This window comes from Protobothrops mucrosquamatus, unplaced genomic scaffold, assembly GCF_001527695.2.
Source record: "Protobothrops mucrosquamatus isolate PMUCROS unplaced genomic scaffold, P.Mucros_1.0 scaffold1776, whole genome shotgun sequence".
Lineage (NCBI taxonomy): Eukaryota > Metazoa > Chordata > Lepidosauria > Squamata > Viperidae > Protobothrops > Protobothrops mucrosquamatus.
This window is the reverse complement of record NW_015387914.1, coordinates 99,800-171,325: the sequence shown is the minus strand read 5'-3', so window position 1 is coordinate 171,325 and position 71,526 is coordinate 99,800. Positions and strand designations below refer to the sequence as shown.

The window sequence follows — 71,526 nt, the reverse complement described above, 5'->3', positions numbered from 1 at the left end:
TTGTAGCCCAGAGTTGGCATCTGGCTGGGGAATTCTGGGAGTTGAAGTCCACCCGTCTGAAAAGGTGCCTAAGGTTGAGAGACACTGTGCCTTGACGAACGGTCCTGGGCAATGAAGTCCAAAGATGGGTACGGGAAGAGAAGGGCCCACTTGGGATGAAATGCCTGCCAGATTTACTAAGATAGGGCTCTGAAATGTTTTTGCCGGTTATTTCTCCAAGGATCAATTAGCTTTCTTTCTTTCTTTCTTTCTTTTTTAACTTTATATATTCCCTTCTAGGAATTATTTCACAAAAGCTTTAAGAGGAATGGTATTGCATTAATTTCCTTGCATTGATTTAGCCTGTTAATTGTTTTCAATGGTGCATTAAATTATTATTAACCCTTTGGTCAGTATAGTCCACCCAGCCTCTCCTCTCCTCTCCTCTCCTCTCCTCTCCTCTCCTCTCCTCTCCTCTCCTCTCCTCTCCTTTCCTTTCCTTTCCTTTCCTTTCCTTTCCTTTCTCTTCCCTTCCTTTCCTTTCCTTTCCTTTCTCTTCCCTTCCTTTCCTTTCCTTTCTCTTCCCTTCCCTTTCCTTCCCTTCCTTTCCTTTCTCTTCCCTTCCTTTCCTTTCCTTTCCTTTCCTTTCCTTTCTCTTCCCTTCCTTTCCTTTCCTTTCCTTTCCTTTCCTTTCTCTTCCCTTCCTTTCCTTTCCTTTCTCTTCCCTTCCCTTCCCTTCCCTTCCNTTCCTTTCCTTTCCTTTCCTTTCCTTTCCCTTCCCTTCCCTTCCTTTCCTTTCCTCTTTTCCTTCTTCTTTCCTTCCTTTCCTTTCTTTTCCCTTCCCTTCCTTTCCTTTCCTCTTTTCCTTCTTCTTTCCTTCCTTTCCTTTCTTTTCCCTTCCCTTCCCCTTCCCCTTCCCCTTCCCCTTCCCCTTCTCCTTCCCCTGATAATGATGCTAAGGTAACCTGAAGTAACAAGGTGGAAAGGAGACATTATGAAACTTGGCTTATATTCCATTTGATTCCGTATGCCTGAGTTCATGCAACACATAAACCACGAATTATGGTCAGCAAACCACACGACCAGCTTTGCAGAATACACTGCACAGAAACAAACTAAACACACATTCTGCTTTGTTCTGGTGGCCAGGTCAGTGCATTTTCACATACACCTTGCAATCTTTCTCCTCCTTCCACCTGATTTGGCAGCAAACGGGAGAGGTTTATCCACAGGCAGCTCCGATTCTGAGGCACTTCTCCCTGCCCTGAAGGCCCCTGAAGCTATTGGCTGAATCCCTCCTTTAATAAGGGCTCCACTCACACTTGCCGAATAGCTGTGCCCATGGCCCAAACCCAGCCGTTGTTAACATTCGTGAGAAATTAATTGCATGGTCTTTAAATAGCCTCGGGTCTCACTAGCAAACCGAACATCAAATTCCAAAGCAATTCCAGAGCCGGAGGTCAAAAAAAAAAGCTGAGAAAGTAGTCGGATCAGCTCTTGAACCCGGGAGGGCTTTTAGCTGAAGCATCTGGAAGCATCTGAAAAGGCAGGCAAGGCAAGTTTCAGAGTCACAGTACTGAGGTTAACGAGGAGGCTGGAGAACACAGCCAAAGCGTTGGTTGTCTGGAGAACGGAATAACCGGGTTGGAAGGGACCCTGGAGGTCTTCTAGTCTGACCCCCCTGCTTCAAGCAGGAGACCCTGTACCATTTCAGGCAAATGGCTGCCCAGCCTCTTCTTAAAAACCTCCCAGTGTTGGAGCACCCAAAACTTCTGGAGGCAGGTTGTTCCACTGGTTAATTGTTCTAACTGTCAGGAAGTTTCTCCTTAGTTCTAGGTTGCTTCTCTCCTTGATTAGTTTCCATCCGTTGCTTCTTGGATGGTATAGTATAGTATAGGGGGTACCTTGCTCAATAGTAGTAACTGTGAGAGGGACCTCGGAGTCCTAGTGGACAATCACTTAAGTATGAGCCAGCAGTGTGCTGCAGCTGCCAAAAAGGCACTTTACAATGCCTTAGTAAGGCCACACTTGGAATACTGCATCCAGTTTTGGTCACCACGATGTAAAAAAGATGCTGAGACTCTAGAAAGAGTGCAGAGAAGAGCAACAAAGATGATTAGGGGACTGGAGGCTAAAACATATAAGGAACGGTTGCTGGAATTGGGTCTGTCTAGTTTAACGAAGAGAAGGACGAGGGGGCACATGATAGCAGTCTTCCAATATCTCAGGGGCTGCCCTAAAGAAGAGGGAGTCAAGCTATTCTCCAAAGCACCTGAAGGCAGGACAAGAAGCAACGGATGGAAACTAATCAAAGAGAGAAGCAACCTAGAACTAAGGAGAAACTTCCTGACAGTAAGAACAATTAACCAGTGGAACAACCTGCCTCCAGAAGCGGTGAATGCTCCAACACTGGAAGTTTTTAAGAAGAGGCTGGACAACCATTTGTCTGAAATGGTATAGGGTTTCCTGCCTGAGCAGGGGGTTGGACTAGATGACCTCCAAGGTACCTTCCAGCTCTATTCTGATTAAGGAGAAACTTCCTGACAGTCAGAACAATAAACCAGTGGAACTCTTTGCCTCCAGAAGTTGTGAATGCTCCAACACTGGAAGTTTTAAAGAAGAGACCAGACAACCATTTGTCTGAAATGGTATAGGGTTTCCTGCCTGAGCAGGGGGTTGGACTAGATGACCTCCAAGGCCCCTTCCAACTTTATTATTATTATTATTATTATTATTATTATTATTATTATTATTATTATTATTATTATTATTATTATTGCTGTTGTTGTTGTTGTTGCTGTTGTTGTTGTTGTTGTCCTGCCTTCCAGTGCTTTGGAATGATGATTGTCTAATAGTCTCTTCTTGTGCTAAGGTATTCTGCCTTCCATAACTTCTTGCAAATTAGAAACGGGCTTTATTTTATGAAGGGCCTTCCGTTTCCTCCTATTTGATCAGTTTGCAGTGGGGCACAAACAGGATTGTCCTTCACCGCTTTAGATTCCAGATATCTAGCAAACAAGAACACGCTTCTCCTTCTAAAATATTTATAAGCTGCTAAAGCCGGGAGATATCTGTGTAAACTGTTCTTTCTTGTACGGCCAGCCTGCCAATTGTTTGCGCATCGCAAAGGTTGGGGGGACTCAAATCACTGCAATGCAGAGCCCTTTTGGATTGGAGGGCAAAAAGGAGGCAGGCGAAGAACAATGTGGGATCCTCCAGATGTTGCTGAACCAACCCCCCCCGGGAATGCCAGCTAGCATGGCCCAGAGTGAGACATTGGGGGAACTGTAACTTAGCAACCTCTGCGCAACTGCCAGCCCCCTGTTCCTTCCACATATGTTGATAGATCTCTATAGATACCCTGGGCAATGGTCAGTTAATTCAGAGAGCAATCAGACAGAAAGGGAGGGACGGGGAGGGAGGGAGGGAGGGAGGGAGGAAGGAAGGAAGGAAGGAAGGAAGGAAGGAAGGAAGGAAGGAAGGAAGGAAAAGGGAAGGAGGGAGGTGGAGGGAATTGAGGAAGGAAAGAAGGAAGGAAGGAGGCTGGGCAGCCATTTGTCTGAAATGTTACTATAGGGTCTCCAGCTATTCTCCAAAGCGCCTGAAGGCAGGACAAGAAGCAACAGATGGAAACTAATCAAGGAGAGAAGGAACCTAGAACTAAGGAGAAACTTCCTGACAGTGAGAACAATTAACCAGTGGAACAACCTGCCTCCAGAAGCGGTGAATGCTCCAACACTGGAGGTTTTTAAGAAGAGACTGGACAGCCATTTGTCTGAAATGGTATAGGGTTTCCTGCCTGAGCAGGGAGGAGGTTGGACTAGATGACCTCCAAGGCCCCTTCCAACTTTATTATTATTATTTATTACTGTTTCTCCTAAGTAGCCCACTGCAGGTACATTTTCAGCAGACAACTCACCCCGAGTTTAGCATAAGTAGTACAGAAATTGGTCTTTGGAACATTAACCGTTTTCCCTGGCTAACGTTTGCTAAGTCTAAAATAAAATAAGCCCAGTGTGTCTTTCTTCTTTAGGGTTAATTAGAAAGTTTATCCAGAGCCCATTAAAGTTATTGGAAATGCTATCCAAAACTTTAGAGAGTTAAGCGAACAGCAAAGCCGAGAATATTTAAGCAGAGGGGGGAACAGAACTACGATTACAGCAAATGAGTTCTTAGAGAATATGGGGGTTTTAATTATTATAAATGCTTTCTAAAATGGCAGAGTAACTTTATTAGCCGAGGCCTCGGATAACCTCGTTACCGTAATATTTTCCGTGCCGTCAACAAGAAAGGCAGATTAATTTCTGGCAGAAGTGGCTTGCCGCCGAACTCGCAAGCAAATTTTGGGAGCCAGGCAGCGGAGTGTGAGATTGGGGAGAATAATAAGAGCGCGGTCTCTAAATTCAGAAACGTCGAATAAACACGCCAGCCAAGAATAATTTTAACTCTGGCCGGGACGACGGAAGGAGAAAAATTGGCACCGATAACGCAACTTCTACCTTTTTTTTTTACGCCTCAGAGATGTCAAATTTAGTTTTGAGAACTGCAGCAGACCTGGAGGCATCTGTTATTTTGGGGAAGGGAAAAAAAAAAAGTCACAGTTAGAAATAATCCCCCGGGGGAAAGCTCCTGTAGAAAACCTCCAGAATGCTGCTGGTGGCATTTTATTAAAAAAAAAAAAAAAGGGAGGGGGTGCGCGGAATTAATATGGATGCAAAATGAAATGTAATCTTGGCATCTTGATTGCAAAAGAGGTGTTTTTTTAATCGCTCGCGTGCCAATATGTTTGGAATTGCCAGCGGTCGTGGTTATGCACGTGGTAGTCCTCAGTTTACGATGCACACATGCTCAGAGGAAGAACAGGTGAAATGGAGGGTGCAGAAGGCTCTCCCCTTAGCTTGCAATATTGAAGCTAAGTGGAGAATCTGCTTGCTGTGAAGCCAAAAGAGATGCCAAAGCTGAGCAGATGTCTCCACCTGCGTTTCACCTTCAATTGGGAAAAGCAGGCTCTCTCCCCACTCACTCCCTCTGGCCCTGATGGGTTGGGATTTCATCTCCAAAAGATCTCAAAAGCTGACATGATAATGCAAGCGGCAATGTGCGTGCGCTTAAATATAGTGACGCTCGGTTAGGAACTCTGTTTTCAGAACAAGGCCCGGAGTCTGTGCCATGAATAAATTTGGCTGCAAAAGTTTGGCAGATTCTGAAGAAACAGGCTGTCAGTCATGAACTTTTAATGGATGAGGAGGAGGAGGAGGAGAAGGAGGAAGAGGAGGAGAAGGAGGAGAAGGAGAAGTCCTATGGAGACTGTCTTCTCCTCATTGCTTAGGAGAACAAATGCAGTTCTTCTCTTTTCTTTTGAGTTTGAAAAAGAAAATTTTGACAGTCTCAGCTGTCAAAAACAGCAATTAAAAAAAATGGAAGGAAGCTGTTAGCACACAAGAAGCAGCTGCGGCCTCTTCATTCCAGTTCTGCAGGACCAAGGATCGCCAACATGATCGCCAACATCCGATAACGTATATGGAAGAAGAAGAAGAAGAAGAAGAAGAAGAAGAAGAAGAAGAAGAAGAAGAAGAAGGAGAAGGAGAAGAAGGAGAAGAAGAAGCTTTGAACAAGTCGACCTTTTGTGTTCATGCCTTGAGAATCTATCAAACGTACTCATCACTGCCACCCTGCCGTCCATCTTAACAGAAAAGGAGACATTTTAGAAATAATAGAACAGAGTGGAAGGGACCTTGGAGCTTTTCTAGTCCAATCCTCTGCTCAAGCAGGAGAACCTACACCATCTCAGACAAGTGACTGTCTAGCCTCTTCTTAAAAACCTCCAGTGATGGAGCGCCCACGATTTTTGGAGGCAAGATGTTCCATTGGTTAATTGTCCTCACTGTTAGGAAGCTTCTCCTTAATTCCAGGTTGCTTCTTTCCTTGATTAGTTCAATCAATCAATCAATCAATCAATCAATCAATCAATCAATCAATCAATCAATCAAAATAGAGCTGGAAGGAACCTTGGAGGTCTTCAAATCCAGCCCCCTGCTCAAGCAGGAGAACCTATACCATCTGAGACAGGTGATTGTCCAGTCTCCTCTTAAAAACCTCCAGTGATGGAGCGCCCACGATTTCTGGAGGCAAGCCGTTCCACTGGTTAATTGTCCTCACTATCAGGAAGTTTCTCCTTAATTCCAGGTTGCTTCTCTCTTTGATCAGTTTCCATCCATTGTTTCTTGTCTTTCCCTCTGGTGCTTTGGAGAATAACATGACCCCCTCATCTTTGTGGCAGCCCCTCAAATACTGAGGTTGGTGGAAAGTTGATTATCCTGGTATCATGCGGGATGACTTAAAAACCTCACGAGGTCTGGAATCACATTTTTCAGAATCTTATTGTCATACTTTTTATAAACTTTTGCTGTTTTTTTTTTTTTAAGGAGCAACTTTTCAAAAGTTGCCATTTCAACTGGGGGAAAAAAACAAACCACAAGTTTTGTAAAGAGAGAGAGAGAGAGAGAGACGGAGAGAAAGAGAGAGAAATTGTGTCTCTGGGGACTGTTCTGAAGGAATATTCTGTTTATAATTAATTCAAGATACACGTCTGTCTTCGGGGTTTCTTCAAACCTTCTCCGGTTGTTGTGTCAACAATAATTTATAGGTGAAAAACCCCAAAAGCTCCTTTGCTCAGCGATTCTATTTGTGTGGAATGAAAAAGGTGCTTTTCCAGAGATGTATCTGAAAACTGCCTCCCTGTATCTCTCTAGGGTTTTCTCTGCCATACAGCATACCAAGGACTATGGAGTTATGTCTTGAGTTAAACAGCTCACTGCAATAATAATTTGGGGTCCTTTATACCACTCTTGGATTTAAGGTTTACAAGTGCCTGTGGTTGCAGAGTTAGTGGCTTCCATAGCCAACCTTTTGCAGCCGTAGAAATTTTGCTTGGGAAACTAAGAGATGCAATCACATTGGTTTCCAATTTACATTTCCAGCTTTGAAACACGGGATAGAATTTTGAGTTTGATTTTTGTCAGATTGAAACACGGCGCTGTGGTTCTCCAGGATAATCAAACGCCCAATGCCGTTTGCTGTTGACTGTTTCATTCTTTATGCAATAAAAGAAACATCTTACACGAGTACCTATCCCAGTGGTGGCGAACCTATGGCACGGGTGCCAGAGGGGGCACTCGGAGCCCTCTCTGTGGGCACGCGTGCCGTCGCCCCAGTCCTAGGCCTTCAGCTGGGTTTTATAAAACCTTTTCACTTTAGGCCTCCGCCGCCGTGTGCAAAAACAAAAAAAGGTTCAATCAATGAGTCAATTTCAACTTCTCGCGGGAAAAAAAAGATCTTGCAAAGTTGGAATTGATTAATTGATTGAACTTTTTAGTCCCATCCAGTCTGCCGTTACCACCGCAGCCACGCCCATCCAATGGGCCACACCCACCCAATTGGCCACACCCAGCCAATGGGCCACACCCACCCGGCACCTGACAATGTATAAGTGAGTTTGGGGTTGCAGTTTGGGCACTCGGTCTCTAAAAGGTTTGCCATCACTGACCTATTCCATAACAGAAATATTATTATTATTATTATTATTATTATTATTATTATTATTATTATTATTATTATTATTATTATTATTATTATTATTATTATTATTATTTTAAAAATGGATATGAAAACGACCAATCTATTTGGAATGGGATGTCTGTGTTTTGTCTTGGGACATCTGCATTTTTGGGTTATTGGAAAGCAAACCTCAATTGCAATGAGGAGTGAAAAGATTTTGCATTCCGTGGAACTACTTTATTTTATGAGGGTCTTTCTCCAAGCACATTTTGGGATCTAGATCACAAAAGCGCTGTGGTGAAAATCCTAGCTTTTTTTTTTTTTTTTTTTAACAGAGTACTTATTGAGAACAGCCAATGTTTGCAATCACGTTTAAAAGTCTGCAAGCGGCACAAAAAATTCTTCACTTTCGGAAAAGCTTTAGACGGCAAGGATGGCAGTGATGGAAAATGGTGGTGGCAGATGTAATTAGGTCAGCTGTATTCATCCCTTCAGTTGCTGGGAAAAAAAATATGGAAAGGGGTTTATTTTTAGGAGGAAGGACTCACTTATAGCGAAATTGGATTTTTTTTTCCTAAAGAAAATACTTACTATAGAATAATATTCTAAGACCTTACGGTGATATTCCACAGATAGAAATGTAAAGTGAGTGGTCCATTGCCTTAGTAATGGCGAAGAGAGCATTCTCTTTAGCAACAAGCAGTTATTTAGATAGTTTGGTTGGGAGGAAGAGGATCTAGATCAGGCATCCCCAATGCCTGATCCGTGGACCGGGCTGTGGCCTGCCAGCAACCGGGCCGCACAAACAAGCAAAGCCCCATCTGTGGGATGCAGGCAGCACATAAAACTACGCACCTTCCGGTCCGCGGAAAAACCTCTCTCCATGGAACCGGTCCCTGGTGCCCAAAAGGTTGGGGACCTCTGGTTTAGACGGCTCCACCCTCAAAGTTCTCAGAGTATCTCTTTCATGATGCAAGGAGTTTGCAGAGACATCACCCTGCCAACAAAAGTGTGCATAGTCAAGGCCATGGTTTTCCCAGTTGCAATGTACGGCTGTGAAAGTTGGACCATAAGAAAGGCTGAGCGCCAAAGAATGGAGGCCTTTGAACTATGGTGCTGGAGAAGACTCCTGCGAGTCCCCTGGACTGCAAGGCGATCAAACCGGTCAGTCCTAGAGGAGATCAACCCCGACTGCTCTTTAGAAGGCCAGATCCTGAAGTTGAAACTCAAGTACTTTGGCCACCTAATGAGAAGGAAGGACTCACTGGAGAAGAGCCTCATGCTGGGGAAGATGGAGGACAAGAGAAGAAGAAGGGGATGACAGAGAAGGAGGTAGCTGGATGGAGTCCCTGAAGCAGTAGGCCTGAGCTTAAAGGGACTCCAGAAGATGGTAGAGGACAGGAAGGCCTGGAGGAACGTCGTCCATGGGGTCCAATGGGTCGGACACGACTTTGCAACTAACAACAACAACATGAGCAGAGGTGGGATCAGAAAGCACAGCCTCCCTGTCCAGAGAGAAGAAAGTCCTGCAGGAGTTTTCTCTCCCACCTTTCCCGTGCGGCTGCTTATAAACGTTCTTTGTTTTATTTTAATTTTAGTCGCAGTTTGCTGACTTTTCCCAGGCCGTTACCTTTCCTGCTTGACAAGCAGGCTGTGGTGGGAAACTGACAAGAGGTTGTGGGTGTGAAGCTTGACAGATTTCCCCCTCCCGATTTCCTGGAGGAGCTGGGAAGTTGTGAGAGCTGATAGATAAAACACGGGGTCCCGCTTTTAACAACCTTCAAATGAATGTACGTGTTTTAACGCTTTTGTCTTATTTTTTTGCCCAGATAGCATTTTGTTTCCATGGAAGCAGATCTGGATATTGACAGCTGAAAATACCGTTGGGTTCTAGTAACTCTTTTCTTGGGGAGAGTTTCTTTGGGCCAAGAGCTATTTAGGCCATCTCTCCCTAGTGTTCATATTCAGTTCAATGGGAAATCAAGGGCTGTGTAGGAAATGATCAGGCTGAGCCAAAGGCAGAGTCAAACACATCATTAGTTTGGAATCTCTACTCCCCCATAAGAAACCAGCCCCCCTTGAATTCCATTGACTCTTATCTGGAACTAATTTAATGATGATGATGATGATGATGATGATGATGATGATGATAACAACTTTGGAAGGGATCTTGGAGGTCATCTAGTCCAACTCCCTGCTCAGGCAGGAAACCTTATACGATTTCAGACAAATGGCTGTCCAGTCTCTTCTTAAAAATTTCCAGTGTTGGAGCATTCACAGCTTCTGGAGGCAGGTTGTTCCACCGGTTAATTGTTCTCACTGTCAGGAAATTTCTCCTTAGTTCCAGGTTGCTTCTCTCCTTGGTTAGTTTCCATCCGTTGCTTCTTGTCCTGCCTTCCTGCAACCATTCTTCATATGTTTTAACCTCCAGCTCCCTAAAGTGGAGAACGACATGGATTATCATGCTACAAACATATCTCCATTCTCCTGGAGAAACACTCTTGTTAGATATCCTGGAGATTCATTCAGGGTGGACCTGCATAGGATTGCCCGCCCTCCAAGCATATCAGCAGCCGATGGTGCCATTTTGTGACCATCCTCAATAAGAGGTTGGTAGAAATAATCAGGAAGAATCTACCCTGCATCAAAAGATTTGGATCTGTGTCTTCTTTGCCCATCGTTGGAATTCCAGCTTTCCGTTGTGTGGAAAGTCCCACTTTGCGCCACGTAGAACTTTTCTCTCTCCTTCAGTATTGCTATTGCTTTTACTATTATTACTACTATTGTTATTTAATTAAAAAGACATCATTAAATGTTGGCGGTCTTCCAAACATAGGCGAGGGCTTACTCTGTGGGTCAGTGTGAAGTTTGTTTCTTGAATTTACCAGCAGGAGGAGCTGCCGTATTGAAGAACAGCAGTGGGTGTTGAGTAAATAACTTCCCTTTCTGGACCTTAGATTTTTTGACTTCTCACTCTGTCCCTGCTTTTTGTTCGTTTGTTCTTTAACCCTAGAGTCTCTTGGCTAGGTAAAAGTGCCCTAGTTCATTGTGGCCCCGTCAAAATAGATCTGGGGTTAGCCTAGTCACTACAACGTGACATCTCAGCCCTAGCTTCAACTGTCTAGTCTTGTTCAAGTGCCTCAATATTACCATCTCCTTTCCTTAATGCTTAGTCATATCTTCAGAAGGATCAGATACATTTGGAAAACTGAAAGAAATCTCTCGGTTTAGGAGAGTTTGAATTAGGACTCAGGTCCTTGATTATCTGTTTATCTACTACTCTGTTCTTTCCTGATCTGGCATTGGCTGCTAAAAATGTGTTGTGAACTTTGTTTCCTTCTTTGACTTTGGGTTGTATCTTTTTTTTAAAAAAAATAGTATGTGGGGTCCTTGGTGCTCTCTGCGCTTGTTTTTTTGCAGACATTTCATGACCCAACTAGGTAACATCATCAGTGCTAGAAGGGAGTGGGGTTTGTGCAATGGAAGAGAAGAAGGAGCAGGAGGAGGAGGACTGTGGGGTCCTTGGTGCTCTCTGAGCTTGGCTGTTTTCTTGCAGACATTTCATGACCCAAATAGGTAACATCATCAGTGATAGAAGGGAGTGGGGTTTGCGCAATGATGGAGGAGGAGGAGGAGGAGGAGGAGGAGGAGAAGGAGGAGGACAATGACTGTGGGGTCCTTGGTGCTCTCTGAGCTTGGTTGTTTTCTTGCAGACATTTCATGACCCAAATAGGTAACCTCATCAGTGATAGAAGGGAGTGGGGTTTGCACAATGATGGAGGAGGAGGAGGAGGAGGAGGAGGAGGACAATGATTGTGGGGTCCTTGGTGCTCTCTGAGCTTGGTTGTTTTCTTGCAGACATTTCATGACCCAACTAAATAACATCATCAATGGTCCTTGGTAGGGGCATTGTTTATTGTTTATCTGGGTCTTGATTGCTGATCAGGAGGTGTTGTGGTCTATTAGCTTGCTGATTGTCTCTTTTGAACAGTATGTAGATGTTGTTTATCTGTTTGTGCTTGCTGATGGCTCATTTGTTTTGAGTACCAGCAATGTCAGTGGAACATCAAGGAGCCACCAAAACCATTCCCAACAACACTGGCAGGGCAAGCCACTTGTACATAAACAGAGAGCAAACCCCACTCCCTTCTAGCACTGATGATGTTACCTAGTTGCCTGCACTGCCAGGTGCAAAAAAAAAAAAGGTTCAATCAATCAGTCAATTTCAACTTCTCGCTGGAAAAAAAAGATCTTGCAAAGTTGGAATTGATTGATTGAACTTTTTAGCCCCACCCAGTCTGCCGTTACCACCGCAGCCACACCCACCCAATGGGCCACGGCCACAAAATTGGCCACACCCACAATTGGCCACACCCACACAATGGGCCACGTCCAACCGGCACCAGACGATACACAAATGGGTTTTGGGTTGCAGTTTGGGCACTCGGTCTCTAAAAGGTTCGCCATCGCTGGACTAACTTTACTTAAATACTGTAAACTGAGCTGGAGTTAATTTCCCCCCCCCCCCACATACAATACTGCAATTCAAATACTTGTATGGATAACGGATATTGAAATGAATATACCAATTGGAATCACACACATTGATATTATAGAGTGGTTTTTTTTCCCCTCCCTGGAAAAAAACCTAATAAATAAGCCGAATTTCTCAGGATACTAATGCTGGTGGCTATTGCCTAGTTTCAATTATCATTACACGCAGTTCATTATTCTGCTCCTGGTTCTTCAACTGTGAATTGTGAAGATCCCGCAAAGCCATTATAAAAAAAATAATAATAACTATCTCAGAGTTTGCAATTCTGTTGGCTGTCAATCTGTTTTAAATTAAGGAGCAGCTGGTAGGCTGTTCTGCTTCTGGATTATCATGAGAATCCCAGAACATTGTTTATCGATGAATATGGTTTATGAGCACGGCTTCAAAAAAACAACAACAACAACAAAAAGAGAAGTCTTGCTTTGGTAACATTTGTGTTCCATGCTCCATCAGAAGCAGGACTAGTCTCCTGAGCTAAATGTACCAGCTGCTTTGCAGTAATCCAACACACAAACATGTTGGAGTAGTTTGCCTCCTGGAGTTGTGGGTGCTCCATCGTGGGAGGTTTTCAAAAATAGACTGAACAACCATTTGACTAGGATGATTTAAGGTCTCCTCTCTTGAGTAGGAGGTTGGAGTAGAAGACCTCCGAGGACCTTTCCAGCCTTAATAATAACAATAAAGTTGGAAAGGATCTTGGAGGTCATCTAGTCCAACTCCCTGCTCAGGCAGGAAACCCTATACCATTTCGGACAAATGGCTGTCCAGTCTCTTCTTGAAAACTTCCAGTGTTGGAGCATTCACCACTTCTGGAGGCAGGTTGTTCCACTGGTTAATTGTTCTCACTGTCAGGAAGTTTCTCCTTAGTTCTAGGTTGCTTCTCTCCTTGGTTAGTTTCCATCCGTTGCTTCTTGTCCTGCCTTCAGGCGCTTTGGGGAATAGCTTGACTCCCTCTTCTTTGGGGCAGCCCCTGAGAGATTGGAACACTGCTATCATGTCCCCCCTCGTCCTTCTCTTCGTTAAACTAGACATACCCAATTCCATCAACCTTTCCTTCTATGTTTTAGCCTCCAGTCCCCTGATCATCTTTGTTGCTCTTCTCTGTACTCTTGTGATTCTATGATCTATGATGGAAAAAAAGACTGGTTTTATTATTATTATTTTTCCAGGTCCTTTCTTCTCTCGGGGGAGGGGGGGTAGCATGTCAAGACTGAAAATGTGGCAGCTACATGCCTTATTGTGTTCATCTGGTCATTAGAGTAAGGGGGGAGGCTTTGGATGGGTTAGTTAGAGAAACGAAACCTCTCCAGTTCTGCAGATGTTTCTTGAAACATAGATGTATAGAAATTTGTCGAGGACATTCTAACCATGGTGAAGAAGATAGCAGAAGGTTCTCCAAATGAGAAGGTGTTTACATGAATGACGTGGACCTCTGGGAGGCTTGGCTGGGAGTGTCATTGTTTATATGCTTTGGTTAGACATCTTGGGATTTTAGAGTTGGTTTTCCTTCACCAATGCCAGGGGTGGGGAACGTTGGCTCTTTTATGACTTGTGGACTTCAACTCCCAGAATTCTGAATTCAAAATTCTGGGAATTGAAGTCCACAAGTCGCCAAGGTTCCCCACCCCTGGCCTATACCTTGTCATGGAGTCCATTAATCAGTAAGATCCTCAGATATGAAAGATCTTACTGGTTTGGGCTTTATTTGGATACTCAAGCTGGAGGTTGACAGCACCATCCTGGACGTTTGTGCTCATAACTTATCTCTTTCCATTCTTAGGGACTTCCAGCCTGCAGGAGAATCGGCCACCAAAACCAGTTACCGGCGGGCCACCCCCCACTTCCCAAGGCTGTCTCGGAACCACACCAGGGAATCCCGCAATCCGGAACCTCAAAGTGGTGACCTTTGACCTGTGACCCCTGCAAGGACCTGGTCGTGTAGGCAGCCGTTGAGTTTGCCCTGAGGATCCAAGTCTGTGTGAGGCGACGAGAAGCAGCCAACAACGGGATGGAAGCGATCCTCCGAAAAAATACCGCCCTGTTGAAAGGCTCCGTTGCCCACAATTGAACAAGCCACCTTCGGAGTCCCAGTCCTTTCCCAAAACAGGGAGGGCTCTCTTTTGCCCCAGGGCAGTGTTTTCTGCTCTTTAAGTTGTGTGAACTGCAACTCCCAGAATTCCCCAGCCAGCCGTTCCTCGGCTGGGGTACTGGGGTACTCTGGGAGTTGAAGTCCACCCATTTTAAAATTCTCAAGATGGAGAAATACAGCGAGAGAGGGAGGGAGAAAAAAGGAAGGGAGGAAAGAAAGGAAGGAAGGATCGAAGAAAGAAAAAGAAAGAAAGAAAAAGAAAAAAGAGAAGGAAAAAAAAGGAAGGAAAGAAAGAAAGAAAGAAAGAAAGAAAGAAAGAAAGAAAGAAAGAAAGAAAGAAAGAAAGTTTCCATTTTCTTTGATTAATCCCATAAGCACCATAGCTCCTTTTTCATCTGTGAGAGTTTTTATACATCTTACGATGGTGATACACTTTCCTCTGGAACCAGAATTGTTGTCCTCACCTTCCAGATTCCTCAGAATGACGTTTCCCATAACTGCACCTATAGTGAGCATTATCGAGCTATTTATTATAAGCCCTCCTCTCCCCCCCTCCCCACTACCCTTTATTTTTGCTCTCTTTTTTCTCTCCCACGTTGGAGCAGTAAGAAGCAACAGGGGGACGGTTTTCATGTTTCTCTGCCATTCATCCCCGATCTTGTCAGGCCAAAACCACCGATTCATTGATGAATCATCTTTGCTTTGATGTTAAGGCCGTTGTTTGACATTCATCATTCTTTTGTTGAAGTGGAATTATTAACGATGAGCCAGGAGGGGGAGGGCCCCCCCCGGGAAAAAGCTTCCCGAGCAGAAACTTTCCACCTGTTTGCTTGAACTTCTACTATTGATTTTTTGGGGGAGCATGTTAACTAAAAGGCCTCTCTCTCAGCATCAGAATAAGTGGACCGCTTCAGGCCGTTCTTTTCATCCTCTTAAAAAAAAAGAAAGAAAGAAAGAAAGAGAGAGAGAGAGAAAGAAAGAAAGAGAGAGAGAGAAAGAAAGAAAGAAAGAAAGAAAGAAAGAAAGAAAGGAAGGAAGGAAGGAAGGAAGGAAGGAAGGAAGGAAGGAAGGAAGGAAGGAAGGAAGAAAGAAAGAAATGGAAATCAGCTTAGCAAAGACTTCAAAAAGGAAACAACCGGGGCTCGTCCCCATGAACTGAAAGGTTTTCTCGTAAAAATGACTCAAAGGGTCCAAAGAGAAGCGATGGGACAGCTGAAGGGGAAAATGGAGCCCAGTTCACTCAGAACAAACACCCTACGCTTGCCTAGGCTGTCGATCATAACTCAGCTCTTCTTCCTCTCTCAAGACCCTTCTCTCAGCGCTTAGCAAGGATGAAGTCTACCCTTCCTTGAAAGAGCATCCACGTCTCCAAGTCAATATTTAAATAGGGTGCACCTCTATTTTATTCTATAATGGGCTGACCCTCCCCTTGTTGAATAACAAAGCAGTTTCCCAGAAAAGCATCTGCATGCAGATAGGTTTTTTTTTGCACTCTCCCTGTTTCCAAATAACGGACGGATTCACGAACGGTTGAGCAAGCTGGTAGTTAGCTCAAAAGAGCATGGAGTAATCAACTGTTGGGGAGTTAGATCCGTCTGAATGAGCACAAATCAGCGAGACTTAAGTGTGAATGACGACGAGGAACTGGGTGGGATTCCTGTCCAGTGTTGATTGCGCTGGCCTTGTGGATAATCCCCCAAGTTTTGGGGGCAGCCGCATCGCAGCTGAAATTGAGACGAGATGGATTTTACTAGGTGCTCGGCAATGACTCGTTTTGAGCATGGCTGAACAATGAAAATTTTATCTTTGCATTCTTATTCCCCTTCCTGTTTTTTTTCCCAACGGTAAGACCTGCCAGATCTTTTGATCAGAAGTCTCCGCCAAGGACTTTTGTTTCCTCAAATCCTACCTAGATCAAAGGAAGTTGGAGAAAGCCGTCACGGGAGCCAGTCAGAATTTGACTCAGGAACATAGAAGGAGGTTATGTTGAAGGCGCGAGGCTATCAAGAATATCTCTTTTTTTAAAAAGGAAAAGAATAATGTGGCCAATGAGGCATTAGCAGAAATCGCATTAAGAGATGGTATTCTGTTAGGACTTGCATGCCAAGAATGAGGAATGGGGAAAAGCTGCTAAAATGGGTGGGAGAAATCACCTGTTCCCAAGCCATCAAATCTGCATTCTTAGCTCCTTGGAAGTTCCTAGCTTTCCATTTTTTGAAGGCTGGGCGGGCGGGCAAGAGATTGTATGTCTTCTTCTAACCAAGCAGGGCTGTGGACAGGGATCGATACAAAAGAGGAGGGATTTCGTAGCGTGCCTAGAGTGGCTTTGCTGCTTAGCAATAAGTGGCTTTTTCATATAATTCTCACAGGCCAAAGCATGCCATTGTGTTGTGCGAATTCAAGCTTTGGGGCCCGTCCCGTTGATTACAGTTGGACTTAAGCCGTGGAGAGATCAAGCTTCATGAGAATTCAAGGCACATGAGTGCAAATGCAATGTATATTTCATTTCTATGTTCTGGAACACATAACTCTAAACCAGTGTTTCTCAAGTTGAAAAGGTGTGGATTTCCATTCTCAGATTCCCCCCCCCCGCCAGCTAAGTTCACGAGGGAATTCTGGGAACTGAAGTCCACATCTCTTCAGGTTGCTAAAGTTGAGAAAGACTAGAATACTCTAAAATAAGACAGCCATAGCCTGGTTGTCTATCTAATTTTCTTTAATGAGTGGCAAAGAGCTAGGTCAGAGGTAGGCAACCTTGGCTCTTTTATGACTCGTGGACTTCAACTCCCAGAATTCCTGAGCCAGCATGGCTCAGTTTGGAAACCTCTCCCTTTCCCCTCAGCATGGCTGGCTCAGGAATTCTGGGAGTTGAAGTCCACGAGTCATGAGGGGGCCATAGTTCCCCCATACTGGCTCAGGAATTCTGGGAGTTGAAGTCCACGAGTCATAAAAGAGCCCAGGTTGCCTACCCCTGAGCTAGGTAAAAGTGAAAAAAAAAACCACAAAGGAAAAAAAATAGCTTCTTTTGGGGAAGCGAGAAATGAATCTTCTTCTCAACCTCCAAATCGTAGCCAGAATATATATATATCACTTCCTCTTCTTCTAACTAGGTATCTGATGCGCCCTGCATAAGGACTTTCAGCACACTTATTCAACTCAGCTCCTCATTCCTGGGAAACCTTCTAAATTTGTCTCAAGCCACATAATAAAAACCATTGTGCGGGCTTAACAAATCACACCTCATTGGAGAAGATTAGTACTTTCCTAAGCCGCTCCTATTGCACAATGGCAGTCAACGCCCTTGTCTTGCTTTTCAAAAGAGCTTGCGGGTTGTAAAAACACACTGATGGAGTTTAATGTGGCCAGCGGTCAAGAGATAAGACACCCTGGCAGTAAATTTAAAATTTGACTCGCAGAGCAAGCCTGTATGCATAAGAGTTCAGCTTGCGGCCCTGACATGCATACTTCATCTTATAGGAAGAGATGTTTAGTTGTTAGCTGTCAAATGAAATGAATAGGGGGTTTTTAAAAGGCAGTGTTGACTGGACCGCTCACAGCAGCAATAATGAATGAGATCTGGACTGTGCAAACATCTCAGTCAGTAATGAGAAATTACTTGTCGAGTCATATTAATGAGGGCGGAAGCGGTTACCTGCTTGGAGAGATTTCAGGTCTGGAAAAATGGGGTCAGAGCTAGACATAGCGGTGTGAGAATGTGCCTCAGAGGAAGAAAAGATGGGAGTCATCCCACTTCTTGCTTACTCTTTCGCTTGACCTTCCCAAACTGAATGACTTCCGATATAGTAGCCATATAGTAGTCATGGCTGGCTAGGAATTGGAGGTCCCCGTTTCTAGCTTGGTTCCCGATGGAGATGCTAAATTGTCTCTTGTCCTTAAGTGGGAACTCTTCTTCACTTCCATTGCTCAGTTGAGTTTGTTCCTTGGCATCGCTGATGGGAAGAGAACCCTTGTCTCTTGTCCTTAAATGGAAACTCTTCTTCACTTCCGTTGCTTAGTTGAGTTTGTTCCTTGGCATTGCTGATCAGAAGAGAACCCTCTTCCATATTTGAAGCTTACAGAGAACTGAGGCATAATTCTTTTTTTCCCCAAAAAAAGAGATTAATAGAATTAAGAACATCCGTTCCTTGAATTGTCCCAAGGATCAGTGTTGTGAAAGGAGGTAGACCTGTGGTTCTGAACACTTAAAGCGATGCAGTAGAGAACATGGATCTTCTGATGATGTTCTAGATGAGGCGGGCGGTCTCCAAACTTGGCAACTTTTAAGACTTGTGGACTTCAACTGTCAGAAATTCCCCAGGCAGCTGAGGAATTCTAGGAACTGAGATCCACAGGGCCATAGGATCTGAAAGATGAAATGGGATTTATTGTGGCACAGTTGTTCACTCAGCTGGTTTTTGCACCCTCCCTGTTCCTTCTCTCTGTCAGGAATATTGACCGGTCCCAACAGTGGCTTAAAATTGCAATTTTGGCTCTTAACGTTTTTGTGCAGACTGTCTCCAAATTGGTTTCAGTCCTCAGCTGCTTCTGGAGAATGGTGTGCAACGCGTTGCTCCAAGCTTGATGGAGCTCAAGAGCCGATGCTATTTGAACGGCTCTTGCCCTAGCAGGCCAGGAGGGCTCCAGCCTCAAAGGAGAACTCCTCATGAGTAAGCTGGTTTTACTGGTTTCTGGAAGTTTGCCTTGACCCTAGTGATTTAGTTTTGGAAATCTCCACTCTCTTGCTTCTGGGTGGTTTGTGGTTTTCTGCCTCTCGGCAGGGTGTTGAATCTGGATGTCTCCTCCCCCTCCCCTCCTATTCGCTCAGTCTCTGACTGTTTCTGCTAGACCAATAACGTCATCATGGATAACCTGCTGCATGTTAAAACCGATCCATACGTTCAAGTTTTAAAAAATGTATTTGATGTTTTTATACTTCATCCATCCTTACATGGGGAAAGGTTCTGAGAAGTATATTGCTCCATTTCTCTCCTGGGATTCCCTTCTCTTCTTCCTCCCTCCCCTTCCTCATCCCTTCCCTTCCCTTCCTCATCCCTTCCCTTCTTCATCTCTTCTCTTCCTCATCCCTTCCCTTCTTCATCTCTTCTCTTCTCTTCCTTTCCTTTCCCTTCCTCATCCCTTCCTCATTCCTTCCCTTCCTCATTCCTTCTCTTCCTTTCCCTTCCCCTTCCCCTTCCCCATCCCTTTCCTTCGTCATCCCTTCTCTTCCTTTCCCTTCCCTTTCCTTTCCCTTCCTCATCCCTTCCTCATTCCTTCCCTTTCTTATCCCTTCCCTTCCTCATCCCTTCTCTTCTCTTCCTTTCCTTTCCCTTCCTCATTCCTTCCTCATTCCTTCCCTTCCTCATCCCTTCCCTTCTTCATCCTTTCTCTTCCTTCCCCTTCCCCTTCCTCATCCCTTCTCTTCTCTTCCTTCCCCTTTCCCTTCCCCTTCCTCCTCCCTTCCCTTCTTCATCCCTTCTCTTCCTTTCCTTTCCCTTCCCCATCCCTTCCCTTTCTCATTCCTTCTCTTTCTTTCCCTTCTCTTCCCCTTCCCCATCCCTTCCTCATCCCTTCCCTTCTTTATCTCTTCTCTTCCTTTCCTTTCCCTTCCTCATCCTTTCCCTTCCCTAATATTGACTGAATCGTTCTCCATGAAGCTTCAGAAGGAAAAGCCAGCCTTACCTTATTTGCATAAAGTTGCTCTAAAATGGCTTAAGATGGCTCTTAAATCTAATGAAATGATGGAAAATAGAACATTCCTACTTTGCAACTCCTATCCTGTTTTGTAATCTGCCCTATCCTGAAGTAATACTTTTTATACCTGGGACTAGGCGAAGGATGAGAAGTATATTGGTGTTTTTGATCTGTTCAGGTTTGAGCGTAAAGAAAAAAAACGGTATTAATTCTGATATATGTATATAATGTAGCCCAAAACCGCTTCTATTAATATAAGTATTATTTTAACCCAAGATCTGTTACATCATTCTAAACCTTATGTATATATAATTTTCTAAAAAAACAAACAAAAAAACCCCCACTTCCCTTGTATTAATATTTCTTTCGGAAAGAAAAGTGCTGTGTGGCCATTTTGTTATAACCTGGCTAAAAACGCTAGTTTGCTATGGATGAAATAAAGGACATTTTGTATATTTAAAAGCTTTTTATCATATTGCCAGCCTGATTAAGTGTTCTGGATCGTACTGACTTTTAAGAATTTAAAATTTTAGAAGCAAAATTCAGATGCTGGGCAACCAGTTCATATTTATGACGGTTGCGGGTGTCCTGAGGTAATGTAATCACCTTTTGCGATCTTCTGACAAGAAAAGTCAGTTGGGAAGGCAGATTCACTACATTTATTTCCGGGAGGCATGATGAGTATCAAAAATGTCAAGTACCAAACATTTTTTTTTCCTCTTAAGGAATAATGTCGTGAGTCACATGGCAGCCAACACTGACAAGTTCTAGCTTGGGCATTGAGTACTAAACAAAGGATGAGCACGTGGGACGAAGTTTTCACGTCGAAATCAAAGCAGTTGAGTACCGAGGTACCACTGTGTATTGAATGTGAAACGGGCCTCCGGAAGTTGTGGATGCTCCAACCCTGGAGATTTTTTTAAAGAAGAGATTGGACGACCATTGGTCTGACATGCTATTTCAGGCTCTCCTGCTTGAGCAGGGGGTTGGACTAGATGACCTCCAAGGTCCCTTTCAACGCTGTGATTTCTGTTATTCTGTTACATTGGGGGAAGCGAAGAATAATAGGACAATAAAACAATCTGTACTTTAAGAATCTGTGATTCTGTTATTCTGGGTCAACCTATTCTCTAAAGCACCAGAGGGCAGGACAAGACACAACGGATGGAAAATAATCAAGGAGAGAAGCAACCTAGAACCAAGGAGAAATTTCCTAACAGTTGGAACAATTAACCAACGGAACGATTTGCCTCCAAAAGTTGTGGGTGCTCCATCACTGGAGGTTTTTTAAGAAGAGACTGGATGACCATTTGTCTGGAATGGTATGGGGTCTCCTGCTTGAGCAGAGGTTGGACTAGAAGACCTCCAAGGTCCCTTCCAACTGTTATTCTGTTATTCTATTATTCTTCCCACTTCTCCTCTTAAACTGCTTCCAGAACCTAGCATTTCATAATGGCACATCCAGTGAAATGATAGATAGGCTGACATTTATATTTCATTATTGTACCCATATAATAATACATAATGCATATTGTCACATACACACGCAACAATAAATACAACTAATTTGGGGGAGTCAACTGAATAGGTTAGAAGACTACACAACCGAGCTGAAACCTATTGGATTTTTCTCCATCTTGCTACTATGGAAAACAGTGAATAACGAATCTGAAGCAAGCAACAATTTGTTCCCATTCCTGTAAGCCATTTGTAAAATAGAAAGGGGGGGGGGGGAAACCCAGAACTAAATGCCAGAAATGTAAAAGGGCAGCAATCTACTTAGCTGCATTTAACATGTCAGGCTGCAAAACAAAGGTGACAAAAAATTACTGCAAATCAAGAGAGGGAATTAGCACGTGTGTCTCTGTGTGTGTGTGTTCGTGAGAGAGAGCTTTTTAAAACAAACAAAATACAAATAATAAAGCGGTACGGGTGTTTTTAAAAAACCCCATATATATATATATTAAATTCATCTTCCCAAATTATGCAAATATTAAGGAATCCTAGGGTCTGAACTATCGCCAGTAAAAAGAAAGCCATATTTAACGTGAAATTGGGTATGTCTAGTTTAATGAAGAGAAGGACGAGGGGGGACATGATCTCCATTCCTGCATTCACTCAAAAGACCTTCAAGGACTTTGGGACAACTTCCATCATCTCTAGCAGCCAAGCCAATACTGACCCACAGGCAAAAAAGAAAAAAATCCTGTCTCACACACTGTAGTCCTTACATCTAGAGATTAGGGAGCACTCATGATCTTGAACTCTTGAATATTTACACCATATTAAGCGAGGCACGATAGCCTCTCTATCAAGATTGCTATCGCTGTTTGCTTATTACACAATTGAGGACAAAGCAAGCAGAGAATTTTAATATCTTACTAGGGAAGTTTTCTGCCTGAGATGCAGGCAAGTGAGCAGGAAGGGAAAAGCCACTTCTGAAAAGTGAGCTTTCCACCGTCTCAGAGAATGGGGAATAACTGATCAATGACCTTGTTAACCGCAAAGTGTCCAGTGTGTTCCAGAAACTTGACAACCTTCCAAATACACTTGGCAACCCTGTCACCGATGAAATTTACCCCCTGCCTTTATTTCTGGAGGTAATGTGAACGAACAGGCATTGCATATGGTCAAAATGCAATCAAAAGCTGTGAATATAAAATCGGATGTTTCTATTTTTTTCCCCCCATCTGGGCTGCCCGTTCATCTATTCAGCAATGGATTAATTGTGGTGTTGCTGTTTTGTCTGCATTCCTGGAGGGAGGACCCAATGCTTTTCTGGTGGGGAGAAAATTTCTTCTTTTTGTGTGAAAAGGGGGCAGTGAGTTTCTTGATTAGCAGAAAGATGTAGGCGAAGGAGTGGCAGAACCTGGGGCGGGGTGGAGTCAAAAGAGGGCTCAGCCTAGAATCCCTACATAGCCACAAGCAAACTTAAGTCCACCTCCCTTGAATTTCGTTGACCTTTATTTAATTCCAAGCAGGTGCTAACCGTTAGGTGAGAACGTTCCCATGCATAAGCATGGATAGCAATAACTCAGTTTAATTGGACCTTTATGTCTGAACCTGATCTTTCCTGCCTGACAAAGAGGGCAATGTGGCAATAGGGCAGTGAGTCTCTTTCTTGGTGGACAAGGGGCAATGCCATATCAAAGCGTGGCTTAACCCTTGATTTACCACTGAGAAGAATGATTATACCTTTTTTTTTCATGATACTTCCAAGCTGGATGACCCTTTCCTGATGCTAATGCTCCATTCCACATGACCAACGGTATGAATCTTTTCCCATATCAAAAGTGTACTCTGTTTTTTTACAGTTCACTGTATGTTCGCTCCAAAGGAACATTCTGTCTCTGCAAAATAAATTGGTCTAACAATCCAATAATAATCTAACAATCCAATCCACACTTATCCAATAAGTGTGGTGAAATGTCCAACTAGACTGGAGGGAGGCGTTAAGAAGGGGACAAGCTTAGAATCCTTGACTGCAGAAAAGGGCACGAGCCTCACCTTCCCCCCCTCCACCATATCCCTGCAGTCTTATCTGACCGTTCCCAGGGAAATGCGGTCAGACTGGCAAGTTTTTTGTAACTTAGGTGACTAACAATAAAGATTCTGCTCGAGGTGATTCACGAATGGTTCCAGTTGCTCGCATGATTAAAAACGGAGGGATTGCGTGATTAAAAACGGAGAGATTGTAGCACCAATATTACTGGACGAAATATCTAATGATGATGATGATGATGATGATGATGATGATGATGATGATGATGATGATGATAATAATAATAATAATAATAATAATAATAATAATAATAATAATAATAATAATAATAATAATAATAAAGTTGGAAGGGACCTTGGAGGTCATCGAGTCCAACCCCCTGCTCAGGCAGGAAACCTTACACCATTTCAGACAAACGGCTGTCCAGTCTCTTCTTAAAATCTTCCAGTGTTGGAGCATTCACCGCTTCTGGAGGCAGGTTGTTCCACTGGTTAATTGTTCTCACTGTCAGTAAGTTTCTCCTTAGTTCTAAGTTGCTTCTCTCCTTGATCAGTTTCCACCCGTTGCTTCTCGTCCTGCCCTCAGGCGCCTTGGAGAATAGCTTGACTCCCTCTTCTTTATGGCAGCCCCTGAGATACTGGAACACTGCTATCATGTCCCCCCTCGTCCTTCTCTTCTTTAAACTAAACATACCCAATTCCAGCATGTCGTGATAGTCACTAACTCTGGGTTGAAAGGAACGGGATGTAAAAGGAAGCCAAACAGACTCCACATACATTTTTCTGTAAGTCATTGGTTCTCCAAGATAAGAAGTTAAGAAGGAAATTTGAGCATCTGTAGTGGGGTTTTTTTTTCCAGTTTAATTCAATGGAAACCATTAGAATAAGGCTGGAAAGAAGAAGGGGGGGGGAAAAAGGTATGGCTTTTTCACCTGGGAAACTCCATCAGAATATGTAGTGATAGCCACTAACTTAAATGGCTTTGAAATGCTGAACATCAGAATGATAGAGAGTAGCGCTCTCTTTTGCTAATAAAGCTGCTTTGCAAGTTATATCTCCAGAGGCCCAGGAGAGCTGTATACAAGAAGATGCTAGGTGAATTAATCCAGCAGCAATCCTGCTAGGTTGTTTTTTTTTGATAGCCGTAATAAATATAACCTCCAGGTTGGTTACAGTGCGCCTTGGAACGTTTGGTGACAAGCTAGCAAATTCAAGGTCCTGATAGAACTGCTAGGGCTTAATTCAATCCTAAACGCTAAAAAAAAATATTTTTATATATAGAGAGATGAGAATTAAAGGGTGGTGCCCTCAAATTTAAAAAGGAAAATAAGGGCTTTTTAGCAGAGAGGAAAGGAAAGAAAGAAAGAAGGAAGGAAGGAAAGAAAGAAAGAAAGAGAAAGAAAGAAGAAAGAAAAAAGGAAGGAAAGGAAAGAGGAAGGAAGGGAAAAAAGGAAGGAAGGAAAGGAAGGAAAGAGAAAGAAAGAAAGAAAGAAAGAAAAAGAAAGAAAGAAAAAGGAAGGAAGGGAAAGAGGAAGGAAGGGGGAAAAAGAGGAAGGAAGGAAAGAAAGAAAGAAAGAAAGAAAGAGGAAGGAAGGAAAGAAGGAAGGAAGGAAGGAAAGAGGAAGGAAGGAAAATAAAAAAGAAAGGAAGGAAAGAGGAAGGAAGGAAAAGAAGGAAGGAAAGAAGAAAGAAAGAAAAAGAAAGAAAGAAAGGAAGGAAGGAAAGAGGAAGGAAGTAAAATAAAAGGAAGGAAGGAAAGAGGAAGGAAGAAAAGAAAGAAAAAAGAAAGAAAGAAAGAAAGAAAGAAAGAAAGAAAGAAAGAAAGAAAGAAAAGAAAAAACCAAACACCTCTTTATCCAGGTGCTGACGTTAAGTCAGCAATTACAAATTTTTCTCATTTTCTCCATCTGACTGTCTTTAATTGGGATGGTAACTTCATCAGATATGTTCCATTTCTTAGAAAAGGTGGGCAGCGGGCTACCGGCCGTGCTTGATCAATAATTGGAATCCAAACCAGCTCAACATTTCAGCAAAGGTTTTGCCGTAGGCTTTCCAAAACCTGAAGACAGACCAATGCATTATTTGCCTCCATTCTTGACTTTTCGGCCGGAGGCTATTTATTTTTGTTTGCTATGAGTTTGGTTGCAAGCATATTTAAAAACTGGGCCTTTATGCGCAGTACCATTTCATGCTCAGGAACAATGTCAGGAAAGCTCTATTCAGTGTGAAGATTTGCATCGAGTCCCTAGCAGTCACCAGAAAGAAACCCAGATATGCACAGTCTTATCAATCCGATTTATTTTAAAGGGAGGGAGGGCTAAGTTGCAGAACCCTGAGCCCTGAATACAGGGGCTTCAGCACAGCATTTATCAGTAAATTTATTAGAAACTCTTTGATCTTCCCACATCATCTCCTCTTCACACGGTAGGGAAGTTTCCACTTCTTCCCTGATAGAACATAGAATAATAGGGTTGGAAGGGACCGTGGAGATCTTCTAGTCCAGCCTCCTGCCCATGTCAGGAGATCCTATTCCGGACAAATGGCTGTTCAGTCTCTTCTTGAAAATATTAAAATAAACATTATATTAAAAGTAAGTCAGACTTTCAAACTATCGTCCATTTTTCCAGACTTCCAGGTTGTCTCGGGTGACAGATGGGAAGGGCATCAGGTGAACATCCTAGCTCAGTGGTGGCGAACCTATGGCACAGGTGCCAAAGGCAGCACTCAGAGCCCTCTCTGTGGGCACACGTGCCGTTGCCCCAGCCTTGCCTCCCCCCACAACCCCCTCCTCTCCAGCAGCCCCCCTGGAGGAGAGTCGCCCTCGAGCATGGCCCACGTGGAGCAGCGCAGCCAAGGACACGGCAGCCAGGCAGCGTAGACAAGACTCTGCCCTCACGCCCTATCACGCACAGTTGATGCTGCGGGGCGCGGGCAGAGGGCGTGGCCAACATGGCGCTGCTGGGGGATCTGCGGTGGGCCCTGGAGGCGGTGAGTGGCCCTACGGGCAGGCGGGTGAGGGCGGAGCAGGGGCAGGGCAGGGGGTGGAGCGGGGGCATGGCCAGTTTTTGGGCACTCGGTCTCTAAAAGGTTCGCCATCACTGTCCTAGCTGGTTTCTCTCTTCTAGCATTCAGGAGCGTGTTGTTTCTGGATACTTTTCCTTCTATCTTCTGAGCTAGCATGCTGGCTGTGAGGTTTCTCCAACCAGATCTGGGTAGTAAATCAGAACCCTTCAAAGCTTGCCCAGCTAAACTCATTTCCTACACAAAGACTTGGCTGAAGAGGACCGCCTTGCTTAGACAAGATTCCTCATTGCCAACAAGGATGCAGCCAAATGAAACAGTTAATTGCCTTCTGCTAGCATGAATGTGCAAATGTGGCTTCTAACCGTAAACGGTAGCTTTTTTTTCTTCCTGCCATTCCCATGAATTACGGATCTGTTGTTGATGGCATTTAAGGTAGCCATTGAGTAGTGACAAAGCTGCCAACTCTGACCTGTGAACTCTTGGCCAACTTCTGAACCACCTTCAGGTGAGGAGAAGAATAGTGACATATCAGCAGTATGGAACTAGGATTCAGCTCCTGGCCATGTCAGTGTTTGTAAATGGAATGATGGGAGGGCCAGTTTGCTTTCAACGCAGGCAGTAAAATGTTTTGGGCTGCATTGCAGGGGAACATGGAAAAGCTATGTGAAATCAGTTGTTGGAGAACGTGGAGAGGAGAATGGGACTCGAAGCATTAGCTGGTTGGTTTAGGGCAGGGGTCCCCAACCCCCGGACCATGGATCAGCACCGGGCCGCGGCATGCCAGCAACCAGTCCGCACAAACAAGCAAAGCCCCATCCATGGGATGCAGGCAGCACACAAAACCATGCACGCTCCGGTCCACGGAAAAACCTTTCTCCATGGAACCGGTCCCTGGTGCCCAAAAGGTTGGGGACCTCTGGTTTAGGGGATGTTGGCCTGCTACTTTTAATTTCCCACTATCCTTGTAAAAAATTCTGCATCGGGGCACTGTGGGTGTTTTGAAATAGCAGCAGCTAGCAACGAAGGACCAAAACCAATTCAAACCTGTTGGAAACGAGAGAGGGGGGAAAAAACAAGGAAAAGATTGTATTTGCACATACACACACACACACACAAGAGCTGTGTTTAACTGAATTATGGTTTACCAAGTCTAATTTTCTGGGTGTGCATGGCACACTGAACCATCATCTAACTACACGTGTTGAATTTTGTGACCTTCTGACAGGGTGCATAAGGCTAACGTTAGTTGGTTTGTTTGTGATTTGCTGTGCAGGGCAAACACAGTTCAAAAAAAAAAAGAGCTGCAGTTTTTCTGAAGCTTGGAGCCATTCTTCAAGACGTTGGTTTTGCTCTGCTTGTCTGACCGTAAATACAACAGATGTCTCAAGGACACTATCCTCTCCATCTCCTTCTGTCTTTGCAAGATGAATCAAATCTCGGCTTTACCAACTCTGAAAGTTTGGGCTACTTGGGGAAATGGAGAAGACTCCCAAAAGATAAGACGTCTTCGCCGAGAATTTGTACCTCGTCTGGCAGGTTAAAGGGTGTGTGTGTGTGTGTGTGTGTGTGTGTGTGTGTGTGTATAAGACTGATAATTTGCCCCATTCCTCTTGGATGACTGTGCACAAAGATATGAAGCAACCCAAACAATTTGCAGGGTTTGCCTAAAATTGCTAGCCTGGAGCAGGAGATTCCATCTGCTTGAATACTATCTAGATTTTTGTTGTTGTTGTTGTTATTGCAGGAGCTTGGAAGCCATTTTGTAATCCATAAAGTTGGCTGATTTCTGTCCAGCTCTTCTCAGAACTTCCTGAAGAATAAAGATGAGCAGAAAGGACATTGTAGAACAGTGGTTCTCAACCTGTGGGTCGGGACCCCATTTGGGGTTGATCGACCATTTCACGGGAATTAGGATAGGATGGAATGGAATGGAATGGAATGGAATAGAATAGAATAGAATAGAATAGAATAGAATAGAATAGAATAGATGCAATGGAGAATAGAATAGAATAGAATAGAATAGAATAGAATAGAATAGAATAGAATAGAATGGGATAGGAATAGAATAGAATAGAATAGAATAGAATAGAATAGAATAGAATAGAATAGAATAGAATAGAATAGAATAGAATAGATGCAATGGAGAATGGAATGGAATGGAATAGAATAGAATAGAATAGAATAGAATAGAATAGAATAGAATAGAATAGGGATAGGAATAGAATAGAATAGAATAGAATAGAATAGAATAGAATAGAATAGAATAGAATAGAATAGAATAGAACACTGAACAACAGTAGACTTGGGACTTTAATACACACAATTTTAGATAGGTGGATTCTCCTTGTAACTGACACATCTAATGACTGCAGTGGTGTCTTTCTGATCTCTGGCTGAGGTCCCTTGAGTTTGCTAGTTCTTCTGTGAGTGCAAAGAAGCTGTCTTCCTGCTGTGAAAAGGAGAGGAGGGAAAACACACACCCTCGAGTGTATTTCTGAGTAGAAATTGCAGTATTCCCTGTAAAAGCTGAGGCTGTGTTTTTTTAAAAAAAGGACTTGCCAAGAGGAAGCAACGTTGCAACCAGTTACATATATGCCTTCATGGTGGTTGGCCCCCAAAAGGTTGGAGAAAGCAAGAGAGGACCAGAATAAAAATGGGGTGTAATCTTTGACCCAAAGCTATTGAGGTGTCTTCTATTTTTATCCCCGGGAATCAAATAAATCAGACGAAATATCTAATTCACTGGGAATAGCAAAAATGCCTATGGCTGGAAAAAAACACCACACCAGCATTGTCTCTCTTGTCTCTTGGGAGTGCTGTTGAGAATGGTGTAGGCTGAATTAGAACACTTCTGAAAACGAGCAGGTCTAGGTAGGTCATGTTCTTGAAGTTCACTCGACTCACCGAGATGAGTTTCTAAGTCAACAGAGCTATGGGCAGTCAACTTTGAATCCTTGCTTTTGACTTCAGTTATTGAGCCTGCTGTGGAGATGTTCTTGTTCTTTTCCTTGACTAGCCAAGAAATTGGATTTTTCCATCTGCTGTTGCAGCTGAATCTGTCAGTCTTATTGGGGGTGGGAGAGAGGGAGAAGGAAGAAAATAGATTGTACTTTTGTCTGCCACGTGGATTCGTCGAGAAGAACTTGACCTCTAGAAGCCAACAGACCGGGCCCGTCTCATTTTTCACAAGCTCTTTCTGCAAGAGTGGGAGCAGAGAAACCCAAATTGGCACCTTGGCTTCCAAAGATTTCCTTGTCATTGGCCTTGTCCTACATCGTTTCCTTTAATGCCGCACTGAACTGGGGAATGACAGTGGGATCACAGCCCTAGCAGTCTCTGGAGAAATAATGAAGAAGTGTCGACATGCTCAGGAAACCTCTGATGGGTGCTCAAGTTTGAACAGTCTTTTGGAAAAGAAAATGAAAAAGACAAACCAAGGAGAAATGGGCCAATGGTCTCTTCTTAGGATAGTATGTGAAAAAGACCTTGAGAAGTGAAGAAATGTTGCTTAAGGAAGGGTTGGATAAGAGAGTACCTAGCCTGCAGATCCATAATGGGAGGGCTAAAGGGCTCAGAAGAGACCCTCCCTACCACAACAGATTAACAGAATTGTAAAAAATCTTGGAGGTCTTCTAGTCCAACCCCCTGCTCAATCAGGAGACCATTTCAGACAAATGGCTGTCCAATCTTTTCTTAAAAGCCTCCAGTAATGGAGCACCCATAACTACTGGAGGCAAGTCATTCCACTGGTTAATTGTTCTAACTGTCTGGAAATTTCTCCTTAGTTCTAGGTTGCTTCTCTCTTTGATTAGTTTCCATCCATAACCTTCTCAGGCTGTAAAAGAGATGGCGGGAGATGTGTACTTTTAGACTTGCAAAACCCCATCAACCTTCTAATTAACAAATAAAAGCTACACACAACCAGCAACTATATATAATGTGTAGTACAGCCCAGTGCACATATTCTGGAGAGAGAGAGAAGTTCCCTAATGATGATGGGCTTCAGCATGAGCCCAAAAGCTTGTAAGAAAAAAACTTTGGTCTCGGTGACCGACTCAGATTGGATACTGCAACATTATCCTGAGATGGATGGATAGATGGATGGATTGATTGATAGATAGATATAGAAATAGAGATGATAGATAGATAGATAGATAGATAGATAGATAGATAGATAGATAGATGGATGGATGGATGGATGGATGGATGGATGGATGGATGGATGGATAGATAGATAGATAGATAGATAGATAGATAGATAGATAGATAGATAGATAGATAGATAGATAGATGACGGATAATAGATGATAGTAGATAGACAGATGATAGACAGATAGATAGACAGACAGACAGTAGATATTTCAAACTACTTACTTATTGCGGCCAAACAAACTCCATGATTGTGTCACAAAGTCACCAAGCACGAAATTCAAGTGCCAGGAGACTCCTCCTTCACCTGGTTACCCTTTAGTCACCTATTTCATAATTTCAATTTGATAGCAACTTCTGGAGGTCTGGGAGCTGTACCTTAAAGACCCCAGATGGCCCTCAGAGTTGGAGATGTACCTCTGTGCCCTACGCAGAGATGATGTCAGAATCCATTGCTGGCCTTTTGAGCATCTGAGTGTGGATCTGGGTGGGGGGGGGAAAGGGGGGCAACGGCTTCTGAGCCTCCCATAGACAAATGCCTTGACCCAGCCAGATCTAACCGTCTTTAGCTGGGTGAGTTTTACGATCTCTGAACGGAGCTACGGCTTCCAAGATCCTACAGTGGCGCTTGCCATTTTATGTATTTAATTTTATGATGTTGCATGCTGGTGGGTGGGGGGCAGAAAGTGATAAAAGTGAGCGAGAGAAGAAGAGGATGGTGAATTTTTTCCCGGGTGCAAGGAAGGGGCATAGATTGCCTGGTAGCTCTGGGACCCCCGAGCATAATATTTGAGCTGGTGAAACAGTTCAGCATTCAGTTCTGCCAACGCAGGATTTGATTCTACCCCTTCCAAAGATGGAGCATGATTAGTCCTTGAAATGCATTTATGTATCACAGATCAAATAAAAATTTCTCTCCTCTCCTTCCCCACCAAAGGAGAGAAGGGCTAAGAAAGAAAAGCAAAAGGTTTCTGTGATATTGATTTTACAAAGCCCTATTTAACAGAAGATAATGAGAAGAGACCGTGAATAATCTGTAGAGACGAGACCTCTTTGTCATTTTAACCTTCCCGTCTTTTGGCAGCCAGGAATGAGACATCTGAATAATGCAAACGGTATTGATTTTAGGATAATGTTTTTTGAAAAAAGCAAAGGAGGGAAAACGTAACCGACGACACGGCAAAATGAATTATCTCTCTTTTGCTTTTTGCCGTTCCTTTCTGGAGAAATCGCTACCTCCCCGGTCCTGTTTATTTAATTTCGTCATGCAATATCGGCGTGGCGGAAAGAAAGCAGTTTAATAACGTTACTACTCCGTCCGCTTCAATTAATGCATCCAAATTCCAACAGAAGAGAATATCTGCAGCGCAGGGTTGAACTGCAGAGTTCTTGGGGGCTCTCTGAGTTTTATTATTTGTTGGCAGACGTTTGAATAATGAAATGTCTGCAAGCGGACAATCAAGCTCAGAGCACCGGCTCCACATCTAAATTCATTATCGTAATATTGTTGGTTCTCAAGGCTTTTTTAAAAGTGTTAGTAGGCCAAGAAGATACCAAAGCTTCCTGGCTAGTGTGGTGAGTATAAGACTCCTTGGTGCTCTCTGAGCTTGGTGGTTTTCTTGCAGATGTTTCATTACCAAACTAGGTGGCCTCATCAGTGCTAGAAGGGAGTAGGGTTGGCAAAGAGGAGGAAGGAGAGAAAGAGAAGGAGGAAGAGGAGAACTATGGGGTCCTTGGTGCTCTCTGAGCTTGGTGGTTTTCTTGCAGATGTTTCATTACCAAACTAGGTGGCCTCATCAGTGCTAGAAGGGAGTAGGGTTGGCAAAGAGGAGGAAGGAGAGAAAGAGAAGGAGGAGGAGGAGAACTGTGGGGTCCTTGGTGCTCTCTGAGCTTGGTGGTTTTCTTGCAGACGTTTCATTACCAAACTAGGTGGCCTCATCCATGCTAGAAGGGAGTGTGGTTTGGATATGCATCTTGCTGTTATCTTTTTTCGGGATGTCTAATTGGGACCACTGGGGAATCTCTCATTGTCAGCCAGACCAGGAAACCAAAGCTAATGCTAATACTAGCCTGGCCCTCCAGAAGCAATTCCATCAACAGACACATCGACCTACAACCAGCCTACAAACCCCTCAGACTCCAAATCAACTGCACAGCCAACCAGAGACACCACCGACCCTCAACCAACCCACCCAAGCCCCTCCCCCCATCAGCAGTTCACCTCCCAATCACCCTGACCTGAGGTGGACCTCCCCATCACAAGGTCCATCGCAAGACCCTCACTCAACACACCCACACCTGAAGCCCTTATAAACAGAAGAACACGGACATCCCCTAAACTCCGCTGAAGCTGTTACCTAGCCTGGTAACGAAACATCTGGAAACCAAACCCGCAAGCTCAGAGAACGAACCTTCACCCTCACGCTAATACTATTTGTAATGATAAGATTGCAGGAGTCTTGCAGGTCTGAATGTGCAAGGCGAGGCGGAAGGAAAGAAGCATTTTCTGTAGATAAGACTTAGATGGACAAGGTAACTTTCCAAGCTGAGTGGTAGAAAGTTAAGCCGGAGATTTACGATATCAGATCAGTGAGCTAGTGTCAACAAGGTGGGGCCGTAAATAACTAGATTCCAAGGGTCACAATAGACAAGCCAGATGCTGGAGTTGCTTCTAGCAAGAGACCCATTGCTCCCACGGGAACTTAAATACTCCCTCTGCTGAGTATGAGCATGACGATATAATGATGTTATCCATTCAGTCGCGTCCGACATTTGGAGAGTTTATGGGCCAGGTGTCTCCACGTCTTCCAATCTTGCACGCTTCTTTGAGTTGTCCTATGCCAGTGGTAGCGAACCTATGGCACGTGTGCCATAGAGAGCATTCAGAGCCCTCTCTGTGGACATGCACGCCGTCGCCCTCCCCTCCCCCCGTGGGCCTCTGCTCACCCCTCGGAGGAGAGTCACCCACGAATGTGACCCGCGCGGAGCAGCACAGCCAAGGACATGGCAGCCGGGCAGCCGGGACAAGACTCCACTCTCGCACCCCGTCGCTTGCAGATGATGCTGCAGGGCGCGGGCGGAGGGCATGGCCGCCATTGTGCTGATGGGCTGCCTGGGCAATCTGCTGTGGTGGGCCGTGAAGGTGGTGGGTGGCCCTGTGGGTGGGTGGGAGCGAAGGCAGTTTTTGGGCACTCGGTCTCTAAAAGGTTCGCCATCACTGTCCTATGCTGTGGCTGGTGTCAGCTTTGATGGTGTCCAGAAACCGTGTTCTTTGATAGCCTGGTATCCTTTTACTGCTAACTCTTCCAAACATAATCACTTTCTTCAGTGAATTCCCCCACAGGACACGGCCATAGTAAGTGAGATGCAGTTTTGTGATTTTGACTACGAACAACAAGGATCAAATCTTCTTGTTGCATTCAGCATATTGTTACTTGTTCATGAGTCGCACCCTTCAGCAAGGTGCAGAGATCCCAGGAAGAATTGCTGAGGGAGGGGATGGCAAGTGACATTCTTGGGCAATCTGCATTGAGCCAGACCCCCCCGCAAGGGCGTGGCAGACCCTTCATCCACTGGACACTTACAGAACCAGGCTCATCACTGGAAGATGTGGCAGCAGACAATTCCAAAGATTGAGATGTATTTTCTTTCCATCTCAAATGTGATTTGGGACTGGGAGGGGAAAGTCCATCCTGAAGGAAGGAGTGTACCATGAAAATTTCCATCTTACCACTCTAAATAGTGGTGCGTGCATTTGTTTCTTTTTGGCACATATTTGTGGATGAGTGTACAGTTGGATAAAGATACTAAACTCTCTCTGAACTCTTCTGCTTCAGCAAAGTTTGTCTTCAACCTAATTTAATTACCGCTTTTGTAGACAGCCTCATCCCAGGAGCTTCTCCCAGTGGTTGCCATATTTTTGAAATAAAAGCTTAACAGCCCAGAATCGTTGGATATCATGTGGCATATAATTTAGTTTAGTTTAATTTAATTTGAAGACAGGGTAATAGTATCCTGTATTGATTTCCAGTTGGATAGCAACAATCTCACCTCCCAAAGCAACCATTTTAAATAGCTATTTGAAAAGGTCCCAAGATGAGCATCAACTGGACCTCAACAGGCTAGTCCAAATCAGAAATAATGTCTTTGGCTCTCCTGCACTAATCTCTTGAAGAGAAGGATCTTAAGTTTCCCTTCCCAGGACGTTCAGACAAGGAAGGACAGTTCAGCTTGTAGGAGATGATCCTGTAGGAGGTGACTCTAAGGACCCACCCCACTTTGCATCTTAAGAAGACAGAACTCTTGGAATATTTCCAACAGGCATCTTTATTAAGAGAAGATGGTTGCAGGCGTTCTAGACAGGACCTGAGGGCCACCCCTACCATTCAAGGTTTTAAGTGTTCCCAAGCAGCCCCACCCCACCGTCCTTCCAGCGACAATCCCAGGCGTTACATTTCCACCCCCTTTTCCTCACGTCGGCGGAAGGGAGACTTCAGAGAGGAGTACATGAAAGGTGATGGCCATATTGTTATGGTCAGTCCTCTTGGTGGGATCCACATTCAGTCCCTTTGAAGTTGTAACTAAGGAAGCAAGAGCCATAAAACCCCTTTGCTCATCCCCCTTTCCCTTCGTAGTATGACAGAATCCAGAGAGGGCAGAAATGGGGTTTTCCATAGTCGATAACTAGAGATGAAATTCTGTCAGATGAAATTCTGACAGTGACCTTCAGAGAAGCAAGACATAGAGGTCAACTCAGTGGCAACCAAAGACTTATCAGAAACCAGACCAGCAATGCCAGTATTCTCTGAGTGACTAACAAGCAGGCTGTTACAATTTGTCTCAACTCCAGCTGTTGAATAGTCCTCAAGGCAGCTCCATGCAAAGCAGATCCTAAATCCAGATCAGGCTCAAAGAATCAGGGCCAGTCATCCAGTCATACAGGTTGCAGCATAAATCACTTATTGAAGCCTATACATAAGAATCTGGTCAACTAAGGTCAGCACTGAACTGGCATAGATAATGGCCAGTGGAATTCAATGCAAATATTCTAAACTGATGACACATTTAACGCCACCCTCCAGCTCTGCCTGCTCGTCTCCTACACAACATTGCCATCCTAACTTTGAGATTATGAGAACGAAAGTTGGGCGAGAATGACAGATCAAAGCATATCATGTCCTCCCTTTCTCCCCAACTTTTAAATGCAGAATAATATTTTTTTACATATATATGCACTGACTATAGATTAAAGGTTAATCCCACCTCCAATGGGATTTTTGCTGTGGCCCAGTTAACTTCCCCTGTAATTTTCAAATAACAGAAGAGTTGGAAGGGACCTTGAAGGTCTTCTAGTCCAACCCCCTGCTCAAGCAGGCAGTCCTATACCATTTCAGACAAATGGCTGTCCAGTTTCTTCTCGAAGACCTCCAGTGATGGAGCACCCACAACTTCTGAAGGCAAGCCGTTCCACTGATCAATTGCTCTCACGGTCATGAAATTTCTCTTTAATCCTAGGTTGCTTCTTTTCCTGATTTAAGTTTTCATCCCTTATTTCTTTTTTCTGCCTTCAGGGGCTTTGGAGAATAGATTGACCCCCTCTTCTTCCAAGGAATACAAAGTTCCCCGTGCAAAAGATTGGGTCACCAATCTAACTCATGCTAGCCCACGATTGTCTGAATGAAGAAGAATCTGCACCGTGGGATCATCCTCTTATAAATATATATTTGTGAAGGAAGCCTATCTTCTAAAGTACTTCAAAAAGCCTGGAAAAGGCCCTCCTAGAGCCACAATGCACATCAAGATCAAATGGCAGGGACGGAAAATTATTTCATGGCTTCTCGGAATTGAACCTTATACCTTTGCTCTCGGCCCCCTTTTGTTTTGTTGTTGCCGTTAACAAAAGCCGGAGTTCATCTGATCGCTCCGCAAAGGCGGTATGTTTTGCAGGATGTGTTGGAAAAATAGAAAGAGGGGGCTTGTCTCTCTCTGCACATTCAATGGGGGGAATTAAAATTTGATGCCTGGCTGTTCCTGTGACAGAAAGAAACCACAACAAAAGAGGTTTTTGCACAATGCGGCCGGCAGCTTATGAGAAGAAATTACCGGCTCTTTTGTGAAGGCCTGACCCAGTTGGGCAATTTGGCAGGAGAGAGAGTCTCTTTGTACTAATTCGCCAGGAAGAGCCTGCAGAGCTGTTAAAGCAAAGGCCTTCGAAGGTCTTTCGCAGCTGATCACGGGGGCACGCCGGGCCCCCAAATTCTCTGGAACATCAGGATTCCCCGACGCCTCTTCAGATGCCCTGCAGCAAAGATCAGGGGGTCAGATGAGATGCCAGACTCGTGTGGGTTTCCAAAGTTTCAAAATTGATTTTTTTGGAAGAGTTTGGGGGAAGCAATTTTGGCAGACGTTCGGCTGGATCTAAATGATCCGATCTGATTCAGGGGCATCCAGTCTGTCTTGCGATTCTGGATCAATGTTTGGGCCAGCTTTTCCTGACAGCCCAAGTTGTAACTCCCACACCTCTTTGCAATAAATACAATCTGAAAGGGTATAGGGTCTCCTGCTTGAGCAAGGGGGTGGATTAGAAGACCTCCAAGGTCTCTTCCAGCTCTATTCTGATTATTGATTGACTTCTTTTTCGTTAGAAGGAGCAAAAGGACTTCAGCGCCACCACCTCTTCCTCCTCCTCCTCCTCATTATCATGGTTCATCATACAGTCAACCAGATGTTTAGACTGGCTTTGGCATTTTTATTCACCTATCTAGTCCTTCCTAGAGACCTGGGGTAGGCAGATGGTGTTTGATGGTATTAAAGGTATCCATAAAAGCAGTATACACCATAGAGGCAGGATGTAAGCTATTCCTAGTAAAGCTGCCTTTTGCAATTGACTGGTGGTGATTTGGTCAGTGCCGATGGCGTTCAAGGGATCCTCCAGATGTTTTGGGATTGCAGCCAAGGTGCCTATCCCTATTGGTACTATCTTTGCTTTCTTTTGCCACAGTCGTTCCACTTCTGTTTGCATGTCTTCGTATGTGTGATTTTTCTCTAGTTCTTTCTCTTCTCTTGTTTTCAGGTATTCCACCATTTAAAGAGTCCAATATTAAAAAAAAAAAACCCTGGAATTTAAACATTCAGCAGGAAAAGCAATCAACCGAAGTAATCTAAATGTAATTCTAGAATCAACCAAACTTAATCACTGCAAGTAGGTTTCCAAAGTCCTAAGAAACAGCATACTTATCACAATTTATGGAAAGTCCACCCTCGGCCATGGAGGATACCAACGTTGTTATTAAATGTTGCGTTTTAATGTTTTATGACTCTCTGGATGTCCTTATGGTTGCAAGCTTCCAGGAGTGATGAAGAGAGAGAGAGAGAAGTAGATTCATCTGAACACACCCTTTTCACTAAGGTCAATATATGTGACGACTGATGGTCACATATATTAACCACAGGTGGGTGTGATCCCCCTGAGGGTCAATTCATTCTTCTCAAGCCACCACCAACCATCAAGTGGTCTCCATTCATAGTTGGAAGCGACAAACATAACCCCCCCTTTAAGAAATACTTCCCCAGTCTTCCATACTTTAAGATGAGGGTGTCCAATTTTGGAACTTCAAAGTCTTGTGGACTTCCAACTTTCAGAATTCCCCAGCCAGCCAGCATGGCTGGCTGAGGAATTCTGGGAGTTGAAGTCCACAGGTTTTCAAGTTGCCAAGGTTAGACACCCCTGCTTTAAGAACTATTTACAACCACCAGTCTCCTTGGAAAAAAAAGATAGAAATATCATCTTCCGCAGATCAAAAGCTTGTTTCCTTTGGTGATAATTAGAGTGTCTCTGTGGGTGGTTTGTTTCCTAACTCTGCTCAGCAGGAGCTATTTTGTTCCACATAAACAAATGAAGGGGAAGTACTGTGTGACCACAGAGGCCTTTGCCACCTCTGATTAGGAGAGGCATCAACATCAGTATTAATTTTGCCTTTAAAAAAAATAAAAAATTGGCCAGCCGTAGCCAACCCAAGTTCTCCCCCAGTGACTCTGCAGATGGAAATTGGATTGTAACACGCAGTTGGCCAAGCGTTTGTAACTGGAATGCAACTTCTCGGTGTCCTCCACATTTCATTTCAGTGTTCAATCAATCCAATTCCTACCCTACAGATTTCATTACAGGGTAGCCCTCGACTTACGACCACAACTGAGCCCCAAATTTTATGTTGCTAAGTGAGACGTTTGTGGAGTTTTGCCCCATTTGACAACTTTTCTTGCCATTGCACTTGTTAAGTTAGTAACCTGGTTGTTAAGTGAAACTGGCTTCCCCCCCCTTTAACTTTTGCTTGTCAGGACCCTGGGTACACAGCAAGTGGTCATAAATATGAGTCAGTTGCCAAGCGTCTGTGTTTTGATCGCGTGACCACCGGAATACCGCAACAGCCGTGTGAAAAAGAGTCATGTCACTTTTTTGAGTGCTGTTGTAACCTTGAATGGTCACTAAACAAATCACTGTAAGTCAAGGACTACCTGTAAACCTGCAGGAATGTGAATGTATGTTGCTTCTGAGGACATCTCCTTTTTCGTACGATTATCCACATTTTATACACCCACTTTCTCTTTCACCCTTGTCCAACTGATGGGATGGGAACTTTGGTCAATGGGAGGGAATTTAGAACTATTGTTTCTCCTTCTTCTTTCTGATTCCATCTGCTTAGTTCACCTGCTCTTTTCCCAATCAGCTAGACGGTGTCAGGAGCAATAAATTAGGAAGCAAGGTGGTTCAAATGACTACAGGCTTATTGCATGCTAAAACTTTCCACAAGTATCTGAACTGCAGATGGTCAAAGCAAGTTGGGGGTACATGGAATTCAAGGTGATTTGCATGAGATTCCTTGTGGGCCCAAAGGGGTTCAAGACTGATGACCACTTTTTTCAGTGCTTTGAGTTATAAATGAAGGACTATGTGTTTCAAGTGTCTAACAGGTACTGGGCTCCTAGATAAGGCAAGAATTGGGAATAATTAGTTGCCTTATGGTAAGATGGGCAACCAATAAAATAGATAGATAGATAGATAGATAGATAGATAGATAGATAGATAGATAGATAGATAGATAGATAGACAGATGAGAGAGAGAGAGATGACAGATGATATGGATGATAGACAGATGATACATGAGATATTGATAGGATAGATAGATAGATATATAGATGACAGATGATATGGATGATAGATGAGATATTGATAGATAGATAGATAGATAGATAGATAGATAGATAGATAGATAGATAGATAGATAGATAGATAGATAGATAGATAGATAATTGAGAACCAAAACAGAAAGTGCCTGATCTCTAGGATAAGGCAAAGAAAGAGAATACCTGTAGTTTTGTACAAAAAGCAAAATATTAGCTTGGCAAAGCAAAGTTTTGTGCACTACTCCGAAGTGTTGTACACCCTGCTGTGAATTTATTTCAAGTCCAATGCTTTTGCTCTTCTTCCAGGCTCTTCTCAGTAAAAGACCCGGCATCCCAGCGGCACTGAAGACATCGTGATATGAAATCACGGCACTTTTCCTAGCATATAGAGCTCTTTGTAATAAGCAGAAAATCTTGAGTTACAGCCCAAAGCAATTTCCTTTCTAATGGAAAGTAATTTTCACCAATTTCCTTTTCCTGCAAATATGTGCGAGGCACGATCATCATACCCTCCGCGCTTAAAAATAGCGGGTGCATATGGAAATAGTTTAGTTTTTACTGTTGTAGACATAAAAATGGTCAAGGCAGGAGGTTTTTCACTCATGTGTTTATTGATTTCCATGGGTCCAACAGAACAATTGCAACTGGTCTTATTTCCATCCGGCAATGTATACATGCTTGTAAAAAACAGAATTAATGGATGGAGGAAGGGAGGGATGGTGTATGCATGTGTGAGAGAACTCCTTTACAACTTAAGCAGAAACAAACATTTATTCAATTTTGACACCACCTATATCACACAACATCACACTTACCCTTGGCAATATAGCTGTAACAATATTTAATTTTTCACCCAACAAAGACTGTTACAAACCGTAGGAAAGGGATATTTTTTAAAAAAGAAATAGTAAAGGACACACTATCTTTCATCACCTCTACACTAGCTGAAAGTCAAGTGAACTTTGACCTATGATTTAGGAGAAAGGGTCTTTTGGAATTTAGCTGGATTCCTATTGCAAACAGGGAGGTCTAAAGGATGACATTTCTCTGTATTTTGTGTGTGAAAATTTACTGATGCACGCACTTATGTCTTTGGAAAGTACAAGCAGAGGTGGTATTCAGCCAATACATTATTCTTTTCATGTGCATCCCCACGCACACCCATAGCATTACATGAAATTGGAACGCTGCAGACTCGTTAAGCTATGGAAACAAATAAAAACAACAGCCCTTGCTGGTTTTTCAGGGCTCCCCTTCAAAGTAAAATGAAATCAAGGAATCGCTACGAACCGGTTGTAAAAAAAAACAACCCAGTTTACAAATATTTTGCTCGGTTCTCTACAATCCTGTGGAAAGGAGAACTGGGCAGAAAAAATGTTTCTAAGAACTAAAGGCCAAGCATAAGCAGCATCTAATCATAATGGTATTTTTTTTTTCCTTAGGGAGCAGAATCCCATCAATTTTGTATCTGCAGGGTGCTTGGGAATGACTTGTAGAATCCCAGCTGGACTCATGAAACGACGACCCTCACTATTTCTTGGCTCAAGTTGTGAACAGATAAATTGCTTGGCTGCTGATTCTTGTACTGATAAGAATATTTGTAGCTCAGAACTTTGGGGTCCTTGATGCTCTCTGAGCTTGGTGGTTTTCTTGCAGATGTTTCATTGCCAAACTAAATGTCTATGGAGATTCCCAGTCATCCCCAGGTCATGGTTATCCCAAAGTACTTTTTCAAAAGTCAACTGGGCTTTCTTTGTTCTTCCTTGAAGACATTTTCGCTTCTCACCCAAGAAGCTTCTTCCGTTCTGACTTCAGAAGAAGCTTCTCATCCAAGAAGCTTCTTCTGAAGTCAGAAGGGAAGAAGCTTCTTAGATGAGAAGTGAAATGTCTTCAAAGAAAAACAAAGTTGAAAAAGCACCTTTGGGATTAGTAGACTAGGAAACCTCATCAATGCTACAAGGGCAAATCCCATTCCCTTCTAGCAAGGATGAGGTGACCTAGCTGGGTCATGAAACGTCTGCAAGAAAACAACTAACCAAGGACCCCACTGATAATTATTCAGGGAAAGCCAAAGGCACTGTGTGTGTTTTGGGGGTTTGCTATTGTGAGGGTGATTCATAGTGCTGTTCATCACCCTCAATATGTGTACATTTAAGGATTAGTCAAGAGTGTGTTTGAAAGGATCACAAAAGAGCACTGAATGTAGATCCATTGGCCCCTGGGACTGGATTTCCCTGCTCACAGAAATGTTGACCTCCTTTACAAAGATCCTTGCAAGACAATACAACTGGGAATCTTGGATTTTGCCTACTTTCTTCAATCTGGTGCCCCTTAAGCATTTTGAACCGGAACTTCTAGCCGAAAAGTCCTCTGAAATTTAACTCTAATAGATCTGGAGGACCCCAAGTTTAGGAAAAGCTGTCTTCAGATGGTATGACATCCAAGAACTCTGCGTGAATGAAAATGGCGGGCTTCTGTCAAGGAGAGAATGGCCTCCATTGTTCACAGCTTATGTGAAGAGATCGGTGGTGGAATCTCTGGAGGCTGGCATTTTGCGAAGAACATAATCAGATTTTCCACACCATTTACAGATTTCTCTCCCCGTGACAACCGTCTTCCTTCAGGAAACATCCATTAATGGATGTTTAATGATTCAGATTTAAACGATTGATCGTGGCTCTCTTGGGCTTCCCCTGAACAAGTGGTGTAAGGGAGTTACTTCCAGTATCGGCAGGTGCTTGGGTGTGTGTCATATTCAGACACACTGTATGACCCCAGCCTGCTCTGCATTGTTAATACAAAGTCCCACTTGGGCTTCCTTGGACATGAAGGCGAAAAGCAATCAACAAAACAGGAGAGATGAGGGAATTGTATTTCATTGGGACTAGAATAAAATACTAATTATTTACTACTACTCCTGTTAAGCTTTGAAGATTGACAAACCAGATTGTGCGATGAATGCTTCGAACAATCAGAGGGATGTCACTATGGTTAGCCATTCAATCAGAGGGGCGATTTGGGGTGAGGACCTTCAAACAGTTGCTGAAACACAATTCTCAGCAGCTGTGGCCAACACTGGACAATAGTGAGGGATGTCAGGAGTCAGAACAGCAAACGCTAGGAAGTTACAGGTCCTCCATCTGTGGTAGATGGTCCAATCTGACACAGTGTTAGCAAATCAGGATTTAATACTGCTAATTTGGGTGGACCATAATTATTCACAGTTTTTAGGGGCGAGCAGTTGCAAAATCCCCCCCTCCCATTTGTTCAATGAACAAACTGGCCAACCAATGGGTGCCATTTTAATCGCAGAATGCAATTGCCATAATGTCACTCTTCCAGGAAACCACCCACCCACCAATTCAGTTATTCTACCCCATTCTCAATCCATTAAATGTGAATTAGGAAAGATACGTTCATGACATCTTCTCAACTGTCACTTATTTAGCCCTTCCTGATCCCGCCTACAGGTATATTTACGGAAGAGGGCAGAGTGCGGTAATCTCCGAGAGGCAAAAGGCACAAAAGTGGTACGTGGTATCATTTGAGAAGCCCTAGCTGTGACGGAAGTCTGTAACTCAGCAAAAACCGTGCAGAGAAAATGTGAATTTAATTCGATCTATTATATAAGGGCATAATGATGCCCGCCATCTGCTCTGAAATAGCAGAGATTCCTTTTTTACGGTCCCCATGATATCATAGCCTGTTCCAGCCTTGTTGGTTTGCTAAAGAGACGGCATTATCTTGCTTATCCACAAGGGCCTTTGCACGCTAAAAAAAAAGAAAAATAGAGCTGCTTGTTTTCTAAGAGCGGGACATTCCCCGTATTTTCTTGTCTTGGTTACAAATTCTAGAGGGGTGTCACTATGTCAATAATGAAAGTCGAGATCTTTCCATGACTAGGAGAAAATATTCAGAGTTTGCATCTTTGTACTCTTTTCAGCTGTGAGGTGTTTCCTTAGCAAATAACAGGGCGAGTAAAGGGAAATCAGAGCTATGATTTAAAAAAAAACCAAAATTACGGAAACGGAAAGATAAATGCTACTCAGAACCTAGAACTAATTTGGTTTTATCAACGCCATAAACTCTTTTTCGATTTTCGGATGGTTACTCAGCTCGCTCAGACTGTAATATCGATGGACGATCTTTTCCGCGGTGACCCCCACCATCCGCACGCCGTGGCTGTCATCTCCTAGCTGGCATCCGATGGCCGATGAAATGATCATGTCCAGATCTTTGTATGTTCCTCCAGCATTCTTGTGAAGGTGTCCAGAAAATACTGTTTTAATACCTGTTGGAAACCAAACCAAACCATTATTTGGGCTCAAACTGAAAGAATTCCAGAACAAGCATGGTTTCCAATTTTAAAAAATAAAAATAAAAATTCTTAGGTGGTCCAAGATGATGGCTTTGAGTCCCACCTAACTTCCCAGGTCATTTGACAAGGATTTTTTTATTTGAAAGGATTTGCATTAGAGGAGGGAAAAGGAATTTTCCATGGCTTGTTCATCATTTAAAGTTTTGATGAACTGATTTTTTCTGAGGCACGCTGGCTGAGGAATTCTGGGAGTTAAAGTCCACAAGTCATAAAAGGGCCAGGTTCGAAGGCCCCTGTCTTAAATCTAACAAACAAAATGGAGGCTGGCTGAGGAATTCTGGGAGTTGAAGTCCACAAGTCATAAAAGGGCCAAGTTCGAAGGCCCCTGTCTTAAATCTAACAAACAAAATGGAGGCTGGCTGAGGAATTCTGGGAGTTGAAGTCCACAAGTCATAAAAGGGCCAGGTTCGAAGGCCCCTGTCTTAAATCTAACAAACAAAATGGAGGCTGGCTGAGGAATTCTGGGAGTTGAAGTCCACAAGTCATAAAAGGGCCAAGTTTGAAGGCCCCTGGGTTAGGGGGATAGAATGGTCTAGCTCAGTGTTTCTCAACCTTGGCAACATTAAAATGCATGGACTTCAATTCCCAAACCAGCATTAGCTTTAGCGTCAGCTGGCTGGAGAATTCTGGGAGTTGAAGTCCACCCATCTTAAAGTTGCCAAGGTTGAGAATCGACTAATGGATTAAAAAAACGGTTACCTAATTTGGGAAACGTATCCATTCCCTCTTAAGAGCCGGGTAGAAAAGTAGGACCGTCTGTGGTTAATCTAAAGCTGTAAAATAAACATCCTGATGTTTGAACTGGCAAGCACTTCCTGCAACATTTAATCCAATTTACCTTTTTTGGGGCGGAGGGAGGGAGAACAATCGGTCTCAGTTGTTCTAGCTGAAGGTTGCACTCAGATTTCCAAAGGGCAGGGATCACAACCCAAAAAGTGAGCTTAGCTAGGGCATAAACCACATTTGATTTGATTTCAAGGCAAACGGCACTGAATGAAATACTCTTGTGGCAAGTATCCCCTGGGGGACAGCAGAACCCCCTCCCCATAAATACATCCAAATGTAGAACTTCTGGAGAGGTTTGGAGACAAGACCCTAAGGCTGAAGTTAGGTCCTTCTGAGTTACGCGGGGGCCAGATGTTCTCCTTCCCAAAGACAGAAGATAAGAATTGTCTTTCTTTGACGCTATTTTTTTTTTTTGGTCAGGCAGAGAATCAAAACAAGAGGAAAGTTCCTTTGGGGAGGTGAGTTTTCTAGCAGCAAGAATGACATGACACCATATCCTCTGGGGCTTTGCCACCTGTTTTTCTTCTGCAGCTTTCTGCTGGATTTTCAGATTTGTCTCTTCAAGGAAGGTGCCGTGAGTAATTGAAAAGCAACCCACATGCACAACAAACACAGGCAAAAAAAAAAAAAAAAGACCATCCATAAAAACTGACAGCACAATAGTCACTTGGTTTTTTTTCAGCTCCCTGCCACTCACCCAGCCAGGTTTTCAGATCTCCCCGAAGTTCCTTCGCTGAACACAGCTCCATCAAAGTTAATCTGTCCAGGGTAGTCATCGTATCTATAATTCAGTGCCATAAACTTCAAAAAGCTGGTTTTCTGACTCGGGGCAGGGTTTTTCAAGCTGAGTCGGCTTTTTTTATTTTGTTGTTTTTAATCAAAATCCTTGGCAGAACTTCCAGAGCATTTTAACATTCTGGTCTGACACACCTCAAAAGAAACTTTTAATGAAGAAAACACAGCAGGGACTAGGCGAGAAGCAGCTATCTGGAACAACCAGTAAGTTGCATTCCCGTCATCTGATTAGCAACGAATCGGTTCTGCGTTATGATCTGTGAAATGTCTTCTGCTCGAGGCATCCTGGAGCCATCACTCACTGTCCCTTGTGAATGAGATAGCCAGTTCTTAGGTTGTGTTTTGGAATCTGTTTTTTGGAGCCTGTGTGTGTGTGTGTGTGTGTGTGGTTGAGAGTTACACTCTTTGTGATGGGCTATGAGTCCCATCACAAAGGTTGCACTGGAGTTGGGTGTACCTCAACTGTTGGGACTTGTCGATACTCCTGACAGGAAGAAGTTGGAATCCTAAAGGCAATCTAGAGAGGAAAGAGCAGCTAGGCATCTAGGCCGTATTATAGTAAGTCATGATTGCTTTTGTTCAGTCATTCAGTTGCTTTCAACCCTTCCTGACCAAGGTTGTCCATCAATAACAGAAGATCAATACAAGAGAATATGTGTAGCGCAGGGTTGAACTGTGGGGTCCTTGGTGATTTCTAAGCTTGGTGGTTTCCTTGCAGATGTTTCATTACCAAACTAGGTAACATCAATGCTAGAAGGGAAGGGAATGTGTGTTGGAGGAGGAGGAGGAGGAGGAGGAGGAATAGGAGAACGACTGTGGGGTCCTTGGTGCTCTCTGAGCTTGGTGGTTTTCTTGCAGATGTTTCATTTTCAAACTAGGTAACATCAATGCTAGAAGGGAAGGGAATGTGTGTTTGTGGAGGAGGAGGAGGAGGAGGAGGAGGAGGAGGAATAGGAGAACGACTGTGGAGTCCTTGGTGCTCTCTGAGCTTGGTGGTTTTCTTGCAGATATTTCATTAGCAAACTAGGTAACATCAATGCTAGAAGGGAAGGGAATGTGTGTTTGTGGTGATGGTGGAGGAGGAGGAGGACGACGACTGTGGGGTCCTTGGTGCTTTCTGAGCTTAGTGGTTTACTTGCAGATGTTTCATTACCAAACTAGGTAACATCATCAATGCTACTGATGTTACCTAGTTTGCTAATGAAACTTCTGCAAGAAAATTGGTAACTTTAACGACTCTCTAAAAAGAATGCAAATGAACAGCTGTTTGCAAGGAGCATAAATCCTTCCATTCCCCACCATCCAGTCAGAGCTGAAGAAGCTTCTTGGAGGAGAAGCAAAATGTCTTCAAAGAAGAACGTCCAGTTGCCTCGTGAAAAAGCATCTTTGGGATAACTATGACCTGGATGACTGAGAATCTCCATAGACAATTTAGATTCTGAATCGGTATGTATTTCAATGTTGTCTTTTTTTTTTTTGTTGTTGTTATGTGGGTGCCTTCTTTAGCATTCTGCTTTAATAGTGGATTGGTTTATAGCTTCATCTTCTTTTCCAGAATTTATGTCAGCAGCCTTCTCATGCATTCCGGCGTGGATTGTCTCTTGCACACTTGGCAGATTTACTACACAATGGTCTGTTATGGAAATGTCTGCAATAGCAAATGCGATCTTGTTTGTTGGGCAGGACTGACATCACCCAAGGGTGAAAGAATCAACTGGGGAACCGAAAGACTGCTAAGTTGGGGGTCAAGCCAACTCAACCCACTGGTGTTTGGGGTCCTACCTATTAAAAAACTCACGGTCCTGCTATCGTTGACACTCTGGCTTGGCTCATATAAAATGGATTAGGGAAAAGAAATCGGCTTTCTAATCACCCATTCGATTGTTCTAATTCAGCCATTCTTTTTTTTTTCCTCCTTTCCACCGGCTAATTGCCTATTGATGGGAGTCACTGAAGGACTTATCGCCGCAGTTGAACTCAAAACTAAGTGAGACATTTGTTAAGTGAATTTTGCCCCGTTTCACCACCTTCCTTGCCAGGGTTGTTAAGTGAATCATGGCAGTGTTAAGTTAGTTACACAGTTGTGATGTGGATCTGCTTTCCACATTGACTTTATTTGTCAGAAAGTTGCAAAAACGGGATCACACGGTCCCTGGACACGGCAACCGTCATAAATATGAACTCATTGACCAGCATCTGGAGCGGTTGCTGGCATGCTGCAGCCCGGTACCGGTCCACGGACCGGAGGTTGGAGACCCCTGATGTAGGGGGGAAAAAGCCATACAGATAGTCCTAGACCAGGGGTCTTCAAACTTGGCCCTTTTATGACTTGTAGACTTCAACTCCCAGAATTCCTCAGCCAGCGTGCCTGGGGCTTAAATAATAGAAAAAGACTATTCTGGTTGATTGCCAGGGAAAGTTTCTTAATGTTAAAATCGTTCCACAGTGGAATTAACTGCCTAGAAAATTTCTCCTTTTCTGGATGGCTTCAAGTGAAAGCGAGATGCTATTTGGGGACGTTGTAATTTGGATTCCTGTCAGAGCAAGACACTGGCTCCTATGCACTCTCCAATTTTAAGATTCAAGCTGTGATTATTATTATTATTTTCCAGATTCAGCATTAGAAGGAGCCATTTTCAACCGGATAAGCTGGAGGTCAATTTGCAGAACCTTTAGCTGATATACAAATAGTCTTGGGGTTGAAGTCCACAAGTCATCAAAGGGCCAAGTTTGAAGACCCCTGATCTAACATTAAGGAAAAAATGATCTTTTCAAGATAAGATTCTTCAGTCATCTTTTTGTCTCTCCTTAACCACCATGATAGGTTTTTTTGATAGCGCTCAATCATCTTCGTGGCTTAATGGTGAAATTAAAAAGTGCCAGATTTTTCAATTGACAAATATTTATGATAAGGATGCAATTTTATTTTTAATTAGCCCAACTGTTAGGGACACTTGTAAAGTGAGAAAGGAAGCTTAGCATTTCACACCAGATGTAGCTACTGAAGCTCACGTTTAGCTCTCTGGCGTAAAATGAATGGGCCGTTGAAGAAATCCAATTAAACAACAAACAGACAAATAAACATTTTTGTTTCATGGGGGACGTCAAACAGAATAAATACAAACAGGTTGTTTTAAGGGGGAAAAAATGAGAGTACTTCAGTGAAACAGAAGGCTGCTATAGAACAAATAATTATGAATGAAAAGAATTCGTAATGACCAGCTTCAGATAGGATGAACCATAGTTTACTTAATAATGGTTTAGTGTATAAACCAATACTGGCTAGTGACTGATATATTAATAAACGTTCTCAAGAGGTGCATTTCCCCCCATTTCATGCAAAAAAGTCTATAAGGGGTTTCCAGTCAGATGTACATTCCTTGACCTTGTGGTTTTGATGATCAGGGGGAAAATGGTAATAGAAAAAAGTAAGCTGTTTTTGTAATTATAGAGTAAGAAATAATTTGTGTTCAAATTTGCTGCAAAAGAAATTGGAACTCCCTCCCTCCCTCCCTTCCTTCTTTCCTTCCTTCCTTCTCCTCTCTTCCTTTCTCTCTCTCTTTTCTATATTAGCTTGTGTTAGTTTTTATTTATTATTTTACTGTTTTCTGTAAAACTTTTTATATAATTTATTTCAGAAACCCTTGGCACTATCTATAAATATATAAAAACCGAATCCCACGGCGGAAACCATACCTGCTCGGCAGAATTTCTCCAGGAGTTCGTGTCGAACAGCCTTCTCCAAATTGAAGTAGTTGTGGTCCTCTTCAGGTTCGTTGACGAAGAAGGGGATGTGCTGAAAGACGACGGCGTGGCGGCATTTTTTTTCCCCCGCCACGGCCAACTGCTGCTCCAACCACGCGTCCTGCACCGCCTTTAGTTCTGAGCACTGAGAAGCATCGAAATACAGCTGGGAATTCAACACGAGAAAGAAGACGCCACCGACCCAAAAGCTGAAGTAATCGTCACCCCACTGCTGGCAATAATCGCTGATCGTCTCCGGCGTGGGCGTATTCCCCAGGTCGTGATTGCCGCTGACGAAAACCAGAGGGATGTCGCTTCGAAGGTCCTTCAGGACGTTTCTTAGATCTCGAATTTGGGCCTCCCGCCATTCTGTCCCTGCAAAACGAGAAGAGTGAATTCTTACGGTTAAGTTTCAGGATGTTGGGAAATGCTCAACCAGACAGGGAGGGAGTCTCAAGCGAGGAATTAGCCTAGAATCGTTGCGTAGCCGCAAGAGATCCAGAACTGACCTGCCCTCAGCTCCATAGAGCCTCATCTCTCTGCTCCCAAGAGAAGGCAAGCAATCTGAGGGGCTGCCAGAAAGAAGAGCGGGGGTCAACCTATTCTCCAAAGCACCTGAAGGCGGGACAAGAAGTAACGGGTGGACACTAATCAAGGAGAGAACCGACCTAAAATTAAGGAGGAATTTCCTGACTGTGAGAACCATCAATCAGTGGAACGGCTTGCCTCCGGAAGTTGTGGGTGCTCCATCATTGCAGGTTTTCAAGAACAGGTTAAACCACTATTTGTCTGAAATGGTATAGGGTTTCTGCTTGAGCAGGGGGTTGGACTAGAAGACCTCCACGGTCTCTTCCAACTCTGTTATTCTGGAAAAAGACAGTCCCTCGGGTGTGGCCCAAATATTATACAGCAGATACCCTGCAGAAGGTGGTCAGGATCTGTCTTCTCTTGATCACCATGCAGGAGACAGAAGAATGGATTTAAGTAAAAGACCACCCACAGTTCTTTTTTTCAATTGTGGCAACTTTTAAGCATCCTGGCTAGGAATTCTGGGAGTTGAAGTCCACACGTCTTAAAGTTGCCAAAGTTGAAAAAATACTGACTTAGTGTAAGAGCAATCCGAGAGTGATACTAATGATTCCGTTTCTCTTCACTGGATATTTTCAAGCAGAAGACTGGGATACTTTAAGACAGGGGTCTGCAAACTTGGCCCTTTTATGACTTGTGGACTTCAACTCCCAGAATTCCTCAGCCAGCATGCGTGGCTGAGGAATTCTGGGAGTTGAAGTCCACAAGTCATAAAAGGGCCAGGTTTGAAGACCCCTGTTTTAAGAGTTGGTTTCAGTGGCCTAAATACCCCTCCCATCTCTATAATTCCGTGATTTATTTATTTTTCTTGCAGGAGTTTCCACTGATTCAATTTGCCATCATCTTTCAACACCTGCCATTCCAGGTTTTACAAAGCCCTCGGATTGTAAAAGCCAGAGTAAAAATGCAATTATCTAAAAAACGGTACAATTTGACAAACAGTGGTTTCTTTTCTTTTTTAAAAAGCAACAACATCCAAGTGAACCATAAGTGTCTTCTACTTAATAGCCTTAAAGCAAAGCGCCAATACTTCTGGCTGTAAAATGCCTTTGATCTGCTGTCAAAACCATTTGTTTCATCTGACATGTTTAGATTTTATAGGCACTTCCGAAGAGGTGCCAGAAATAAGTCACAGAGATCCCAGACCAGCTTTCTGGCTGTAAATGATCAATTAACATGCTGATCGCTCAATGATGGCTAGCAAGATGTTAAGATCAGACATGAAGAACTTGAGGTTTGAGGGGGTAGGGATTTCAATCAAGATCTCCTCAAAGAAGTCTCCTGTCTGTCATCCATCCATCCATCCATCCATCCATCCATCCATCCATCCATCCATCCATCTATCTATCTATCTATCTATCTACAGTATCTATCTAATTTTTATTTTGCCTTCATTACTTTATAAGTAACTTAAGGTAGCAAACATATTGCTATTTGAGAGTGAAAAATATATGTGTGAATGAATACTGGACTCATATGGCCTGAGCTGGCGCAGTGGTTAGAATGCAGTATTGCAGGCTAACTCTGCATTCCCACAGCCAGGAGTTCGATCCTGACCAGTTCAAGGTTAACTCAGCCTTCCATCCTTCCGAGATGGATAAAATGAGGACCCAGATTATTGGGGGGCAAGAGGCTGACTCTGTAAACCGCTTAGAGAGGGCTTTAAAGCACTGTGAAGTGGTATGTAAGTCTAAGTGCTATTGGGAAGGAAGGAAGGAAGGAAGGAAGGAAGGAAGGAAGGAAGGAAGGAAGGAAGGAAGGAAGGAAGGAAGGAAGGAAGGAAGGAAGGAAGGAGGCTGACTTGCTGAATGCCAGGAGTTCGATTCTGATTGGCTCAAGGTTGACTCAGCTTTCCATCCTTCTGAGGTTGGTAAAATGAGGACAGTGAAGCGGTATATAAGTATATAAGCGGTATATATACACTAAACAAATGATTGCAAGTCAAGGACTAAACAAATGTTTTTAAGTCAAGGCCTCATTACTTTTAAAGTCTTAACTAATTCATTTTTAAGCAAAACAATTCATTTCAACAACGTATATGGCCTCCTACCTCTTTCGTACAACTGAGCCAACAAATACATTTAATGGAAAACGCAACAAGCCGAATCAAAAGGAATGACATTTTGGTTTTCCAAAAAAAATAAATTAAAAAAAAAAAGGAAAATGAACCAAGCTGGTCTTCTATGAGCAAAGAAGAAGAAGAAGAACACAATAAAGTCCTGATAAACATCTTATAAAACATCCGTCGCGCCTCCATTTTCAGTGTGGCATCTGATTAGCACGTTAACATCCCATCTTTAATAAAGTGTCAAACTTAATAAAAAATCGCCCGGGTTCTCCTTTATGAGAGCTGTCCAGAGCGAAGAGGCTTTGTTTTAACCTGATGGTTTTGGCATCAGTTCTCGCCTCTGCCTTCTGTTCCTTTAAGTGCAGCCCGCTTTTCTGTCTTAAAAAATATCCGTCTGTGTCATTTCTACCCAGCAGAATCGTGCTCATTACTGTGAGCAAATTAAGGACTTGAACATTATCCTGTCAAGTTAGGAAGAGGAAAATCACAGCAAAAGTAGTCCTGAGTGGCAACGGATTCTTCACCCACCCCAAGAAAAGCAACTGGATTCAAAGGAGGGGGTTATCAATCAGTCAATCAATCAATCAATCAATCAATCAATCAATCAATTAAAATAGAGCTGGAGGGGACCTTGGAGGTCTTCTAGTCCAGGCCCCTGCTCAAACAGGAGACCCTATACCAGAGGTAGGCAACCTTGGCTCTTTTATGACTCGTGGACTTCAATTCCCAGAATTCCTGAGCCAGCCATGCTGAGGGGAAAGAGAGAGGTTTCCAAGCTGAGCCATGCTGGCTCAGGAATTCTGGGAGTTGAAGTCCACGAGTCATAAAAGAGCCAAGGTTGCCTACCTCTGCCCTATACCATCTCAGACAAATGACTGTCCAGTCTCTTCTTAAAAACCTCCAGTGATGGAGCACCCACAATTTCTGGAAGCAAGCTGTTCCACTGGTTAATTGTCCTCACTGTTAAGAAGCTTCTCCTTAATTCCAGGTTGCTTCTCTCCTTGACTAGTTTCCATCCAGTGTTTCTTGTCCTGCCTTCAGGTGCTTTGGTGAATAGGTTCACCCCATAGTTGTTGTTGTCATCCTCCTCCTCCTCCTCCTCCTCCTCCTCCTCCTCCTCCTCCTCCTCGCAAACACCACTCCGTTCTAGCACTGCTGAGGTCACCTAGTTGGGCAATGAAACATCTGCAAGAAGACCATCAAGCTAAGAGAGTAACCAAGAACTACCTCCTCCTCCTCGCAAACCCCACTCCGTTCTAGCACTGATGAAGTCACCTAGTTGGGCAATGAAACATCTGCGAGAAAACCACCAAGCTCAGAGAGCACCAAGGACCCCACAAGACACCGTCCAACTACTGTAATTGAACACCTATCAATCTGGAGGTCCCCCTTGTGGAAGGGGAGCTTCTTAAGATTTTCGACGAGCACCCCAACACCTGCACAGCTTTGCCAACGCTTAACAACCAAGCAGTGACGTTGCGCGGCGGTGTTGGCAGGCCGCAAAGCTGTAACGACACTCCCGATCTGGTCCTGCGATAGCACGTGCTGATTATTCTTGGTATCGTCACACACTTCCATACAATCAAGGGAAAAAGGGGGGGAGAAACCCATCCCTGCCGTACTAGTAATGATAACAATCCAAGCCCCCCCACCCACCCATTTAATCACCATTTACATAACCGAAGACACTGACGCTGATTACTTAGTCCCTTTAACGGGTTCGTAAACGGCTCCAAGTGTTTTGCTTGATTGCAGCCTACTTTAGCTGATGATGCTTTTTTTTTTTTGCTGCAGTTCTCCCAGGCGTCTTAAAAGCCAAAGACTTTTGTTATATTTACAAGGCTGGTGAGGAGCAGCTGAGCATTGTCCCTCACTCCCAGAGAGGAAAGGACACTAGTCCTCAATTTAGGACCCCCAAGGGGTGGAGCCCCAAATTTCTGTTGCTAAGCGAGACCGTGGTGAAGTACATTCCACTCCGTTTTACACCCTTCCTTGCCACAGCTGAATCACTGCAGTTGCGATATTCGTAACCGCAGATGTTAAACGAATCTGGCTTCTCCACGGATTTAACTCTCTTGCTGATGGAATGGGTTTGTGACAACCTCAGCGCTCCCCCCTCCCTCCCCCCCCCAGCCTACCTTGCAAGGAGAAAACCCAGGGGCGATTCCACGCCAGCTTGCAGGAAAGATGGAATGTAAATGTAACCAATAATAATAATAATAATAATAATAATAATAATANAAGAATAATAATAATAATAATAATAATAATAATAATAATAATAATAATAATAATAATAATAATAATAATAATAATAATAATAATAATAATAATAATAAAGTTGGAAGAGGCCTTGGAGGTCATCGAGTCCAACCCCCTGCAGGAAACCCTACACCATTTCGGACAAATGGCTGTCCAGTCTCTTCTTAAAAACTTCCAGTCTTGGAGCATTCACCGCTTCTGGAGGCAGGTTGTTCCACTGGTTAATTGTTCTCACGGTCAGGAAGTTTCTCCTTAGTTCTAGGTTGCTTCTCTCCTTGATGAGTTTCCATCCGTTGCTTCTTGTCCTGCCTTCAGCTGCTTTGGAGAATAGCTTGACTCCCTCTTCTTTGGGGCAGCCCCTGAGAGATTGGGACACTGCTATCATGTCCCCCCTTGTCCTTCTCTTCGTTAAACTAGACTTCGTTAAACTAAAATGCGCCAGGATTTTCTTGAGTAAACCTTCTACTTGAAGGTTGCAGGAATTGAGTATGTCTAGTCTAATGAAGAGAAGGACTAAGGGGGCCGCCACAAAGAAGAGGGAGTCAAGCTATTCTCCAAAGCACCTGAAGGCAGGACAAGAAGCAACGGATGGAAAACTGATCAAGGAGGGAAGCAACCTGGAATTAAGGAGAAATTTCCCGACGGTGAGAACAATTAATCAGTGGAACAACCTGCCTCCAGAAGTTGTGGGTGCTCCATCACTGGGGGCTTTTAAGAAGAGACTGGACAGTCACTTGCCTAGAATGGCCTACTGCTTGAGAAGGGGACTGGACTAGAAAACCTCCTAGGTCCCTTCCAACTCTGTTAGTCTGTACTCCGCTCGATTTCCAGGATCATTCCTACCAGCCACCAATGCCATTTGGATTTTCCAAATTCTCCCCTTTTCCCCTCGCTCTTTCGCTTCAACAGAAACAGCAACGCCTCATCGTCTCCCTTTCCTTTGAAGACAGCAGAACCCAACCCAAAACATTTGCCTGTCAGAGAAACGCCGTGCGCCGCAGACCGAAACGAAACAAATGGGCCAGGCGAATTCAAAAAGCTGGTTTTATTCTGGCACCCTTCGGGGCCAGCTTGCGATGATTGCATTTGGAAGCGTTCAGGCCTCGGCTACAATAATGGAGAAATGGCTGAACGTGGGGTTTTTTTTTATTATACTAACGAGATTACTCCACGCGGACATGTTGAGGAAAGCAACGCGCGCGGCTCAGAGTCTATCTGCTAATCCAGCCTTAACAAAAAGCCGACTCGGGTGGAGACGTTCCGTTGCGAAAGGGGTTGGCAAGTGGCCACTGGCAAGCTGCCTGGGCCTGCTCAAAACGGGTCGGCTAAAATTATGTGAAAAGTGATTAGGGACTGGAGGCTAAAACATACAAGGAACGGTTGCTGGAATTGGGTATGTCTAGTTTAACAAAGAGAAGTACGAGGGGGGACATGATAGCAGACTTCCAATATCTCAGGGGCTGCCCCAAAGAAGAGGGAGTCAAGCTGTTCTCCAAAGCAACAGAAGGCAGGACAAGAAGCAACGGGTGGAAACTAATCAAGGAGAGAAGCAACCTGGAACTAAGGAGAAACTTCCTGACAGTTAGAACAATTAACCAGTGGAACAACCTGCCTCCAGAAGCGGTGAATGCTCCAACATTGGCAGTTTTTAAGAAAAAACTGGACAGCCATTTGTCCGAAATGGTGTAGGGTTTCCTGCCTGAGCAGGGGGTTGGACTAGATGACCTCCAAGGTCCTTTCCAACTTTATCATTATTATTATTATTTGTAAATCTATGTATGTTTGTGCATGTGTGTGTGTGTGTATGTATATGTATGTATACATGCCTGTATGTATGTATGTATCTTCATATACAGTATGTGTGTCTGGGTGTCTTTGTACACTTATTTATTTACTTATTTATTTGTGAGAGCCATGGTGGCACAGCGGTTAGAATGCAGCATTGCAGGCAAACTCTGCCCACTGCCAGGAGTTCGATCCTGACCGTTTCAAGGTTGACTCAGCCTTCCATCTTTCCGAGGTGGCTAAAATGAGGAGCCAGATTGTTGGGGGAAATAGGCTGACTCTGTAAACCGCTTAGAGAGGGTAGTAAAGCACTACGAAGTGGCATATAAGTCTGAATGCTATTACTTTTTTCACTAAACAAATGGGTGTAAGCTGAAGAATACAGGAGATGCCTCTTCTTAAAAACAAACAAACAAACAAACAAACAAACACAGTGACAAAGCTCCCATCACAACACACTGCTTGCAATGCAGCTTGGGGAAAAAAGGGGTCAAACCGTGATCCTTCCTGATCAAGAGTTTGAACTGCCTTACCAGGCATGCCGTGTATTAAATCTCCGCAGAGGACAAAGAATTTGGGTGGCGGGTTCAGGTGGTTAATGGCTTCCACAGCTTGTCGGGTGAGTTGCAATTCGGCTTCCCATTCGTCCCCACCGCTGTTGCAATCGCCGATGCTGTAGGCCTTCATCAGTCCAAACTGAGGGTCTGCCCCTTGAATAAAATAGAAAGGGGCCTTCCATTCCCGTTCTGCTTCTGGAAATAAAATAAAATGGGAAAGGGGGACACATCTGATTAATCAAATTAATAAAAATCACAATAAATATTATTCAATATTTATTGTGATTTTTATTATTGCCTGTTCACCGCCCTGAGTCCTGTAAGGGAGATAGGGCGGTATATAAATTTAAATAATAATAAATTAAAAAAGCAGTGTTTCTTCTCAACCCTGGCAGCTTTAAGATGTGTGGACTTCAAGTCCCAGAATTCCCCAGTCAGCACAGTTTGGTCTAGTGCAGAGGTAGGCCACCTTGGCTCTTTTATGACTCGTGGACTTCAACTCCCAGAATTCCTGAGCCAGCCATGCTGAGGAGAAAGGGAGAGTTTCCAAGCTGAGCCACGCTGGCTCAGGAATTCTGGGAGTTGAAGTCCACGAGTCATAAAAGAGCCAAGGTTGCCTACGCCTCAGGCACCAAGCTATTAACCAGGAGACGGTGAATTTTAGTTGCACCTTAGGCATGAAAGCTGGCAGAGTGACTTTGCACCAGGAGACGGTGAATTCTAGTCCTGCCTTCTGCATGAAAGCCAGCCAGGTGACTTTGGATCAATCATCAAGAGACAGTGAGTTCTAGTCCTGCCTTCTGCATGAAAGCCGGCCAGGTGACTTTGGGCTAATTTCTAGGTGATGGTGTGTTCTAGTCCTGCCTTACACTTGAAAGCCAGCTGGGTGACTTTGGGCCAATTACCAGGAGACAGTGAGTTCTAGTCCTGCCTTGGGCATGAAAGCCAGCTGGATGACTTTAACCACTAGACCAAACTGGCTCTCCTTAGACACACTTATAGCCCTTCCAAAACACAAAGGCCATGACAGAACCAAGTTAGTAGCAAACACAGGTTTCATTCTTGTGCCTATTATGGACACGGAGGGTGGAAGGATCCATGTACTGGATTTACGCACTGCACTTAAAATGCCCAAGAACCTGTTTAATCATGGTTTAGCTTACAGTAGGAATCCACTCCTTGTAGCTTATTAGTAAAATATTGCTTAAGGACTCAGCTTGACATGATCATAGAATTTGACAGGGTGCTTGTTTACCAGGCATGTTCACAAAACTGTGAACCAGGCACTGGAGCCTTCCAAATTTGACACCCAGCATTGTTTTACAGCCATATCTCTTTGTATTCTCAGCACTAGTGTTGTCCAAAAGCATCATCTCATTAAAATGCGATAAACAAACTTTGGAAAGAGCTGCGGACTGACAATGCATCATGCTGTTTCTTGATTTGCTAATTTAGTAAATTCAGTTAGTCAGACTTTCATGGGAAGCCAGATCAAGAAACAAGACATGGCGGAAATTTTAAGAATGTTTCTCTTTTTTAAAAAAAAAATGTTGTAGGGTAAAATAACAGAATCTGGAAAGACTCTTTATCTCTTTCTCTCTGACCCATCTTATACCAAACCTAATCAAAGTGGGGTAATTTTAATTTTCTTTCTTATACCTTCCACTTATACAGGGTTGTATAAACAGAGGCACAGAATCAAGATCACGCGAAGTATTAGTACCGCTTTATAAAACCCTAGTAAGACCACACCTGGAATACTGCAGCCAATTTTAGTCACCATATCACAAAAAAGATGTTGAGAGTTTGAAAAAATTTCAGAGAAGAGCAACTAAGATGATCCAAGGCCTGGAGACTAAAACATACGAAGAACGGCTGCGGGACTTGGGTTTGGCTAGTAGTCTAAAGAAAAGAAGAAATAGGGGAGACCTGACAGCAATATTCCAGTATTTGGGGGGCTGCCACAAAGAAGAGGGAGTCAAGCTATTCTCCAAAGCATCAGAGGGGAAGACAAGAAACAATGGTTGGAAACTGATCAGAGAGAGAAGCAACCTGGAATTAAGGAGAAACTTCCTGACAGTGAGGACAATTAACCAGTGGAACATCTTGCCTCCAGAAATCGTGGGCGCTCCATCACTGAAGGTTTTTAAGAAGAGGCTAGGCAATCACTTGTCTGAGATGGTGTAGGTTCTCCTGCTTGAGCAGGGGGCTGGACTAGAAGACCTCCAAGGTCCCTTCCAGCTCTATTCTATTCTACTTTCTCAGGACTGAAGTACAGATAGCCCTCAACTTACAACTACAATTGACCCCAAAATTTTCTGTTGCTAAGTGACACAGTTGAGTTTTGCCCCATTTTACGACGTTTCTTGCCACAGGTATTAAGTTCACTTAGTAACATGATCGTTAAGTGAATCTGGCTTCCCCAATGACTTTGCTTGGCAGAAGTTTGCAGAAGGGGATCATGTGACCTCGGGACACTGCGACCGTCATAAAGATGAACCAGTGCTCAAATTTTGATCGTGTGACCATGGGGATGCAGCAAGGATCATAAGTATCGTAAGTCACTTTTTTCATTAATGTAATTTATGTAAATAATATTTGGTAAAGAGAAAGGGATGTATTTATTTGTATATGCATGAGTTTAAAAAAAGGGGGGGGGTTAATTTTGAAGATTTCAAGAAAAGGAAAAAAAAAACCACATTGAAAAAAGGATGAGGAAGGAATTAAAGAATTCTAGCATTTTCGCAATACTAAGCCCCAGAGGTGCTAAAGCAAAATTATTTTGCACGCATGTCTCCTGATAATGAGATTAACTCAGTTTTTTTTAACCTTGGCAACTTTAAGATGTGTGTGCACTTCAATTGCCAGAATTCTCCAGCCAGCCTAGTTGGTGGCATTTTATTGTTTTACGTGCACGTTGCCAAGAATCCTAATCTGCCATACGGTAGCATTAAAAAGCGCTATATAAATAAAATACATTTCAAATCATCATAAAAAAAAACCACGGAGGCTTTTCTTAAAAACCTGGATAATTGTAGCACAGATACAGGTATTCCTTGATTTACAACAGTTCGTTTAGTGACCATCTGAATTTACAACGACTTATGACCATTTTTCACACTTATGGCCATGGTAGCATTGCCATGGTCACATGATCAAAAGTCAGACCTTGGCAACTGGTTGCCAAGTGTCCTGGGGGCCATGTGATCAACTTTGGTGACCTTCTGAGAAGCAAAATCAATGAGGAAGCCAGATTCACTTAACAACTGTGTTACTAACAACTGCAGTAATCCACATAATAATTGTGGCACGAAAGGTCGTCAAATGGGGCAAAACTCACTTAACAAATATCTCACCTAGCAACATAAATGTTGAGCTCAATTGTGGACGTACATCAAGGACTACCTGTATAGTAGCACTCATCAGTTTAGACAATTTCAAAAGGATAGTAAGCAAAATTATACAGGTAGGCCAATGATGACTGCTAGTGAAGATAACTGTACAGCATTGATGGAATTAAGACAGTAGGAGCTAAATTAACCCACTTGCATTTACTTAATTCTTATTTAACCTCACAGTAAAAGAGTCCTTGAATTGAAAAACTATTATCCACTACAAGGTAACACACACTGTTCCCAGGTATAGGCAGAACAGTCCTCCCAGGGAACTAATCCAGCCTATTAGTTCCAAAGATCAACAGATTTATTGTGATTAACATCAAGATTTCTGGAAACAAGTGAGCTAAACATACGTTTTTTGGAAACCCCTAGTTGTGTTACAGTTAATTACATCATTTTAAAGCCAACTCACCCAATATTAAAATTGGCAACTTCCTTAACATTCTCAAATGCACGGTGCTGATTTCCTTGTGTACAACGTTTATTTACAAGTTTTGCCACTGCTGCAAGTGGTAATTTCAAAGAATAACAAACAAAAATGAGTTTAGCATTACTGTATTTTTACATCACAAACTAAAGTATATGGGAAAGTGTGATAGCCTCATTATTACTAAGAGCATGAGTGTAATAGTAACACTCAATTTCAACTTAAAAATTTCTGTACTTTTTATTCCTCGTTCTTCAGAAGCATAAACATACATCACTATGTTTCATTATTTTTACTGTAATATAAACTAATTTGAGCACAACATGCTGTAAAACACACAGACACTAGTTGCTCTCTATAATGTATGCTAAGTATGGGAGTAGAATTTTGAGAGCTTCTGTGAAATGAGTAAATAACAAAATATTAAGGTGTGCAGCAATTTAATATACACGGAAGTGACTTTTTATAGTTGCTGTTTCTTGACAGGCACTGCAGCAATTTTGTCCATACTTTATCTGAATTCAGTCAGATTAAATTGTCAGGAAATTACACAGTAAGAGGAAAACCAGATGCAATCACATTGATTTCTATTTATTTCTGTAACTGGTGGGTTTGTTACTCACTAGCCAAAAGATTGAGGTAAATACGCTACAATGTTGAGAATGAAAAGTGCCTTAACAGTTTTAACTACACATTTTCCTAAAATCCAAAATCACACTCTTGCATTAGATAACATTAGATATTTCTTTAAAAAAATATGTATTTAATCAATCCATTCCTTAGCTGTCTCAACTACAGTAACAACTGTGTTTTTTTATATATATAAAATGTTGAAAAAAATATTTGGGTTCCTTAGCAGTAGGATTTAGGGATAGTAAATATGTTAAGTTTCAAAAAAGTTATCACCAGACTCTTCTACTTTTCACACCAACTATCTTCCAGGAAAATATTCAACAAGGTGAAATTTTGCAATTCCCCATGAAATAGTTTGCAAACCAATCAACCATGGCAGGTGAGTGCACACCTTTGAAGGTGCTAAGCTGGTTGAGTGTTAACCTTGGTAAAGTTTTGTATGGCATGAGAACATGGGTTATTTTATGCTTCCAACTGTTCCCTCCACAGAGATTAAGCTGGGCAGGTGCCCTCAACCTTTGCTTTCTCCCCTTTTGCTTCTTCTTCCATCTGGGAAGGAACAAAGTGGCTTTAATCCTTTCCTGTACAAGCAAGGCTACTACTTGTAAGTACCTCGAGTTACAGCCATTTGTTTAGCGACCATTCAAAGTGAAAAAAGTGACTTCTGGCCATTTCTCACATTTATGACCATTGCAGCATTCCCGTGGTCACATGATCAAAATTTGGATGCTTGGCAACTGGTTCATATTAATGGCGGTTTCAGGATCCCGAGGTCATGGGGTCTGCTTTTGCAACCTTCGGACATTGGGGAAGCCAGATTCGCTTTATGACCATAACTTAACAACTGCAGAGATTCACTTAACAACTATGGCAAGAAAGATTGTAAAATGGGGCAAAACCCACTTAACAAATGTCTTGCTTAGCAAAAAAAATTTCGGGCTCAGTTGTGGTCATTAAGTGAGGACTACCCGCGCTAATTTCTGGGCAGAGGGAAGGTGTGGAGAAGAAGAGACAAGGCAGGAGTCAGCATCATCCTCTAGCACAGTGGTCTTCAAACTTGGCCCTTTTATGACTTGTGGACTTCAACTCCCAGAATTCCTCAGCCAGGCACGCTGGCTGAGGAATTCTGGGAGTTGAAGTCCACAAGTCATAAAAGGGCCAAGTTTGAAGACCCCTGATCTAGCAAGTCTGAAGAGTCAGGAAGGATTATTAAAAACTCATGCCTTCTCCTTTTCCAAAAGAGTTGACCCTTCCACCCCTTCAAACTAGCCGGACTGGCTGAACTACAATGTCCATTATCCCCAACCAACCCAGGGAAACCTGGCTGAGTTGCTACACTGCAACATTTGCCCCCCCCCGTACTCTTCCCTCCCTTTGTCTCAAATGCACAGGAAAAATCACGCTTCCCACTCCCCGCTTGCTTTCCGTGGACTCCGGTGCAAGCCTATTTCGGTCCCCCAGTGTCCAGCAGTGCGACGCTGATAAGCCTCCGGGCCAGCCGCGCTCCGCTCGCAAAGGTTCCGCCTCTTTGCCTACGGAAGCGGTTGCAAATTTAATCTCAGGAATGCAATGTATAAATCTCTAATATACCTTCGCGGAAGACGCTCAGGGTCCTGTTTCGGGCTTTTAGCAACTCATTCTGCCTTTTCTCAGCCATGAGGAGCGCAAGCAGGCCGATCCCTCCTTCCTTCCCGGGGAGCAAAAGCAGATCTTAAAAAAAAACAAAAAACGAGGAGGAGGAAAAAGTCAGGAACTTGGCAGGCGAGGGGGCGAAGGCTAATGGGGGAGGCGTGGTCTAGGAAGCTAGGGGCGGGGCTGGTTGCCCCCACCCCTGGAACACAGGGAGGGGGAGGTGAAGTTTTCGGCCCCGGGGGAATTGCATTTCCTTGCATTGGGAAAATGCATTTCTTGCATTGCATTTCTTTGGAGTGTCCTCGCGTGGCGAGCACAGGTTTGCGACGCTTACAACAAGATTGGTTCCTACTCTGAGGAGTGCCTGGGTTGGGCTTGGGCGGGAGGAGCGCTCTGCTGGTGCTCAGAGCCAGCTGCTCCCTTTGCAAAAGGCAATGAGACAGGAAACAGATTGGGGTGGCCTCCTACTCATCGGGGAGGCAGTTGGGTGTAGTAGTTAAAGGCGCTGGGCTGAAAGTGGACAAGGGGGAGCGCTGGGCTTGCCTTAGCAGGGAGGTCAGCTGGGGACTTGGGGCCAGTCCCCTCCCCCCATCTCTCAATTAGCCCTGGAAAGAAGGCAAGGTTGAATTTTAACCTTGTTCTTAACTGGATTTTACATTGTGCATTTAGTCATGTGTTTATATTTTTAATTATTATTATATTCTGGCTTTATTATTTTTATAGGTAAGTCAAGGCAGTTGACACACCTAATCCTCTTTCCTCCTGTTTTCCCCACCAGAACAAGCCTGTGAGGTAGGTTGAACTGAGAGGGAGGGAGAGAATGAGAGAGAGAAGGAGAGAGAGAAGGAGAGAGAGAATGAGAATGAGAGGCCCAAAGTCATCCAGCTGGCTTTCATGGCTGAGGCAAGACTAGAATTCACAGTCTCCTGGTCATTGACCCAAAGTCACTTAGTCAGCTTTTGTGCCTAAGGCAGGATTAGAACTCACCATCTCCTGGTGATTGGCCCAAAGTCACCCAGCCGCCTTATCTGCTAAGGTGGGACTAGAACTCACTGTCTCCTGGTGATTGGCCCAAAGTCACCCAGCCGGCTTTCATGCCTGGCAGGACTAGAATTCATCGTCTCCTGGTGATCAGCCCAAAGTCACCCAGTCAGCTTTCACACCTAAGGCAGGACTAGAACTCACCATCTCCTGGTGATTGGCCCAAAGTCACCCAGCTGGCTTTCATGCCTAAGGTCGGACTAGAACTCACCATCTCCTGGTGATTGGCCCAAAGTCACCCAGCTGGCTTTCATGCCTAAGGCAGGACTAGAACTCACCATCTCCTGGTGATTGGCCCAAAGTCACCCAGCTGGCTTTCATGCCTAAGGCAGGACTAGAACTCACCGTCTCCTGGTGATCGGCCCAAAGTCACCCAGCCGGCTTTCCTGTCTAAGGCAGGACAGAGTCACATTGTAAGATGAGCCGTGTAGAAATGTCATAATAAATTGCCTTTGAAAATGTGGCCAAGAAAACTAGAGGAATTTATTCTTATTGAGGATGTAGAGGTTGTGCTGGACTGGGAGCAGAAGAGCTCCATTCTTGCTTTGGGCACAAAGATCCACTCATCTTAAAGTGGCCAATTTTGAAAAAAACAACAACACTTCCACAATTAACCATGGGTAGTTCATCAACAATCAGTTCTTTCGGGCTGTAGTACCAGTTTTGTTATGTGATTAATGTTGCGGGTGAAACAGGGCAACATCAAAATGTAAAAACAAAAGAAAGATACTTGTTTTTCAAAGAATAATAAAGCACAAAGGCAAAGAACACTGGATGGTAACAGTCAAGAAAGATTAAAAAAGACCAACTATCAGCATCAATAAAAACATTCTGGAAACACTTTCTAATAATATGTTTTTTCCTTTCCCTTCCACTGAGTTTGCCAACTGCTGAACACAGCCTAGATATTTATACTTTATATTAAACATTAAAGAGTGTTACTAATAAATACCTCTTTAAATATTTTTATCTAATTATTTTTTATTGGCCTCACAACTTTCTTCCTAAAAACAATATTCCAAATGTCTACATTTCTCCTGCTGTGTAATGTGTCGTATATGTGGGAGCCATTCTTACTTAAACTTCTATTGTGGATATATATAATGTCAATTTTGCCAGTGTATTTTGCCAGACTATATTTTGATTTTGGCTTCCCAATCTAATCTCTCTTTTTTCCCCCCAGTGTTGTTCTTAATTTTTTTTCTTGCAGCTTTCAGCATAAATCTTTATGATATTTTTCATTTAAATTCTCTGCAATTATGTCTAATATGTGGGGGGTTCAGATTTTATTTTTAGGGTTTTCTGAAAATGTTGGTGTACTTCTTTCCAGCACTCTTGAAACTCTTGTTGTTTTTAACATGATCACCACATATGAAAAAGTGTTCCTTTTTTGTTATGGAATTTCCAACATTTATTGTTATACGATTTGACTTGCTTGGTCATTCTTAACCGAGTGATCTCAAAGATGCTTGCTTTTTTTTTTTTCAAAAGGCAACTGCACTGTTTTTTATTTGAGGAAGATCAGTTATCATTATTAACTGATTAAAATTATTAACTGATTAAAATCATTAGATTTTAGCTTTAGATTTTGCTTTTATCCTGCCTTTATAAGTCATTCATGTACCTTCTGTGAATCGTTTTATATCAATTTTCCCTTAAATTATAATCTGGGGAAAAAATTATTGATTCTTCCATAGTTTTTCCCATTGTTGTGCTATGATTGGCTTTTGGAAGTTTTACATTCACTTATCATTCCGTTTTGGATTTGTTCTATTGCTGTGTCATACTTCCTTGGCAATTTGTATATCCGTCCTAATAGGTGACCTTGGTATTTTATAAATATTTTAAATTCTGCCAACTTTCTCAAAATCTCTCCTTTCCCGAGGTCATTTTTTATTTTTCCAGCAATACGTGAGTACATCAGCCACAATAAATTCGTACATTCATCAAACATTCGTCTTTTTAGCCTGTTTCCTGAATCTTGATGTAACACACGTATCGGCAGAAGCAATTAAATCTTTGTTACTATAGTTATTGCTGAAGTAAAAGACATTTGACGGTGATGCTAATGTTGAAGTTGTCTGTCTTAGTCTTGTTTTTAAAAGATTCCATTTTTATTTTTTTTTAGTCAAATGTCCTCTGGCGTTTCAAATTCTTTTCTTCTTTGGTTGACTCATACTGTAAGTCCCTATGAAAACAATTGGCTAAGCTAGCTCGATCTGTGATTGATATTCTGCTGTAAGGGGATTTTATTCATTTTATTATCCATGATAGAAAGCCAGCACAAGTAGTATCATTTAAGGTTAAAAAAGCCACGGTCATCTCTTTCCTTTCAATCCTGCAAGTTTTAAAATCTTATTCTCATTTTTTCTCCCCTCCCGTTCCCTATAAATTTGTTTAGTGTTCTTTGTGAATCCTGCAAGGTTTTATCCGAAACTAAAATCGGGGCCATTGGAAATCAAAAGTTCATGCACGGTCATTTTTACAGATAGTCCTTGGCTTATAATGATTACTTCAGCAACTAATTTGCCTTCATTCGTGAGTTTAGCAACTATTTGAAGTCACAATGGCATCAGAAACACTGATTTACAACAGATTCTCACACTTTTGACCGTCACAGTATCCTCGTAGTCACATGAGCAAAATTCAGCCACTTGGAAACTGGCAGGTATATATGACAGTTGCAACATCCTAGGGTCACGTGATCGCCAGTTGCAACTTCCCAGCCAGCTTCAGCAAGCAAAGTGAATAAGGAAAGCCATATTTGATTAATGGCGGTATAATTCACAGCCGCAGTTATTTCCTTTAACAATGGTATAAGGTTTCCTGCCTGAGCAGGGGGTTGGACTAGAAAACCTCCAATTTCCCTTCCAACTCTATTGTTGTTGTTGTTGTTACTGTGGGAACAATCCAGAGAAAGAAATATTTTGGGGAATATTAAAAAGGCAGAATATATTTCCCCAAAGGAATAATGGAGAAGATCTTTAAAAAGGCAGAAACATCTCCACACACACACACCAGCCAGACAACTCAGCAGAAACCAGCTTTTTAGAAATGCAGATGTAATAATCCATTCAGGAAGGTTGGAGCTCTCCAGCTAAAAGCTGAAGAGATGAGGAAGACAAAGACCCTTAAAATTTACATAGCCCACCCAAACTCTTAACACACAATAGGATTAACCCACAGATGCCAAAGGGGCACACTCAGACTCAGGTCAAAGTACAGGACACAGGAAATACAAAGTCTCCAATAGGAACAGGAAACAACTCCAAACAAAAGCCCAAGAAGGTATAAAAACCCACTCCCTACTACATGTGCTCTCTTTTTCCCAGAGCCATCTTTCTGTCTGGTTCTCCTCTTCAAGAATCTGCAACCTTCTTTCTAAAGCAGTCGCCATGTTATTTATTCCCGGCTTGGATTGGACCCTTAACAACCACCGTACTTAACAGCGGTACACTTGTGCTTGTAAGTCAAGGACTGCTACCTTACATTATTTCTTTCCAGCCGATTCCATCGCCTTGCAAAAGATGACGGCCGTCTGCTGCTTTTGGTGAAGTGATTAAAGCCAGCCTTCCTTATCCTTACTTGAAGCTGGCATCTGTGCGACAGCACCCTGGCACCCGTTCAAGCTGCAGTCTTAGCAGAGACCAAACTTTCTTCAGATAATGGGACACCCTAGTGCCGTACGATGATATAAGTGTGAATGAGTCACTCTAACGAGAGGGATGATCCACTTTGCTCCTTCTTTTGCAGTGTCTACAAACACACCGCACACATGAAATGCGGAAGGACTTCTTCAGGGTATTTCAAGGTGCCGCCGATGTTGGCTTTGTGTCCCAAAGACTGGGTGGCTTTTTGTTGGCCAGGCCTCCTCTCTCTGTTGTGGTGGTTGCCAGAGTGTAACACTAGACCGGCATTGATTGTTTCCACAGCTAATCCACGCTAATTGATTTTTATCTGAATCACAGAGCGTGGGCAGCCTCCGTTTGCTCAAGAAACCTCAATGCACTCTTTGCCTCACTGTATTCATGAGCAGAGGAAAGAGATGAGGTAATCAAACCAATCGATTTTTACAGTTTCGCCAGTTTGCATATAGAGAGGCTCAAATCCTACGTTTTCAGTCTCTTGACTTATCAGGAAGAGAACCCCCTTTTTGGGGATATTTCTCCCTGTTTAGATCACTATCCAAACCTGGTTATTTTCTTCTGGGGAATGGTTTAAACCAGGAATGGATAACCAAGATGCTCCAGAGGATTAGGGTGCTTGGGAATGTAACTAGTCTGTATGGAAATCCCAGGCTAAGTAGATCTGAATCTTTATAGAAAGAGAAGTGGATTTATACCCATAAAGGAGAATATTTGTAGCTTGAGGCTGAACTGTGGAGTCCTTGGTGCTCTCTTAGCTTGGTTGTTTTCTTGCAGACGTTTCATTACCCAACTAGGTAACATCATCAGTGCTAGGAAAGAGTGGGGTTTATGGACAAGGAGAAGGAGGAGGAGGAGGAGGAGGAGGAGGAGGGAGGAGGAGGAGATCTGATGATGTTACCCAGTTGGGTCATGAAACGTCTGCAAGGAAACAATCAAGTCCAGAGAGTACCAAGGACCCCACAGTCGTCGTCCTCCTCCTCCTCCTCCACTCTGCAAACCCCACTCCTTTCCAGCACTGATGATGTTACCCAGTTGGGTCATGAAACATCTGCAAGGAAACAATCAAGTCCAGAGAGTACCAAGGACCCCACAGTCGTCATCATCGTCCTCCTCCTCCTCCTCCTCCTCCTCCTCCTCCACTCTGAAAACCCCACTCCTTTCTAGCACTGATGATGTTACCTACTTGGATAATGGAATGTCTTGCAAGAAAACAGCCAAGCTCAGAGAGCAGCAAGGATTTCTTTCCATTCTGATGCTGAGAATACAAGACAGCCTTTTCTCCTGGGAAATATTCTCTGCTCACTTTGATTCAAGGGGCAGGACCTTTTTAGGAAGGGAGAAAAAAAAAGAGGAAGAGAAAAAGAGAAACTTAATTGTCACTGCAAGGCAATCAAAACTAACAAATTAACCGAGTCCCACTTCTCCAGATGGGTTTATAGCATTCAGGGGACATTTTCATTGTTGTCAAATTCTGGCAGGCATATGGACGTTAACAGCCTGCAGACAGAAGCAGCGTGATCTGTTCAGCTGAAAGCAGAGAGAGAGAGAGAGAAGCTGATTTTCTTCCTTTTGCCTCTGAGTATCTTGTGTACTATCTCCCAACTCCAGGCTGTGTCTTTGTCTCGTCTGGGTCTGCCGCCAGATTCCAAAGCGAACATTCCCTGCGCCATCTCCGCAGCGCATAGCGTCTGCCTGGCATTCTCCTGGCAACCTCTGAGCCAATGCACAAGAGCATGAGTGATGCTGTTGACCATCAATCAACCAACCAACCAACCAACCCATCAATCCCCAGCAAAGCTGTGTGTGTATGTGTGTGTGTGTGTGTGTGTGTGTGAGGTCTGCCCTTAAAAAGAGGAAAGAAGAAAGAACTACCTGGGCTACAGTCACCCAGTTTCTGAGCTGAAAAATGCCTTAGTTTTCTGTTCGCATCCAACGATAGAAATGGCGGTACAGTTTAGTGTAGTGGTTAAAGTGCTGGCCTAGGAACCAGAAGAAACCTGGGAGTTCTAGTCCTACTTTAGGTGTGAAAGCTGTCTGGGTGACTTTGAGTCAGTCACCAGGGGATGGTGAGTTTTAGTCCTGCCTTAGGCGCAAAAGCCAGCTGAGTGACTTTGGACTAATCATAATGAGACCCCAAATTCTAGTCCTGAAAATGGCAGGGTAACTTTGGCCAGTCCCCGGGAGACGGCGAGTTCTAATCTCATTTTAGGCATGAAAGCCAGCTGGGTGACCTTGGGGCAATCCCCAGGAGACGGTGAGTTCTAGTCCCCCCTTAGCTATGACAGTTGACTGGGTGACTTTGGGTCATTCTCTCTCTCTCTCTCTTTCTCTCTCTCCTTTCTCTCTTCTCTCTCTTTCTTCTCTCTCTCTCCTCTCTCTCCTTTCTCTCCTCTCTCTCTTTCTTCTCTCTCTCTCCTCTCTCTCCTTTCTCTCCTCTCTCTCTCTCTTCTCTCTCTCTCCTCTCTCCTCTCTCTCTCTCCTCTCTCTCTCCTTTCTCTCCTCTCTCTCTTTCTACTCTCTCTCTCTCTCCTTTCTCTCTTCTCTCCTCTTTCTCCTCTCTCTCCTCTCTCTCTCCTTTCTCCTCTCTCTTTCTACTCTCTCTCTCTCTCTCCTTTCTCTCTTCTCTCCTCTTTCTCCTCTCTCTCCTCTCTCTCTCCTTTCTCTCCTCTCTCTCTTTCTTCTCTCTCTCTCCTCTCTCCTCTCTCCTCTCTCTCTCTCCTCTCTCTCTCCTTTCTCTCCTCTCTCTTTCTACTCTCTCTCTCTCTCCTTTCTCTCTTCTCTCTCTCCTCTTTCTCCTCTCTCTCTCCTCTCTCTCTCCTTTCTCTCCTCTCTTTCTTCTCTCTCTCTCCTCTCTCCTCTCTCCTCTCTCTCTCTCTCTCTCTTCTTTCTCTCCTCTCTCTCTTTCTTCTCTCTCTCTCTCTCCCCCCCCCAGCCCACCTCGCAGAGGAGTATTATGTATGTTTGCCACCTTCAGTTCCTTACAACATAATAAAGACGGACTACAAATTGAGTACAATAAATAAAATGTGTCTTCTAATAACCATCTCCGGACAGTCAACCCTACCGAGGGTAGTGAGTAGTGATACCAAAAAAAAAACGCCTCTGGGGTTTGCAGTCATGAACGCCACCGGAGGAGAGCATCGTACCTTAGGAATCCTGACATTTTGAGAATTATTTTGTTTGTAGAGTTGAGTATCCTTGCTGTTTGGAAGACCTCGGATAATACTTCTCATTCCACGGGATTGCATTTAACAGGCTTTCTCTTATTCTGTTCGGCGGCTTATTATTTTTTCAGCCGTCACATTGTAAACTGCATTATGTACAAGGATGTCTTTGCATTGATGTGTGGCAGCTATGGTGCGTAGGAGGGGTGAGTTGTGCCACACTATAAGCGAAGCCATCCTGTCTTTGGGTAGACTGTGCTTCAGCATGCTTATTGATTTAGGGACTGTCATTGCATTTTTTTTTTATTCTACCTGTCAAAACGTAGTGCTAGAACGTCTTCTTTCTGGACCAGTATCTGAAGAAGTAGCACGGATTGAACTGGAGGCGTTTTGTATGCAAGGCTTGTATTTTATCACGGAGCAACTGCGAAGTGGACCTTTGTGCTAAGCCAACATGATATGTGAGCTTATGATGAAGTGTTTTGAGTGAGCCTGAGCTACATTCTAGCTGGGGGTTGAAGGTGCAGAATATGTTCATAAAACTGCTTCCAAACCTTATGCCATCAATTAGTTTGCTAATGAGGGGTCCTTAGCGCTCTCTGAGCTTCATTTTCTTCTTCCAGATGTTTCATTACCCATATGAATTAGTGCTAGCACTGATGATGTTATATCGTTGGGTAACGAAATGTCTGCAAGAAAACAACCCAACCCCGGAGAACACCAAGCTTCCCCTCATTTTAACCCCGAGCTATAAATATTCTGCTTTATTGGTACTATTTTGTTATGGTGCCAATGGCAGAAATTGTGACAGTATCCTAATTGTAACCATCAGACTCCGACAGTACAGGAAGTAAGAAAAAATTCCTTTACTCTGAATAACTGCGGCCGTCATA

General features: G+C 43.4%; 2 protein-coding genes across 2 annotated transcripts in view; one reads left to right on the top strand and one right to left on the bottom strand.

Annotated features, from left to right (window-relative positions):
- LOC107293926 (sorting nexin-29) overlaps positions 1-14,122 on the top strand; it is a gene marked incomplete at its 5' end in the record, with an annotated part of 57,287 nt that extends 43,165 nt beyond the window's left edge. Inside the window, one exon of the mRNA XM_015823114.1 lies at positions 13,872-14,122. Within this exon, the coding sequence (XP_015678600.1) occupies positions 13,872-14,001 (130 nt within the window). The remainder of the gene's footprint in view (positions 1-13,871) is intronic.
- Positions 14,123-43,737: 29,615 nt separating this feature from the next.
- Positions 43,738-62,833, bottom strand: CPPED1 (calcineurin like phosphoesterase domain containing 1). The gene is made up of 4 exons (XM_015823115.1): positions 62,740-62,833; positions 56,668-56,886; positions 49,384-49,806; positions 43,738-44,019 (listed from the first exon to the last, which is right to left on the bottom strand). The coding sequence occupies exons 1-4, from the start codon at positions 62,804-62,806 to the stop codon at positions 43,787-43,789; spliced, it is 942 nt and encodes a 313-aa protein (XP_015678601.1). The 5' UTR covers positions 62,807-62,833; the 3' UTR covers positions 43,738-43,786.
- Between the last annotated feature and the right edge of the window lie 8,693 nt (positions 62,834-71,526).

Coding starts and splice junctions, on each gene's coding strand:
- CPPED1 (XM_015823115.1), bottom strand. CDS start 62,806: ATGGCTGAGAAAAGGCAGAATGAGTTGCTAAAAGCCCGAAACAGGACC. Junction 56,887..62,739: donor CCTGAGCGTCTTCCGCGAAG/GTATATTAGAGA, acceptor TTTTATTTCCAG/AAGCAGAACGGGAATGGAAG. Junction 49,807..56,667: donor TTTAATACACGGCATGCCTG/GTAAGGCAGTTC, acceptor CTCGTTTTGCAG/GGACAGAATGGCGGGAGGCC.